Below are 72,089 nucleotides of genomic sequence, written 5' to 3' on the forward strand. Positions count from 1 at the left end.
GGGAATTCCAAGGGGAGTCCCACCTAGGCCATAGGGAATTGCAACTTCAGGTATAGTTCAGTTCTAACCACCGATAGAAGAGAACAGGGGATGTGGATGGAGAAAACACTGGCAGTGTACTTACTGAGAATCCAGCACATTGCATCTGCTCGACGTGATGCTCCATAATGCAGAAGGAGCTGCGGACCTGCTTTTTGTCCCGCCTGGCTCCCACATGGCTAGCTTTACACCTGAAATAACAACACACAAATTGTATTCTTTTAAACACTGCCTGGCCCATTATATCTAGCCTCTTCTTGGCTAACTCTCATATCTTGCTTAACTCATTTCTAATAATCTGTGTAGCACCACGAGGTGGTGTCTTACCAGAAAAGATTCAGCATGTCTGACCTGGTGGCAGGACCCATGGCGTCTTCCCTTCTTCCCAGCATTCTATTCTGTCTACTCCACCCACCTATGTTCTGACCTATCAAATGGGCCAAGGCAATTTATTTATTAACCAATGAGAGTAACACATAGACAGATGACACTCCTCCATCATTTCCCCCTTTTTCTGTTTAAACAAAAAGGAAAGGCTTTCACTTTAACATAGTAAAATTATATATAACAAAACAGTTATCAAGTAAGAATTACAGTTACAATATTTATATCTATTTTATCTTTTATCATAACAAAGGAAAACAACTATAACTTATAACTATAACTATCTGTTCTTCAACTCCATCAAAGACTCCAATATTACCTAAGCAAACAAGAAATAAGCAACTTCCAAACTCTAGAAATGACAGAGACATCTCGCTGCCTGGACAGTCACCCAAAGTTCTTTTGTACTGTTGGGGCATCCATCTTTGGCCTATAGGCCCATAGTAGCCAGAGACATTTCCATGAAGCAGGACATTTCAAAGGCAGTTCAGTCACTATCTGCTGTGTCCTGCAGAATGTCTCACAGACTCTTTCATGAATCAGGAACCCCGAAAGACCATCTCACCTTTAGACAAGTTCAGCAGTCCTCTTTCTGCGGGTTGTGTCCAGTTCATGCATCAGTCCAGGCAAGAGCAGTTTCTTGCCCAAATGGCTATCAAACTCCATAAGGAGCCTCTTTGATGCCCATCTTCTTAAAGTAGATTGGTGATGTCAGGAGCAGACATGTCTCACTGTCATGAAAAGCCCTAACTTATTAAAACATTAAATGTCATTTTCTGTAGTCTTTGAAAGATATGAAGAATGACTATTTAACTGAAATATATCTCTATATATCTGGAAAATCTAACTAACATGATTATTATTGATGATTATCCATTAACAACCTATATTTCTTAATTATATGTAACTGCCCAGCGGGTCAGTTATTCTAGGGTTGTAACCTGCCTGGCAGGTCAGTTATTCCAGGGTCCCGAAGAGGAGCTATCTGAAAAGACATGGGTGGGAAAGAGGAAGGAGACCAAGCAGAGTTCTTGTCAAGATCTCCCTTTATTAGTGTAATGGCAGCAGCTTATATAGCCCTTGGATGAGGAATTTGGTTTGGGATAGGGGCAGGGGCATGGCAAGGGCAGGAAGGGATCTTGCAGCAATGGTCACGAGTCGACACTTGGGCATGAGTCGTCGGTCACAAGGTCACAAGTCGTCGGTCAGGAGGTCATGAATTGACACACCTAGTGTTCTCTATGCAAGCGGAATCATTCCTTTTGTGATTCCAACCACAAACAGTTCTCTAGATAGTTGGAATGCGGGGCAGGTTCTGCTAACAGATAACTCTCAATATAGTTGGGTGTGGGGTGGGCTCTGCCAACAACCAGTTCTCAATACAGTTGGGATGTGGGGCTCTCTGCAAACATCCCCAGGACAATGGTCCCCACCATCATCCCTGGAAAATGGCTCCTGACAATTATACATTACATTTTTAAATGAACTACACAATCTCAATACCTTAATCAAGAGCAGAAACATATATACATATAACACACACCAAAGCAGTTTACAACACCAACCTCATCTTTGTAGAAGATACATAGAGGAATACCGTAAAAGGCAGAGAAGGGAAGACAGCCTCAACTACAAAAGCACAGGAAACACTTTTCAAGGGAAAATACCTAAACAAAGAAGAGCTGAGAAAGAGTTCATCACATCTAGCACAACAAATCAGAAACCCTAAAATAATTATTAGGGAGAAAATCAAACAATAAACAGACAAACAATTATCAGACTCAATAAATATAGTTTAGTAATAACATTAAATGCATGTGGATTCAGTTCACCAACAAAGAGAAAAGACTGGTTGACGAGTTTTAAAAAAACCAACTAGATCCAACTTTCTGTTATCCCTAAGAAACACACCTTACTAGGAAAAACACACACTTACACACTTACCAGTTAAGATAACCACAGACAAATAACCAAAGGATGGAAAACAATCAAGTTAATGGAAACAAATGAATCTGACACAGCCACTCTTCTACCAAATGAAGTAATTAAATTCGAATTTAGAAAGGATAAAGAAAACTACTTCATAGTAAAAAATGGAACACTTATTAAAATATGGCAATGTAAAAATATATGCATTAAATATTGGTGTCCCCAATTTCATAAAACAAAGTCCAATAGACATAAAAGGTCAGGTGGATCCCAATACAATAATATAGGGTAATTTCAATGCCCCAGTTTCATTTCAAGGTAAGTCATTCAAACTAAAGGTTAAAAAATTCTGAGTTAAACCATACTTAAAGTAAATGGACTTCTCAGGTGTATACAGAACATTTCATCAACAGACAGTATAAACATTTTTCTCAGGAGTTTGTCAGCCTTCTCTAACTCAGACTACATTCTAGACCATAAATCAAGTCTTAGCAAAAATAAAATTACCAACATAATATCTTGTGTCTTACCAGATTACAGTGCAAAAAAGAAAAACCTATAGTTAAGTAGCAAGGGCAAATAAAACATGACACAAATACAAAGAAAATGAACAGAACATTCTTTTTTTTTTTGAAGTTTTATAATTATATTTATGTACAGAAAACTCAGCAGTACATTTAACCCAGTTTAGTGGCGAATTCTTTGGCCTTTGCCTTTTCCAGCTTGGCAATTCGAGCCACAGATTTAGGACGCAGGACGTTGCCTCCCCAGTGGCGGCGGATCTCATCATATCTGTCGTTGTAATTGGTCCTAATAGCTTCCACCAGGTTGGCCAGAGCACCCTTGTCTTCCGAGTTAACCTGTGTGAAGGCAACAGTGGTGCACGTCTTCCTGTGGACCAGCCGTCCCAGTCTGGCCTTTCCCTTGATGATGCAGTAGGGGACCCCCATCTTGCGACACAGGGTAGGCAGGAAGATCACCAGCTCAATGGGGTCTACGTCGTGGGCAATCACCACCAGCTGAGCCTTCTTGTTCTCTACCAAAGTGGTGACTGTATTGACGCCCGCTCGAAGGACAGGTGGTCTCTTAGTTGGGACATCCCCTTTGCCGGCAGCTTTCTTCTCAGCATGGGCCAGCAGCCTCTGCTTCTTTTCCTGCTTGGTCTCTGGCCTGTACTTGTGGGCAAGTTTAAGCAACTGGGTAGCTGTTTGCCGGTCCAGGGCCTGGGTGAACTGGTTAATGGCAGGAGGAACTTTGAGGCGCTTATAGAGGATGGCCCTCTGCCGCTGCGCCTGATGTAGCGGGGCCATTTGACGAAGCGTGTGAGATCTCTCTTGGGCTGGATGTCCTGCCCATTGCCGAAGTTCTTAGGCCTCTTCTCAAACAAAGGATTCACCACCTTCTTCGCCTCCTGCTTCTTCACGACGGCGGGGGCCAGGGCCACCTTCTTCCCCTTGGCCTTCTTTCCCTTGGGCATCTTGCCGGGCTGGAGGAGAGAGAGGAGAACAGAACATTCTTGAATGACCAGCAGGCCTTTTGAAGAATTCAAAAAACCCTATAACCAAATGAAAATGAAACTACATTAGATCAGAACTTCTGGAATATAACTAAGGCAGTTTTATGCAGAAAAATATAGTTTTGAGTACTTTAAAAAAACAGAAAGATCTAGAATAAATAACTTAAGGATATACATCAAGGTCTTAGAAAACAAGGAAAGTCCAAACTCTAAAGTAGTCTATGGCAATAAATAATTAATATCAAGGCACAAGATAAGGAAACAGAGATGAAAGGAATATTATAGAGAACCAACAAAAAGTCTGAAAAAAAAAGATTGTCAAATCCTTACCAAACTTTTCAAAAAAGAGAAAAGACCCAAACTAAAAAATTAGGTAAAATGCAAGAATCATTAAGTGGTACATTGAAAATGTATATACCTTCCCAAACTGAGAAATATAGAAAAACGGATAAATTTGGAGACAAATTACCTACCAAAATCCAAACAAGAAGTTATAGATAACTTAAACAGAATAATAATAATAATAATAATAATAATAATAATAATAATAACAATAATAATTGTAAGTCAAAATGAAGAACATATTAAGAAAATCATATACAAGACCAAGTTGGTTTCACACCAAGGATGCATGAATGTTTCAACATGAGTAAATAAGTATAATTTAGAACATAAGTAGACTAAGAGATAGAAACCACATAATCAAAGTAATCAACGAAAAAAAATGGTCTTGGAAAAAGTCCATCATCCCTTTATGATAAAACCCCAAAGAGACTAGGAACAGAAGAAATGATAATTTCAAGATAATAAAGGTAGAACACAACAAGCATTAGTGCTGTACTAATTGGGGAAAACTGGGAGAATTTCCTCTAATATCTATAATGAAAAAGGGATGCACATTCCTTCCATTGTTGTTAAATACAAAATCTTAGACATTAAGGCAAGAGAACTGAGAAAGAGGAAACAAACAGACTGTAAAGCAGGTGGATTCCTGCCATGTGCAGACAGCACCACCTTATACTTAACAGACCCTAATGATTCCACCAGGAAACTATAAGCTCTGACAAACACTTTCAGTAGAGGAGCAGGATATAAAAATTAACACACAAAATAGTACCCTTTCTATATATCAATAGTAAACTCACTGGGAAGGAAGTTAGGGGGAAATCCCATTCATAATTGCTTTTAAGAAATAGTTGAGATTAAGCCTAACCATAAAAGTAAAAGACCAATGAGGAAAATTTAAGAAACTAAAGAAAGAAATTGAGGAAGATACTAGAAGATGGAACTACTTGTTCTTTCGGATAGGCAGAATATTGTGTATATGGCTATATTACTGAAAGCAATGTACATATCCTGTCAAAATGGCATTCTTCACAGAACAAGACAATGCTAAAGCTCATATGGATGCACGAAACTCCTGACAACTACTGTAGCTCTTAGCAGGCAAGAGACTTGGCTCTAGAAGGCTCCCAGGTGTCCAGGGAGATGTCCCCAGTTAGTTCCTTGGACAGCAGAGGAGAGGGTGCCTGAACTGGCCCTATCCTACAGCCATACTAATGAATATCTTGCATATCACTATAGAAGCTTCATCTGGCGATGGATGGAGATAGAGACAGAGACCCACATTGGAGCACTGGACTGAGCTCCCAAGGTCTAAATGAGGAGCAGAAAGAGGGAGAACATGAACAAGGAAGTCAGGACCACGAGGGGTGCACCCACCCACTGAGACGGTGGGGCTGATCTATTGGGAGCTCACAAGGCCAGCTGAACTGGGACTGATGGAGCATGTGATCAAACCAGACTCCCTGAACGTGGCGGACAATGAGTGCTGACTGAGAAGCCAATGACAATGGTTTTGATCCTACTGCATGACTCCTTTGTGGGAGCCTAGTTTGTTTGGATGCTCACCTTCTTAGACCTGGATAGAGGGGGGAGGACCTTGGACTTCCCACAGGGCTGCTCTTTGGACTGGAGAGGGAGGGGTATGGAAAGTGGGAGGATGGGGGAGGGAAATAGGAGTAGGGGAGGAGGTGGAATTTTTTAATAATAATAATAATAAAAGAAAAAAGAAAGAAAGAGTAATGCAGAATATGTCACAATATCCAATCTCAAATTGTATTACACAGTTATTGTGACAGAAATAGCATGGCACTGCCACAAAACCAGATGTGTAGATCAGTGGACTAGAACAGATGACTTGGAAATAAAGCCATATAGTTACAGTCATCTCATTTCGGAAAAGCTGTCCAAAATATAAATTGGAGACAAAATAGCTCCTTTAAAGTGATTCGGGGGAAATGATTTACATGTAAAAGGACACAACTAGATCTCTGTTTCTCACCCTCTACAGAATCAATTCAAAATGAATCACAGACATCAAGATGAGACGAGAAACTCTGCAACTGTTAGAAGAAACTCTAAGTAAAACACCTGAGGATACAGGCACACGCATTTTTGGAAAAGGATTTTAATACATAAGAAATAGTTCTAAGAAGTAACAAATGAGAGATTACGTGAAATTAAAACATCTAATTCACAGCAAAGGAAACAACACTAGAATGAAGAGATACGCTACTAAATGCGTAAAATTTACCAATTCACATAAGACAAGTCATTAATTTCTAAGATATATAAGGAACTGCAAAAATGGAATGTGTAAAAATGAAGCACCTAAATCAATAAATGTGTCAATGAACTAAATAGACTATTCTCAAATGAAAAAATACAAATGGACAATAACTACTTGGAAAGTGTTCAAAATCATCAAAGAGATACAAAACTGTTTCGAAATTCCATTTCAGTCCAGCCAGAATGACAATGATCAAGAAAACAAATGTAGAAGAGGATGAGCCAGGGAGGAGAACCCTGGTGGAAAACAAACCTGTGCAGCCACTGTGGAAATAAGTATGGAGGCTCCTCAGAAAACTAAAAATAGAATGACCATTTCAATCTCCTATGCCGCTCTTATGTGTATATTTGAAGGAGACTAAGTTAACATAGCACAGAGTACCTTACCTGTTTCACATCCACATTTATTTCTGTACTATTTATAATTGCCTGAAATAGAACCAGGCAACAATAAATGGATAAAGGAAACATGATACATAGTCACAGTAGAATTTTATGATTCTATAAATAAAAAAATGAAATCATGGCATTTGTCAGGAAAACAGGTACAACTGAAATCATTATGTGAAACAAGTTGAACTCCAAGTTGAAAGCCCAATACCACACTTTCTCTCGTATGCAGAGAGAAACATAAATCTGTTTCTCATGACACCAACTTCTCTAGGACCTAAACCACTAGAAATAATATTGTCCAACTAGCAGCCCTAAAACACAGATTTAACCATGTTGCTGTTCTATTTTCAGCCTTTCAAATGTCCCTTTTATTTTCAGCTCACAACCCAGTGCTCAAAGCTTATAACCTGGTCCTCAAGGCTACTGTGATCTGAATTCCCCTCTTCTCTTAGCACAACCCTCCGTACACTAGAGTCCACCCTTTAGCTCAGTGCAAAGCACTCTCGTTGAAGCACACTTATACACTTCACAGTGCTGCACTCTCTGACTGGTGGCATCTTGTTTATCTGTAAAAGCCAACTTAACTCCAGTCTTCTCAGATCCCCCACCTTTGTCTTTTGTGTTATTTTGTATGGCGACACTTTGCAGTTGGATTTTTTTTTTTTGTTGGTTCACATTCTGAAAACTGTGTTAATAACTCCAGGAGTCAGGATCCTGGAGCCCAGCTCAGGGCCTGATATGTGGCAAGTACTCAGTAGGCTTGGTGCACAGCTGTCAGTTCTCTGTATTTTGCTCCTGGTGAATGTTTAGGCCTTGACACTTATAGAAAATTACCCCCGAGAGACCCAGTTTCAGTCGCTGTCACCAAGCACTTCTGCTTCTTTGGTTATGTGTGCCTTTTGCCATTCCATTCTGGGCAGTGGAAACCCCAAGGCTCTCTACTACAATGACTTAAAGGTCCTCTTCAATGAGGCCTTCCCCTTGTACTTCCCCTGAGATGATATTTGGAGGAAAAGAGCATTTTCCTTTTTGCTTTGTTGAGCAAAACTTAACAGAAAAGCTAATATAGCTTTGGGTACAATATCAACCTGAGTTTATATCAGAACATGAAATACTCAACCATACTACAGAATCCAGTGAATATTTATTTTGTGTTTTGTATGTATCAGTCCCTAAGCCAGGTCTTCCAGCTATGAGCTTGCATCTCAAGTCAAAGCGTACAGTAACGACAGCATAAGACAGATCATGGCACTTGCTATCTGCACACCTACTTTCATCCAGAACATATAAAGAGGTTTGTTGTGGGATATTTGGTTGTTCTGTGAAAATGGAGACTGTGTTAATAAAATCGACCTTAGGTCAGGAGACAGATCCAACAACTAGATGACAGGAATTAGCCATACAGAGTAAGAAGGAGCCAAAAAGACAGATAGAGAGACACACAGGAAGTAGTAGGGAGACTTGGTGTTTTGTCAGTCTTTTTGGTTTAGAACAGGGGGAGAGACACTCTTTTGCTGGGTCGCCAACCAAAGACGAAGGTCGATTGGTTGCTTCTAGGCCTCTCTGAGCTAGCAGGTTTTCACCTCAGTGTCTGACTCCTGGGTCTGTATTAGTAAATAGAATGATAGAGACTTAGTTTAAAACTACATTTCGTGGCAGTGGCCAAACTGGTGCCAATGGAACCAGATTGTCTCACTAGGCTGCAGCTTGAGCAGAAGGGCATTGACTGTGGGGCTGCGGACGGTAGTTAAAATAGGAATAGATTCAGATGCAGCTGCTAAGCTGATAGTATAACACAGAGGTTTCCTGACTGTATCCTTAAAGGTAATCTCACCCATGGCTTCCTACTCCTTGGTTCACTTCCCCTATCCTTTCCTGTTCCATTCCCTTGCACTTCTATATCCTTAGATAACACTCCACCCCACTAGCCAGACGGCATGACACTTCTCTTTCTCAGGTATCAATCCACTCACTGAATTCGCAACTAGTTGGGTCTCTCCAGAACCCTCTTGAGCCTTCCTCCTGAACACAGGAAGAAAATAAGGGGAACTTCTGCTTGCAATTGTGCTCATTAGGTAGCCTGGAATTCAGTCTCCTCAGTGAGAAAAGCAGCTCCTACCAGAAACCCTGTCACTCTGAGCCTCTAATTTTTGTTTTAAACAAAATCAAAACAACATTTTATTTAATGTTGTTTTGATTTTGTTTAAAATAAAATTTTCTTTAAACAAAAAATTTTAAAATAAAAAATGTTTAAAAAAATTTTGTTTAAACAAAATGTTGGGTCCAGGGAGGTCGCACAAAGATGGGGACAGACCACCAAAGTTTAATAATCCAGAAGCAAACTTTATTCCAGAAACCAGAATCCAAATAAAATAAAATAATAAAATAAAATAAAAAAATCTCCATGGAGCACAAAAAGCTTATCAGCTAGCTGAGACCACAGCCAGAGATGGGTTTTTTTGTAAGGCTGTGGCCGAGGCTGGTTTTTGAACCCATCTTTTTAATAATAGGGGCATCAAGCATTTGGTCTGAACAAAGGAATTTTTATAATTTTTACATTTCTTTTTCTGGAATTTACATTTTTATATTCTTATCCTTGGACCCTTCAACAAACAAAGCAAAAAATAACCCAGGGAACTGGTTTTTCTCCAATGGATTTTTCTGACCATGAAGGCCTGACTCCACAGGACTGAAGGAGGGCACGGGAGACACACTGATGGGGTTCTGTGTGTATTTCTCTTACTCCTTTTGTGCTTCAACCATGTTATTAGTGTTAGTGTGTCACATCCAAAAGAAACTGGGGACAAATGTCTAACTGTGGTACCTCTAAGCAGACCAAAGCACATGTTGGCTCTCAGGCTCATCCATTGTTGGTGGGAATGCAAACTTGTGCAACCACTTTTGAAATCAATTAGGAAACTGGGAGTCAACCTACCTCAGGACCCAGCAATTCCACTCTTGGGAATATACCCAAGAGATGCCCAATCATACTACAAAAGCATTTGTTCAACTATGTTCATAGCAGCACTATTTGTAATAGCCAGAACCTGGAAACAACCTAGGTGCCCCTCAATAGAAGAATGGATAAAGAAGGTGTGGCACATATACACTTTAAGAGTTTTACTCAGAGGTAAAAAACAATGACATCTTGAATTTTGCATGCAAATGGATGGAAATAGAAAACACTTTACTGAGCGAGATAACCCAGACCCAAAAAGATGAATATGGTATGTACTCACTCATAAGTGGATTCTAGCCATAAATAAAGGACATTGAGCCTATAATTCATGATCCTAGAAAAGCTAAATAAGAAGGTGAACCCAAAGAAAAACATATAGTTATCCTTCTGGATATTGGAAGTAGATAATATTACCAGGCAAAAGTTTGGAGCACGGGGTGGGGGTGGGGTGGAGGGAAGGGGAAATGGGGAGAGAGAAGGGAGAAGGGGAGGATTGGGGAGTGCTTGGGGGAATGGGATGGTTGGGATGGAGGAAGGGTGGATATGAGAGCAGGGAAGCAGATATAGGGCTGGCAAGAGACTTGACTCTAGAGGGGTTCCCAGGTGTCCAAGGAGATGTCCCCAGCTTGTTCCTTGGGCAGCAGAGGAGAGAGAGCCTGAAATGGCCCTATCCTATAGCCACACTGATGAATATCTTGCATATCACCATAGACCCTTTATCTGGCGATGGATGGGGATAGAGACAGAGAACCACATTGGAGCACTGAACAGAGCTCCCAAGGTCCAAATGAGGAGTAGAAGGAGGGAGACCATGAACAAGGAAGTCAGGACTGCGAGGGGTGCATCCACTCACTGAGACGGTGGGACTGATCTAATGGGAGCTCACCAAGGCCAGCTGGACTGGGCCTGATGGAGCATGTGATCAAACCGGACTCTCTGAATGTGACTGACAGTGGAGGCTGACTGAGAAGCCAAGGACAATGGCACTGAGTTTTGATTCTACTGCATAGACTGGCCTTGTGGGAGCCTAGCCTGTTTGGATGCTCACCTTCCTAGACCTGGATGGAGGGGGGAGGACCTTGGACTTCCCACAGGGCAGGGAACCCTGACTGCTCTTAGCACTGGAGAGGGAGGGAAGGAGTGGAGGGAGTGGGAGGGAAATGGGAGGAAGGGAGGAGGTGGAAATTTTTAATAAATAATAATAATAATAAACTTGTTTCTGATTTCTACAGATTAGGATTATACTCTGGGTCTCAGGACCACAGCTAAAAACTAGAGACTAAAATATTCCTTCTAATCTCCTGTCTTTACTGACATTGGTAAGCTGTAACTGACTGGGTAAACTGTATGTCCAAATTTAACTTATGTGTCCAATTTAGATATACCCAACAAGTAAAGGTGCCCTGATCCTCAACTGCCTTTACAGATCTGAGAGTATGGCATTAAATTAAAAAAAGTCTTCTTATGTGAGAGAGATATGCCAATTTCTGCAGCATCCTGTAGCTCCTCTAAGAAGACACATGGCTGCAAAAGAACTTCCTCCTGGAGATTTGCTTTGGATATGACAAATTCAGTCACACAGGAAAAGATCTGCCTTTTATCTCATTAGCTGCCTGGAGCCTGCCTGGAGTGGATAACAGGACACTGGGAATTTGATTGCCTCATCCTGCCAAGACAGGTAGACCACACCCTACCCTCACAGGAAAATCTGCCAGACCTCCTGGGCTCAACCGCTGAAGGCAAGTACTGCTTCTGAGACCGGTGTTAGCCAAGAGCATGGAGAAACTTGGGATTACCTGGGTAACTGGAAAAACTGTCTCACTTCTTTTCATTTACTTATCTCTCTCAGATCTGTTTGATGGCATTTGATGAAGGGTTCTGGTAGTGCATTAGTTTATGTTGGGTCCATGAGGCTGCACGAAGATGGGGACAGACCACGAAAGTCTAATAAACCAGAAGCAAACTTTATTCCAGAAACCAAAATCCAGGAAAAAATAAAAAATAAAAAAAAAATCTCCATGGGGCACAAAAAGCTTATCAGCTAGCTGAGACCACAGCCAGGGATGGATTTTGTAAGGCTGTGGTGAAGGCTGGTTTCTGATCCCCCCTTTTTATAGTAGGGGCTCCAGGCATTATGTCTGAACAAAGGAATTTTTATAATCTCAAGGTAAAACTCAGATTGCTTTACTTTACAATCTCCATTAACAGAGTTTCTTAGTTAAACTAGTGTTTGTACTTAATCTATTGTCTTCCTTGGTACTTCCAGGTGTTTACTGAAGCCCTGTGGTCTCCCCTTAGATGCTGCCCGTTTCATACAGCAGGGATAGTGTGTAACCCAGAGGTCATATATCCATCTCCTAAAACTTAACTCAGCTCATACCCGTCATTAGTCAAGGATGGCCGGGGGTGTTAAGCTCTCAGTTTGCAGAGAGATACTTCGGCCTTGTAAATAAAGCTATGGGTTATAAAATGAAATAACCCACTGTTAATAGTTAACCCTTAAGCTGCTGAGGAAGCTGCTGACAGTTTGTTCTCATTCTCCTAGGCTTACAACTTTATATTTTTTTATTTCTACATTCCTATTTCTGGAATCTACATTTTTATATTCTTATTCTCGGACCCTTCAGTTTATTAGTTAAGTTTCCTGCTAAAAATAAAGGCAGGTGTGCCTCTTTCACGGGTTTCATAGTCCAGGATTAACAGATTTCAGATGTAACTTCAGAGATTAAGACTTTTAAAATTTCCTTTGTCTTCTAAAATGTTCATGCCTTTTAACCTAAAGCCATAGCCATTTGCTAGGACACAAAGATATAACTCTGTTTCATCTGTCTTACAGATAGATACCTGCAGGTTCCTGGGAGAAGTTCTGCTGCTATATCAAGAAATCTGGTCTGGTAAAATGTATCTCCAGATATATTTTGACCCCACCCACTTTTGAGCATATTTTACAGGTCACCAACCTGCAGAGGGTTCTCCAGATATGCCAGCACCTGCACCAGTTCCTGGGACTTCACCATTGGTACCACCTCTCTAGGCTCAAATGGGCACCTCCCCAGTAACTGGAATCTGTTTTTTTGTTTGTTTGTTTTCTTTTTTTTTGATTTTTCGAGACAGGATTTCTCTGTGGCTTTGGAGCCTGTTCTGGAACTAGCTCTGTAGACCAGGCTGGTCTTGAACTCACAGAGATCCGCCTGCCTCTGCCTCCCGAGTGCTGGGATTAAAGGCGTGCGTCACCAGCGATGGAATCTGGTTTTAAAGGGCATATCTGCCCTCGTGTCTCACTTATTCACCTGTGCCTCTCCTGTACAACCAGGGTACTTCTCTGTTCCATTCTTTCTGGCAGGTAATCACCCTTCCCATGGCTAGCCCCATTCATAGGACTGATAATAACAATCTAATTTTTCTCCTAGCAACTTGCCTTCCCAGATCTCCCCCAAAAGAAGATGCCTGAGGTCTCCACAATGGCAGTTAACCAGATACTTCTCCACCCACATGTCCTGCCGAGCGTGAGCTCACCAAATCCCAACTCCTCTCTCCCCTGTCACCCTATGCCTGCAGGAAGCAGCCAGACATGAACCTGTGTCCATATATCCAGAGTCTGGGATGTTCTGGGGAAAGCCTCGCCCCAGCCCCTGGCATCCATATAACAAGAGTCTGGAATGTTGGGGTGGAAGCGTTACCCCAGGCCCCGATTTCCATATATCCAAAGAGTCTGGAATGTTTGGGTGGAAGCTCCACTCAAAGCCACCTCCCCATCTCTCTCCAAACCCTGTTGCATCTCAAAAAGCCCACCAAATGATAACCCGTCTCGCAGAGATGCTCAAGACCACTCCCACAAGGTATTCAAACTGCCCCCCCCACCCCCACAAAAACAGACATGTGGTTTTCCCATCTTCCTTTCCCTCTCATCTCTGGGGAAGAGGGGGTGGAAAACCATCCAGGAACATTGTATCTATTAAACCTGGGCTTTTTCTAATTTAGTTTGATTTGGTCTGATTTGCAGAGCAAGATATTGTCTGATTTGGTGGAGAGGCTTACCGGGGTGCATAAACTTTTTGCTGTACTCTTCCTCATATCAATAATAATAATAATAATAATAATAATAATAATAATAATACCCAAAACTTTTCCTCAACCATACCTTGGAGAGGCCGTCATGTCCTCATTTTATATAATGAAAGAATATTGTTCTGGACAGAGACTCTGCCTTGGTCAGGGCTTCAAAATAGGGAAGTAGCTAAATTCAGAGGAGTTAAAGAGCCAAACAGAGTGAGAACTCCCCCATGCGATCTCCAAAGAAGCAGCAAAAAGCCCAGCAAAATTTCAGGTTCCTCCTTTGTGGAAAAGAGAAGTTGACCTCAGCAATTTCTTTTGAAACCACTTGTCCCACCTACCTTGTCATGCAGCCTGTATCATTGTGGATACTCATGACTTGGGATCTTGGAGTTCTGTCCTCTTGTCTCCTATCACAATCGTCGCTTCTTCTTGGTCAGAATAGAAAAGAATCCCAACTGTTAAGTCATTTCAGCCAAGTCCTAGACATTAAGGAACAAATATTAGTTAGCCCTACTGGGTCCTCTCAAATGTCAGGGTCACGAGAAACACCTCCACACTCCCACACACGTAGAAGGCCACCTGATTACTACTTTAAACCATGAGTATTGAGAGGGTGGCTTATTATAAGCATAGACAATTGGACATAGGAGTACTTTTGCAAGTACAATGGAAATATACAAGGATGAACACATTAATAAAACACTGACAGCAAAAAAAAAAACTGTGCAAAAAGATGAAGTTCTTAACTCACTATTAAGACGACACATACTCTCCTTGCTGTTCTCGTGGCAGTCACTAGTAGTTCATTCAGTCCTGTCTGGGCTATCAAGCTTCTCCAATAGAAGCTCCTAGATAAAATATGCACAAAGAAAGACTTAGTCAGGTCATAGATGCTTTTCTTTCATATTTGTGTTGTTGGAGATTGAACCCAGGCAAGCATGCTAACCAGCTGCCCTACCGATATGGCAAATCCCAGGTCCTAAGTCAAAGGACTTTTTTTTTTTTTTTTTGGGTTTTTTTTTTTGGTTTTTCGAGACAAGGTTTCTCTGTGGTTTTGGAGCCTGTCCTGGAACTAGCTCTTGTAGATCAGGCTGGTCTCGAACTCACAGAGATCCGCCTGCCTCTGCCTCCCGAGTGCTGGGATTAAAGGCGTGCGCCACCACCGCCCGGCAAAGGACTTTTTAAATATGGAAATATTGGCAAATCTTTCTCTTTCATCTCTATCTCCCCAATCAGCCTGCCCCACTTAATTCACAATGAATAAAATTCAGAGCTTCAGAACTGTCGCACAGCTGCAGAGTCCAGCTGCCTTAGCTTTTAATTGGGGAAGTATCTCTATATTTGAACCTACTAGAGTGGCTTCTTCATTCAACAGATCCTTAGACTATGCATGGTGTGCTATAGTTTTTCCTGGATTAAAACTCCTTGTAGGCTGGAAAGTTTTGTTGTTGTTGTTGTTTAATCTAGTACACAACAGTCCTGGTACATTGTTCCTTAGTCTAAATTTATGGAGTAATACAATAAACATACGGTTTTCAGTTTCCACCTGTCATGTTTGACCTGCCCAGAGTGTATTGGGGTAGGATCTATTCTACACAAAATTCTACATATAGACCCGGCAAGGAATGAAGACTCATGGCCACAGACTGTTGTGGTTAGTGGAAAATATTTCCCATGTTCTTGTATGTGCTTCCTGTCAGCTACATGCCTCTTACCCTCATTGCCCTCTGGGTGCTCCTCTGCCCTCCCGACTTTTTATATTATAATTTATTGATATATAAACTTCCTTTTTCTTCTACTTTTTTTTTTAGTGGTGATGGTAAAAAATTTTCTTTCTCCTTTTTATCAAGTCTTAAGATGCAAACCTTCCAAACCTTCCAAAATAAATTAAATAAAGCAACAAAATTTTTAGAAACATTAAAATAGCTCATTTTTGGATCAATATTTCAGAAATATAAAATCTAAATATAGTTGGTCCTATAGTTTTGAAGTAAGTCTATTTCACTTATTCAACAAATATCCACTGCTTGCCTTTCCTGGGTCCAGACTTGGGCAATAGATAGAGCAATAAGCAATAAGAGATGCAAAAGGTACCCTTGACCACAGAAGACTTATTGAAATTATTAAGCAACATTCTTCCATTACTTTGTCAGAAATTCTGAGCACCACAGGAATGTGCAGGGTGGAAACAAACCTTGTATCATTGGAGTGGTCCTTAGGCTACTCAAACCTGATTAGAAGTCAGAAAGGAGTTTGCCCATGGCCTTGCGATTCTGTGGGCTAACAGAAATAGTCACAGAAGAATTTTGCTTGGTAGAATTTTGTAGAAATATAGTGGCCTTACAACCATGGATTGTTCTGTTCTGCACGGGTACTCCAGAGAGGAGACTTTATGGTAAGTAGATGTCAGGAGATAGCCGAGGAGAGCGCTGTGAGAGGAGGTGGGGACGGAGCCAGAAGACGCTGGCAAAGCTGCAAGAGAGTGATCCAGGACTGACCCTTGTAAAGAAGGATGCAAAGGATGGGAAGTAGGCTCAGGCTCTGAGAGCCCTTGGAAAGTAGAATAATATAACGTACATGTCGTATAGGAAAGTTGTGTAACATGTTGTATAGGAGTGTGGCTTCACAGTCCTGCCTTGATGTCACTGGCTGGAAACAGACTACGGACCTGTGGCAAGTAAGTTTAAAACAGATGAGCTGGGGCTCTGAATCAATAGCTCCTATGTTTCCATGGCTACCACGTTTCTATTTCTGAGCACCCTAAGCAACCTCTCTCCCTTTCTCCTCAACTTTATTGACTGATCATAAATACAAGTTGCAAATGTATTTTTCTTCCATGTTTGCAGTTGCTCATAACAATCTGCTGCAAAGAATTAAAATTACAGCATATATGGAGGGAGAGTGAAAAGCACATTTGATTTTTCCCGGGATATAATTGTCTCTATTTCTCCACCACTGGCTCTTCAGTTTGAAGCTGTCAGGTAAGCACAGCTCCTCACCTCCATGCATTCAGCAGCCGCCTTCACTGCTACGTGCATACTTACGTGAGGAGACTTAAGCTCCAACCCAAAGTCTGCAATGTTGCTTTAGCCACTGATTTCACCATCTCCAACAAGCTTCTCTCCAAATCGCTACCAAAGCTCAACAAAATGCGAGATTTGCTCTTAACTTCAAATGGTGAACCTCTGGAGTTCTGTACTCACTGGGTCAGGGGGCAACTGAGAAGCCGAGTCATCACTAGTTCATCAGAGAATGAAGGGCAGCACCACTGAGCCCCTACATCTCACCAGACACAGTGGCGGTCACGTTATCTAGGCCATCTCCTTTAGTGTTACCTCAACCCTCTAAAGTCATTCTAGATGGCTTCCTTTTTCAAAGTACAGGTCACAACCAAACCACAGTAAACAGGAAGAAGGACGTCTACAACTGATACCAGGCACTGTGACTCTAACATCATTGCTCCTTCTAATTTCTCCCATGATTTCTGAGTCAGACACAGGGTAATACATATGACTGAATACGTATGAAGGACTAGAAAGGGAGCTCAGAAGAGAAAAGCACTTTCTGCTGTTTCAAGGTATCTCAGGTTCAGATCCCAGCACCCATAGCCTGCAACTCCAGTTCTAAGGAGCCCAACACCCTCTTCCAGTTTCCACAGACACTGCAAGTGCTTGCTGCATATGCATAAACTCAGGCACAGGCATAAAACAAAAGTAGATACTTTAAAAAGAATATGTACTAAGTTGGGCATAAAGCTAGCTTGTTTGCTATCAGAAATTATAAATATGAGAAGAAAGGAGCTAACTTTTTGTCCTCTCAACTTAGCGTATCTACATTTCAAGTGTAGTATTGTCATAGGCGCTCCGAAGGGCCTCTGGTTCCCAGGAGCTTACAGGGATCTGATTCTCTACATCCTCTCATTCTTGACGCTTAAACTGAATCATAAGAGGAAGAGGAAGTGGTGTTTCTCTGAAACATTTTTTTCTCTTTCACAGTTCGAACTTTTGCTTTCACACACAGCCCACTACGTAAAGAGAAATTCCAGCAGTGTTCAAATATGATCAGCCCATCCGAAGCCCAACCTTGGCTTTGTATTAGTTGCTGCCTTGGCCTTCAGGTGGACAGTTCCAGTTAGCCCTGCTGGGGAAGATGACTGACGGTGAGTTCATGTATATCCACTCACTGGTTGAGGACTATCTTCAGTATGTACTGCAGGTTCCTGCTTTTGAATCGGCTCCAAGCAAAACATCCAGGGTGCTACAAAGAGTTGCTTTCTCAGTTCAGAAAAAAGTCGAAAAGAATCTGAAACTATACTTGGATGATTTTGATGTGGAATCCATAGATACTGCCAGAACAATATTCAATCAAGTAATGGAAAAAGAATTTGAAGACGGCATCATCAACTGGGGAAGGATTGTGACTATATTTGCTTTTGGTGGTGTTCTCCTTAAAAAACTTCCACAAGAGCAGATTGACTTGGATGTGGACACTTACAAGCAAGTTTCCAGTTTTGTGGCTGAATTCATAATGAATAACACAGGAGAATGGATACGTCAGAATGGAGGCTGGGTATGTGTGATGACATTCTTTTTACATTTCTCTGCAAAATTGGAATAGAGAGTTTCCTTACTAGTTAAAACAAATGAGAAAATTCTAACTAAAAGATTGCAGTCTGTATATCTTATTTTAGATGCTTTTAATTAAAAGTAAACAAAACAAAAACCTCCTGGGTCATTTCCAGTGGACCCTACAACTTTATAGTTGGCAAACATTTGTGTCTCCAGCTTTTCTTCTCACCTTGTGAACTACATTCATGAGGTCTGGGCCTGAAAGCAGCAGCATTTTGCTGAATCTTCGGAATCAGCAGTGCAGACCCCCAAACGTCTGCCTTTTGCTAAGATTCTCACGCCAATGGAGAATTAGCACAGAAAGAGCTGATGTTAGATCTTGTTATTTGTACTTTGCTGTACTGTAGTAGTCAGCTGCATGGTTTTGTACATTCATTACTTACATACTGACATTTCCTCATTTATAATATACAAATTATGGGCTATTAAAGTTTCATGATAAAAATAATGTGTTGCCTCACTGGAAGGAATAATTTTAAAGCATATTCAAATATAAAAATTTGCCTTTATTTTTTCAACAGTATCTCAGAAAGCAGAGACTATGCCAAGGGTTTTGGAGCTCAGGTTATTGGGAAGCCCTTCCTGGCTAGACTTAGATGCTTAACTTTGTGTCTCAATATGCTTACCACGGAGTTGGAAACCATTTCTATCCCCATGTAGTCTCTCTCCCAGCCCCAGTTTTTATCTCTCTCAAGCAATGTTCACTGTTACTATTGTATATACAAAGCATGTTTATTGAACACACCCAAAGAAAATACTTGTAGCATCTACCACCCCCATCTGAGAGATCTCACCATGTTGCCCAGGCTGGCCTCCAATCCCCAGAGTACAGTGATCCTACCACCCTTGGCCTTCCTCTTATCTGGGATTCTGGATGCACACCATCAGGCTTGGCTAGCAAGACTCCCTACCCCCACCCTGCCCCCAGCCCTTTGTCACCAGGGATCAAACCTAGAACCTCACACAATCTGAGCACATGCTCTATCACTGCACTGTATTCTCAGTCTCATGGTAGTCTTTCTGAAAAACATTTTACAAATATCTGGGCTAGACATGGCAGTGCCCATCTGTAATCCCAGAGCTCAGGTACAAAACGGAAGAGGACCAAAAGGTCAGGGTCATCTTCAACTCCATAGAGACTCAGCAGAAAGCCAGATCTGCCAATAGGAAGTCCTGCTTAACCCCCACCTCAAATAGTATATGGACTTATTCTGTAACTGTTTCTTTTTAACCCAGGGTACTAAAAATAGCACTTTAAAGAGTACTTTAGGGACTAGATTAATTGTGGAACTCCCGTGTTGCATGAACAAGGCCCCTAATGCAATCCCTAGCACAATAAATAAATAAATAAAAATTAAGAGAGTTCTTAATATGTTCTGTTGAATGTACACGCTGTCAAAGAGCTGGTTTCTTATTTGGGTTATTTCCAGAGTTTTCTGTCACAAGCAATGTTTCTTTGAATATACCAATATCTATCCTTCTTGTGTGTAGGTGTTTTCTAGGGTGGATATTTGGCCATAGAGTTGAAAACTCTATGGTGTGTATTCATTTTGAAATTACTAGATTTTTTTGGCCCCATAGTGGTTCTACCACATTATAATCTTGCCAGCAGCATATTAGAGTATCCAACATTTCCTTGGTCCAAGGAGGTCCTAGCAATCTGCTATAATTTCTCCATGTTGTTATATTAAATGCAAACATATACTTAGTTTTCTTATGTTAATTAATTTTGCCCTTGGTTACTAGTACAATTAAAGTTCCCTTCATGGTGAGCTCAAGTCCGTGTTCAATGACTAATTCTTACTGTATTTTTACTGTTTATTTCTTTCAAACAGTTTCCAATTGTTTTATTAACAAAGGAATTCTTTGAACAATCTGAATGCAAATTATTTTTATGTGGCAAACTTCTTCTAGTTTGTTGATTACCTTCTAAAACTGTAGATGTTCTCAATAATTACAAGTGTTTAAACATTTGATGTAATTGACTATTGAACTTAGACTTTGCTCCATTTCTACTTTTTGTTCAAAGTCTGCTTACTCAGTGCTATATCTTACTGTGAAGCAGTCTTCCTTTTCAATTGCCTTCAACTACCTGTAACTCTTCTTTTTTTAACTGATCTTGATTTGGGTCTAGGTGAAACATGTCAGATGTTTGGTTATATTTCTTCTGGTTGGCTATGGGAAGGACTCAGAAAAATCTCCACTGCACTGTGTATACCTTAAGTGAAGGCAAGCATCTTCTAGCATAGAGGCCACAAAGGAGTCTAAAGAGAATAGTCTCACAACTTTTATAGGTTTACTCTATGTTCCCATTGTCTAGCACAATAGGAAGACACAAAATATGTGTCACTTAAATATATGTTAATATAGCATATTATGTGAATTCTTAGAATTCAAAATGAATGAAGTGTATGGAATGGTCTCTTAGAATTTCTAGAAATGTGTTTGCCTGGGAATCATAAAGGTATTAGCAGATATACAGTAGGAAAAACTTATCTTAATGGAGATACAAAAGTACATCTCATGCAGCACACACATACAACACACACACACCTCACCCTTCATAAAGCTCCTATGTGAGTTCTCAGATTGGTTTTATTTTTACATCTAGGATCTTATGCTGTAGGTATGGTAGAAGTGCTCTTTAAGATTCTTTTAATTCAGTTCCAGTCCAGCTGGCCTTGGTGAGTTCCCAATAGATCAGTTCCACTGTCACAGTGGGTGGGTGTATCCCTTGTGGTCCTGACTTCCTTGCTCATGTTCTCCCTCCTTCTGCTCCTCATTTGGACCTTAAGAGCTCAGTCCGTTGCTCCAATTTGGGTCTCTGTCTCTATCTCGATCCATCGCCAGATGAAGTTTCTAAGGTGATATGCAAGATATTCATCAGTATGGCTATGGGATAGGGTCATTTCAGGTTCCCTCTCCTCAGCTGCCCAAGGTACTAGCTGGGGACATCTCCCTGGACACCTGCGAGACCCTCTAGAGTCAAGTCTCTTGCCAACCCTAAGATGGCTCCTTTAATTAGGATATATATTTCTCTGCTCCCATATCCACTGAATAAGCATGGGATGAAACCGGACTCTCTGAACATGGCGGACAATGAAGGCTGATGAGAAGCCAAGGACAATGGCACTAGGTTTTGATCCTAATACATGAACTGGCTTTGTGGGAGCCTAGCCTGTTTGGATGCTCACCTTCCTGGACCTAGATAGAAGTGGAAGGACCTTGGACTTCCCACAGGGCAGGGAATTTGGACTGCTCTTCAGTACCTAGAGGGAGGGGGAATGGAGTGGGGAGAGGGGGAGAGGAATGGGGAAAGGGGGAGGGGAGTGGGGGGAGGGAGCGATATGTGGGAGGAGGAGGAGGGAAATGGGAAACGGGGAGGAGGCGGAAATTTTAATTAAAAAAGAATAAAATAAAGAAAAAAATAAAAAAATAAAAATAAAATAAAATGCAAAAAAAAAAAAACAAACCAACCGATTCTTTTAAGCAATCTCAATACTGTATTCCAGCCTAGAGAAATCACTTATTCTGCTCATGGCAAATAGTGTTATAGTGAGCCAGTACACACAGGCATAGCAAACAAATACCCTTTTTTTTCCACAGTGCTATTGACAAATGTGCTCTGATGAATGAGTTTACTCTGAATGATTTATTTTGTAGAAAACGCTTATGTGTATGCTAGTAGCCAGGGATCCTAAGAAGGAAGGGGAAGTGGGTATTTTACACTTTTCCCTTCTTCCTTTTCTGAAAGAGAAACCTCTAAAATGATCACAAAACATGAAACCTATGATTTTGTCACACTTGAAATATGCCTGAAACTCTATGAGAAGTTTTAGACCAAGTTGTAATAGAGAAGTACAGCATAGATATTAGGAGCACTGACTCCAATTCAAGCAGGGCTGAGCTTCTTTCAGGGCTCAGTGCTTCCGTGTGACCGGGACAACTTACATGACTTCTCTATACTTCGCTTCCTTGTCTGTAAAAATAAGCCATCTTGCAGCCTATCAGCTGGGGCTGGCACAAGGATCACATGATTTACACACACACACACCAAGCATCCAGAGCAATTCCTACAAGTGAACACTCAGTTCAATTCCAAGACTATTGTTATTACTAATAAATACTAATATTGAGTAGCTTCCATTTATCAAATCTAAGTATATTTCAACACCAAAAGTTATATGGTGCACTTCAGTTAGATGTCAGTCACTATGGGCCTTTGCCACTAAAGGGAAGACCATGAGACTGAGGCATGAATCATGGGATGCATAAACTCATTCCCCCTTTTTTAAAAAAGTCAGTTTGAACCTTTCCTCATTGCCTGCCCTCCTCACTCTTCTATCTCTTCCCTTCCCCTGTATCCTTCCTCTGTTCTTTCCTTCTCTTCCATATCCCCTTTAGTTCCCAATCTGTCGTCTGTTTTTCTTCATTCTCTACGCCTTTTCTATTTTCTCTACTTCCCTCTACCAGCTTGATGTGCACATTTGGACTCATAATACATGATAAAATATTTAGTGTGATTTTTTTAAGTTATCATGAGCATTTGGGAGGAAAAGATAGTTCCTAAAGCTATTAGCATAGATTTTAGGGGCTGGTGTCTCTAGTCTCAGCTACACAGGGGCAAAGGCTAAAGGAACCCTGCTTGAACACAGGAGAATTTCAAGGTCAGTGTGGGTTATATAGCAAGACCCTCTCGGTGAAACAAAGAGTGTGCTTAAGATGGAACTCAATGGCTCACCCCTTGGAATCATACTTTAGTTTGATTCAGGTTACTTTCCTACTTCCATATTCTTGAATGAGCACTTTTCTGTATCCAGACTTGTATAACAGAGAAGAATACTTGGTCATTAGTCCCACAGAGGGTGATTGTATCTACTATTCACATCACTATATCCTTATGCTTAGCATAGCATCTATTGCATGGAAGGTACCTGACAAATAATTATGTATCTCAGGAATTGACAATGAAATCTGAGGACTGAACTCCAAATTACCTGCTTATTAGAGGCATGGCTTAGGTTAGGTCACCTAGGAAGTACTCCAAGTTTCAGGTTGCCTGTGCCATATGTATAACAACGTAATATACCATAATTATGTAATTTATATAATTTAATAATAATAATGTTGAATAAACATAGTAAAAATGAAGACAACACCTATATGTAAAGAACCAGAAAGTTTTCTTGTAAAAGTACATCATGAATATGTAAATAGAGGGATTACGTGGGAAATTCCAAAAATTTAAATATACAGTTTTTAAAAACTGCTTTAACTACAAAAAAAATCCCTTTTATAAGTGGGGATATACTGAATTGGTCCCTTTAAAGTAACCAGAATAGTAAGATTAGTAAGAGTTAAGCTAAGCCATCCTCTCCTGTTTTCTGCCCCTTCCTCCCCTCCCGCCTTCTTCCTCTTGCTCTAATGGTGTAGTAAGTTTGGTAACAAAGTGAATGGGCTGAGTGGATAGATGCACAGTGATGTATAGGTGATTGATTCATCATTCTTCTCAGGAAAGGCATTTCCAAAGGTCTAAATAGCCAAGCCCTGTAAATGTTAGGCACATACTCCACCATAAAGCGATAGCCCCAGCCCACCAAAGCAGCTGTCTAATGAATAACTGAATTAATAGTCTCTAGAGGAGTGACCGTGATACCCACTTATATCTTTAAAAAGAAGTCAGGGGTTTTAATTTTCTTTGGGTTATTGGTCCAATATGTGTTAGTCTGCTTTGTAATACTATAATAGAATATCACACAGTAAATAATAACAAAAAGGAAGTTGTTTGGGGAGTCTGAGAGTGCCAGCATCCAAGGGCTCCAGCACTGAAGGGTACCAGCATTGAAGGGCTGCATCTGATAAGAGCCTTCTTGCTTCAGGAAGAAAGGCAGGGATGGAAGGAGGAAGGAAAGATGACTAAAGGGCTGAACACATCTTTTGCTAACAAACCCACTCCTTGGATAATAGTCTTGATATAGTCATGGAGGGGGTGCTCCCATGACCAAATCATTTCTTAAAGATTCCAACTCTTAATATTATCAAAATAGTAATTAAGACTCAACATGAGTTTTGGAAGGTAGGAACAAATCATGGCAACTTGGTATATTACTTTACGCTTTAGGGTTTCTCAAAATCAGAGTAGTCCAATTTAGCAAAATTTCACTACTCCAAGAAATAACCAGACATGGGCATTTCTTTTTTTTTTTTTTTACTTATTTATTTATTTTTATTCTTTTTTAATTAAAATTTCCACCTGCTCCCCATTTCCCATTTCCCTCCCCTCCTCCCAAATATTGCCCTCCCCCCACTTCCCTCCCCCTATCCCCACTCCTCTTCTCCTCCCCCCACTCCATTCCCCCTCCCTCTCGTTACTGAAGAGCAGTCCAAATTCCCTGCCCTGCGGGAAGACCAAGGTCCTTCTATCTACGTCCAGAAAGGTGAGCGTCCAAACAGGCTAAGCTCCCACAAAGCCAGTTCGTGTATTAGGATCGAAACCTAGTGCCATTGTCCTTGGCTTCTCATCAGTCTTCATTGACCGCCATGCTCAGAGAGTCCGGAATCAACCCATGCTTATTCAGTCCCAGACCAGCTGGCCTTGGTGGGCTCCCAATAAATCAGTTCCACTGTCACATATTACTACATAACTTATGTGATAATGAAATCTTATTTGTGTATTTATTTTTATGTAATGGCCTTAAAATTCAAATTGCATCACTAAAGGAAATAGTTTTAAAAGAACCTGTTTAGAAAAATATTTTTATAGCTATAAAAAACTGATTGTGTTGTAATGTAAAGCTCTTTAATTGCTCATAATCTTAAAGTGTTTTCATATGTATTATTCATAATTTAAGTCACAGTGAACTTCTCTTTTTAACTGTTAAGGCCTGATTAATTTTTCTTATATTTGAATGAACTCTTTCCTGATAAATATATTTTCCTGGTTTTCAGTTCTTTTAATTTTAGTTTTTTATAGATTTGTAACTATTTTATATTTTCATTTAGCTTTTTCTTTTACTTTCTTTACCGTATAAGTTGAAAATATGTAAGAAGTTAGCATGTTAACTGCTCAGAAATAATCAGTTTTCCTGTTAATAAAAGGACATTTTAAAGGTTATTACTTGCCTCTCTGCTACAAATTACATCTATTCTTGGAAGAGGAGCAAGAAATGTCTAAATACCAAGACTGTGGATACTATGTGAGAATACAAGGTTAGAAGAAGAGGAAACAGGGAAGTGAACAATTTCTTTTTTTCTGGTGGAACATGACATCATTGTCTCACAGCTGACTCCCCACACCATACACAGACACTTTCCCCTCTGGTGGCTGCCTGGTTTGATGATGATTCCACGACTATTAATTTCAAGATCTGCAGAAATTTTCAGAGTCCTCTGACTCGCAAGAAGCTACACCTGATTCACTTTTTTGGTATTAGTCCTATTATGACATAAACATTTGGAGACATTGTAATCCTGGAACTTACAAGATGCAGAGTAAATGTTTACTTAGACGAACAAAAAAATATCAGGGGTGGTGGTACAGAGAGTGTGTGAACACAGTCTGGGGATATAACTCAGCTGGTAGGTTGCCTGCTTAGCATGCACAAGGTTCTGGTGACTATCCCTAGCACTGACTGAACCAGGCATGATGGGGCATGGCTATAACTCCATTGCTAGGAGATAGAGACACAAGATTCAAAAGTTCAAGGGCATCTCTGGCTACTTCGTAAGTTCTAGAAAATAAAATGAGTATAAATAAAAATAAATAAATAAATACATAAATAAAATAAGTGTTTTGAATAGTTTGTCTTTGGGCTTGTTTTGAAATATACGGAGTGAAAAGAGTATAATGTTCACATCCTAACCCTGGTTCAGGCAAAGAATTATATTATCTTTTATTTATTTATTCTTTTGGTACAGCATCTTGCTGTGTAGCCCATGGTGGCTTGAAACTCACTGTGTAGTCAAGGCTTGTTTACAGTAATCCTCCTGTCTCCATCTCTCAAGAGTTGAGAACACAGTTTGTACTGTTACTCAACATGAGTTGTATTATCCCCAAGTGTCAGTTTCCTCATTAGATAAAATAAAAGTTAGTATGAGGCTAGAAGCAATATCTAATGAAGATGTAATATTATTATAGATTTCAAGTTGCTAAAATATTGTTACAGTGTGCTATAGTTCATTGTTTTTTTGGTGTGTGTGTGTGTGTGTGTGTGTGTGAATTCTGTAGCTTGAATTTAGGAATTCATATATCCTAGACAGGCGTTTATACCAGCCTGGATTTTCCTAATTAAAAAAAAAAAGACCAGCTTCAAAAGTAATTATGGTGGAAAAACACAACATTCTCTTTGAATCAAGAACATTGGTTTAATCTGGATTTACTATGAGTCCTTATAATTCTCAATACAGCTGGCAGTGGTACTTTAATTCTAGCACTCAGGAGGCAGAGGCAGGCAGATCTCTATGAATTTAAAGCCACCCGGTCTACAAAGCAAGTTCTAGGGTAGCCATAGCTGTTATATGAAAAAAATCCTGTCTGGAAAACAAAGCAAACAAAATAATAATAACAACAATTTTTAACATAATACAATTTATAAATATAAATTCATTTTTTAAGTGCTATGCAACTGAAAGAAAAAGAGATGAAAATAAAACAAAAAAACCAGAGAATTTCTTTCCCTGGAGCTTATAACTAGTGAGCAACAGAAACAAGGCTAGTTCGAATGAAGATGAAAGCACTACTCTTTGGAGTTTGGAAGTCTAGTAGGCAAAACAGAATATAATATCTCAATAATGGCTTCGTATTGTCTATACCCTGAAAGATATTCATATACTAACTACACATTGAACTAGATATGTGTTCAAATTTTTTCTCCTTTTTTCCTTCTATGGTGCTTTGAATAAGAATGACTCCATAGGCTCATGTACTTGAATACTTAGTAACAAGGGAGTGACACTATTTGAAAGGATTGAAAAGGATTAGGAGGTGTGGCCTTGTTGGAAGAAGTATGTCACTGGGGTTTCCAAAGCCCATGCCAACCCCCCAGAGTCCCCCTCTGTGCTTAGCATCGAATCAGGATGTAGCTCTTGAGCAGCTACTGCATGCCACCATGCTTCCTGCTACGATGAGAATGGAACTATAAGCCAGCCTCCAATGAAATTAAGAGCTACCTTGGTCATGGTGTCTTCACAGCAACAGAAGATTTACAAAGACACTTATTAACATATGGCTTCAAAACCCCTTGAAACCAACATATATAACTCAAACTGTATTTCTATTGGGCAGTGTTTCTAAAGGAGTTTAGCTTTGTAGTGAACAATGCTGAGGATAAAATGACTACACAGAGGGAGAGTATAGAGATTATTTCACTGATTCTTAAATCTTTGCTTTGTTCTCATAGGAAGATGGCTTCATGAAGAAATTTGAACCTAAATCTGGCTGGCTGACGTTTCTGGAAATGACAGGACAGATCTGGAAAATGTTCTTTTCTTCTCAAGCGACACTATTGACCAGAGAGAACTCTGGCTCCTGTGACAGTGGTGACAGCACTTAGTGCTTCCATGTGCACACGACTCAGATGAGACTTGACTTTCCGGAGTTCACTTTATGGAATAAATTACCGATATTTGTTTCTGTATGTGTTTCATGTTTTAAAGTTTTGAGTCTGCCTGGAACTTCAACAATACTCAACACAGGGACAGACACTGAAGTAAGGACTGATGATGATCTGGAGGGTAGTGTCTTTTCTACCTCTTTCTTGAGGGAGAGACTTCCATATAAGGGTGCTTGTTATTCAAAGTTATTCTAGGCTAAACCATATGGGGGCTAAAATCTGCTTCCTAACAATTGCTGAGTCCACACTTCCTCTATCCTCAGAGGTCCTGGTTGCTTAGTTTCTCATTGATGTACTCACCCCAACCTTTACTCTCTGGCCTTTCATTTGGGCTTCAATGGATAGGGCAGTCAGATACACAGTGTTGGGGTCAAAAATGATGCCCTAAAAAGACAGCCTCAAATCATTTTTCTCTGATCTTCTCTTGCCTTCTCTTCTCTCAGCACCCCCACTCCATTTTTGCCCAAGGCAAGACACAAAAAGTAGAATTCACTTTCCCCAAACCAAGTCAATATTCAGACTACATATGATCAGTCTGCCTTTCTAGTAGTTAGGAAGAATTTGCTTCTCTTTCTGCTCCTACAGCAGAAACCTGGAGCGGTTTGAACAAAAACAATTAAATGAATATCAAGCCATTTTTAAAGTTTTATGAGTGTGAAAACTGTCTTTTGTTAGACCATGCTTCAATTTTTAAATCAAGTTTGATGGCAATATAGAAATCCTCTGTTTTGGTCTAGAGCATAAGCATTACATGTCCCTTGAGTCTATTAATAGATCCAATAATGACAGAGCACCTTTTCTCAAGGCCAGGCACGTCTTTACAAGGGACCTCAGTTATCAACACTACTGCGGTGTGATTCTTAACTGAGGGAATAAAGACACTGGGACAAGTCACTAAGGACCGTACTGCCTGATCCTTCTGTCTCCACATCCCAAGGGCTAGGATTGCAGACGCCTCATCAACACGTTCAGTTCAGTTCCTGTGATGTGGTCCTAGAGGGCCAACACCCCAGGCTTTGTGCATGCAAGGCAAGCGCTCTAGCAGTGGCGCTTCATCCTAAACAGCATGGACATTTATTTTATTTCCACCGTTAAACTGAGGAAGGGAAAAGAAATAAGTATGAAGACCAGGGAGGAAGTTACTTTTAAAATCCTATTGAGGTGAGTTAGACCAAGATAGCACCGTTGAGCTCTGTTGCCCACAGTGACTGACTTGTTAGAAATGTTCCAAAGCACCCCAAAACAGTTCCACCAAATGAGGACTAAGTGTTCAGACACAAGAGACTGTGGGTGGGGGAATTTCATATTTAAACATGAAACTGTGTTTGTTTTAAGACACAGTCTCTGTGTGTAGCTTAGGATAATCATGGCAGCACAATCCTTCTGCCTTAGTCTTCTGAATGCTGATAATAGATGTGTGTGCCAACACTTTTAAGATGTCCTATGTGAGGTTTCTTTGGCTTTGCTTTATTTTGAGTCAGGGTCCTCCTATGTACCTATGTAGCTCAAAATGGCCTAGAATCTTCAAGGTTCAGATATTCTACAAGATCTTTAAGAACCTGTTTCCTACATGAACGCTTGACCTCTTCTTTCGCGTCAGCTACCCTACAGTGCCAAGTATAACATCTTCCCTTAGTGTCTGCCACCTTTATGTTATTGAGTCTTCCTGTGATTGTGATTTCTGCTGGCAATAAAGGCTCCAGAGGATTGAAAACATGGGTGAAATGGAGACATCAGTGATTCTGTCATGGAGCCTTACCTGTGAGAGGCCATGCAGAAATCTTTTGAGGATTCATAACCCTAAAGAGCTTTACACCTAAGGTTGCATGCATTTACAGGTGCAAATATATCCTTGATGAAGATGAACATATGGAACTAAAGTTTTTTTTTTTTTTCCAAGACTAGAATGAAGAAATTTCTTTTTCCCCTGCCACACTGGACAAGGCTATTATCATTTTTGCAGCACTGGTGATCAAACCAAGGCAATTTCCCTGAATCCAACAATAGCAATTTATCAATAGTAACATGTACAATTGTGTGTGTGTGTGTGTGGGGATGCCTGTGATAAAACCTAGGACCACCTGCACGCTAAGTTTTGAATTTCTTTCTGCAGATTAATACCTGCTACACACATTGATTTATGGTAGTGGTTCTCAAACATTAATATGGATAAGCAGAGATGACATGGCCACACTGACTTGAGTTGGTAGCATAAAGAGGAGACCACAGATGTAAGTGAATTCAGTGCTTGCTTTACTGTCCATACGAATTCTGTTCATCTTTGTTCTCCCTCTTCCACCTTGCATTATCTTCAGGCACTTTAGATCTTACAGAAATGAACTATATGCCTTTTAACGTGGGTGCTGGAGACCTGAACTCGACTCCTCATGCTTGTGTAGCAAGCATTTTTACCAACTAAACCATCTCCCCAGCTCTGGAGAATTAAACTCTTAAAAAAAAGAATCAGTACTCAGCTATGGTGTGGGTAACATGGGGGTGGGGGTGCTATAAATCTGAGTCACTGCTCCTCACACCCTCTTACTTTACTCTCTGCTCCCCACTCAGTCAAAGGCCATTAGAGAAAGGCATTATGTGTCTCTGAACAGCAGGTTCCAACAGCAGCAACAGCTGGCAAACTCTTCAATAATAATGAACAGGGTGACTGAGTCCTGAGTTCCCCAGGGAGGAACATCCTTCTCCAGAACGGGCCTGCCATTTGTTGTATCAGCCTATCAGCAATGAACCAATGACTGAAAAAGCGGGGAGAAAAGGCACTTTGTTGGTAAAGCAGAATGTTTTATCCTTTGAGCAGGAGGAGCCGAGTGTCCACCGGCAACGATGTGCACCCATCTGGCTTCCGTTGCCCTTCTGAGGCTTCTTCAACCCTGCACTCCACGTTAAGGAAATTAGAGAGTACTGAGTCCGCGAGGGTTGCTAACGGCCTTTGTTAGACCTTCGGCAGAAGCACGGCTACCTCCGTAGGCTGTGAGGGAGGGTAAAGGTACCTGGCTACCAGCACAAACACCAAGGACGCCTCGGCACGCTGCCTTTCGTTGCCACAAGTGGGGGGCCGGCTCAGACGGCCAAGTGGTCAACGCACCTCTACTGGGCCACAGGGGCCACGCCCCCGTCCCCTCCCACTCCGGCGGCCGAGGGCGATGGGCGTGGCTGGGACGGTGCTTGCTACGTGATGGCGGCGGTCGCAGCAAGCAGCGCCAAGCGGAGCCTCCGGACGGAGCTGAAGCAGCGTTTGCGGGCCTTGAGCGCGGAGGAACGGCTGCGCCAGTCTCACCTCCTCACCCAGAAGGTGCGGGAAGGCTGCGAGGAGTTAAACGCCTGGAAGCCTGTGTCCCGCTTGCGTGTCTGCGCAGGCGCACCCCACCCCCCTTTGCGTGCGCGTCCTCGTGGGCGCGCGCTCGCACCTCCAGGCTGGCCCGGTAGGGTACCTGGCGGACCCCTGTGGGTAGCGCTGCAGCTTCTCAGGGCAGGCCGACAGGGCACGTTTGTTCATTCAAGCCGAGCTCTTCTGCTGTGGTGGATACGCATTGCCGCGAGCTTTAGTAGATGTAGAATGTCGAACCACGCCTGCAGATTTCGGTTTAAATTTAATTCATTCACAGGCGTTTAACACCTAGCAGTAAGCCGCTTTTGCTGTGTACTGGGATTATAGAGATGAAAAAGACAAGATCTAGCAGAGGAAGCGGGCGAATGAAAAATTGTAGCGTTAGGGATAAGGCTCAGTGAAACAGCTGTTCAAAAATGTGTTATATTTTGTTTGTACATACTTAGACCATACATTGAATTTGGGTCTGTTTTTCTAGGAGTTTTAAATTGCATCTTCCTATATTATTGGCAAAACTAGAATCTGAGTTTATCTACGGGTAGACTAATTTTCACGTTTTGAGTTAACTGTATCTGCAGTCACTCCTTGGGTTTCTGCTTCTGAGTTAGAGATGTATCTGGAACCTGTTGTCTTCTTTTGCCTTCTTTCTTAGGTACTTTTTCATCTCAACTTTTTAAAGAGTATCCTCAAATTATGTTTAAAGAAAATACCAATGTGATTGGCAGTCTTTAATTTTAGTTCATATGTATGAATGTTTTGTCTGAATGTATGTATGTAAGTACAGTGTATGTGTGTGCGCACGCGCATGTGCCTGGTGCCTTGGAGGTCAGAACCATTGGAATGGTTGTAAGGATGGTTGTGAGTCTCCCCTGTGTGTGCTCTTAGAATTTGAACCCAGGTTGTCTGCAAGAGCGTTAACTGCTGAGCCATCTCTCTAGACCCAACTTTTTAATATAGTTAAAAGATTTTCAACTTCCATTTGAATGCTCAATTGATTTCAAGTTTTTAATTATTTCTTTCTCATTCTGTGCAACATCTATGACTTCCAGTCTAGAGACTGTTTTTTTTTTTTATGTTTTATATCTTGTAGCTTAGTTACTGTTCTGTTGCTGTGAAGAGACACCAAGGCAACTTAAAAAAAAAAAAAGAAGCATTTTATTTGGGGTTTGCTTACAGTTTCAGAAGGCTAGTCTGTAATCATGGTGGGAAGCATGGATGAAAGCTTACACCATATCCACAAGATGAAAAGAGGGAGAGAGAGAGAGAAAGGGAGGGAGGGAGGGAGAGAGAGAGAGAGAGACTGAGACTGGATTTGCCATGGGCTATGGATTTTGAAACCTCAAAGCCCATTCTAGGGGTCTCTGTAATCCCAAAGGCAAGAAGAGTGTCATACACATGAAACAAGGAAGTCTGGCTCAGCACAACTCACTGACTGGTTTTAACTCAAGCTTCTAGAGCCCTAGACAGGACAGTTTGTTTTAGGCATGTTTAAGCACAGCGCATTTTGGGGGAAAGTTTTCTGGTGATAATTAGTTCAAACTTGTGTGTATAATAATTAGGACATGGTTACACTGAAACTCTTTCCAAGGTGCATGTGTCTTATTGACCAAATGTGACATGTTAAAGGTCTGGGAATGATCTGGGGTGCTGTTGGTCATTCAGATAGTACAAAGGTCACCAGGGTATTAACCACCTTTGCTCCCATTTGTAAAGCGTGTGTGACATCTCCCATAAAGGTGGGTCCCATTGGCTGAGAAACAGTGCTCAAGATAAGGGTATAGAGTGGGTGACTGAGACAAACATAGGAATGTGGGAGAACCGTGTGTGGTCTGACAATAGAGATAGTTCAGAGGTCAGGATATTAATCAAATCATTCCCAGCCTCCTGAGCAGAAAACAGATGATACATCTCTTCCTTTGAAGGAAGAGACAACCCTTAGTGTTTAACATCCTGGTTTCCCTCCTGCTCATCTGTGTGTAGAAGGACTTTATCTGAGTGACACACCTTCTATAAGAAGGTGCACACCTCCTAATCCTGCCTAAATAGTTTAGCAAATGGGAACACCACATTCAATGTATGAGCCTATGGTGTTCATTTTTACTCAAACCACCACATCTTGATTACTAGTTTTTCTTTGGATCTTTCAGGAATTAGAAAGTAAATTAATTAGAAAGTAAAAAGTCTGGATTGATCTTCTGTGTCTCTAAATGTTTTTCCTTATTTTTTTTCCTAATTTGTCTCCCTGTGCAGATGGTAGTAAAGCCGTCTGTCACTGAATGAAATCCCTGGCCCTTATCTGTACATATCTATGAATGAAAGTGTGTTGGCTACAAGATTCCCTCTGCTTTTATAGGCACAGGTTAGAATTCTAAGAGAAGAGTGGATTCTGCCTTCCTCCTGTGTCCATATTTTAGTGCTGCTTTGTAAATACTGTCTCTCCCTCCCTTAAGTCTTACAGGACTTAGATTTCTGCATCTTTGTCTTCATTGTTAAGATGAATTCCCTTTTATCCTCCCTTCTTAACAAATAGCGTATAGATGGGCTTGAGGGAAGACAGGCAAATGCATATGCATAATCTCACACCGAATTCCAGCTGTGAATCTTACTGCTTATTCAGCTCTTGGTTCTCTCTGCTCTGCCTTAGAGAGATTAAGAGAAATACTTTCTCGTATAATAAATGGTGTCAGAGTCTTAGGCCTACTCCAAATCTGGGCAGCCCCCTTTCCATTTGTTCCGCTTCTGCCAAGCCTCCTGACAGCTTTACAGCTTTTCAGAAACCAGGGGTTGACTTTATTCTGTAGCCTTGATTTGATATGCTTTGCTTGACTTCTCTCTTCCTTTGTATTAAATGTAACTTGGCTTTCTTTACTTGTATCTTCCTGCCAGTCATACTGTAAGCGGCTTTGGTTGTCCTTCCTGTAGCTTGGAGGACAGGGGAGAGCAGGAAAGGAATGGAGACAAAAGGGACTTAAGGGCCAGCTTCTGAGTCTGGGTAAGTTCCTAGGGTTAAAACTTAGCTCCTTTTGCCTGATGAGGGATTCCACTAAATAAGGATTCTTATACCAGGAGCCCTGTGGCCCCATTTTAATGAACTTTGTGAACACCCTCTTGAATGGAGTAGCATTGGTAGAGCTAAGAGACGGTTATAAAGCATGGTCTCTGTGGGAGCTTGTGAACTGATTCAGAATCCTTTATTTAGGACACAGAAGCAGTGATTCACTTATGACTTACCTCATATAGACTGAAGTGCTGAGTTGCGTATCACTCTAAATGTAGAAAAGGTTCTACAGAGGTCAGGAAGGTTAGGCTTAAACGGGTAAAATTGATGGGAGAAATGCCCAACAATCCAAAGTTTGGGAAAATGGGTGAGATCCAAATTCCAAAGAGAAAATAAACGAGAAATCCTCTGACATGTACTGGGAACTGGGATCACTTCAGGAATTCTGGAGATAGACAACTTTTCCACTTCTTGTCTTTTTAATGATTAATGATGCAGACAGTAGGCCAGCAGAGAGATAAAGGGATCATCAGATTTGCAAATCTTGAGTCCTGAAATAAAAAGCAGGCATCAGAACATAGCATGAACTCACTGTATCACTTTACTTGGAGAAAGCTGTGACGAAAGGGAGAAATTGGTCAGAGGAGTTACTGGTTTATGAAAATATAGTCCTAAAAATTATAATTGCTTTCATTTCCCACTTAGGTGATTGCCCACAGTCAGTATCAAAATTCCAAAAGAATTTCCATCTTTTTGAGCATGCAAGATGAAATTGAGACCGAAGAGATAATCAAGGACATTTTCAAACAAGGCAAAATCTGCTTCATCCCTCGGTACCGATTCCAGAGCAATCACATGGACATGGTGAGATTAGCATCACCTGAAGAGATCTCTTTACTTCCAAAAACATCCTGGAACATTCATCAGCCTAGTGAAGGAGATGTTCGGGAGGAGGCCTTATCCACTGGTAAGGCTTCGTTTCTCACACCAAAACACTTACCTAGATGCAGCCTGTATCTTCTGACCTTAGATACTAAGTGTGGTCGGGCTTGGCTAGTTTGGGGGAATTGATGTCTTTGAATGTTTTATACATCAAACGTAAGTATCAAGTAAAAAGAATGCTGAATATTGAAAACATTGAAGTTCAGGAGTTGGTCTTGAAAATGTGCATTCCCAATATGGGTTTTTTCATTTTCACCCTCTGCTCTTTATTCATGCCGTGTTTGTGGCACCGATGGCTTTTGCTCCCATGATACTTGCAGCCCACGTTGCAGTGGAATGGAGTATGGTACTTTAGATTCTCTCAGTTGTGGTGTAAGGCAGAGAGAGATCGCTGCTGTTGCTTGTGGAAATGTCTGAGCAGGCAGGCTCGCTGTTTGTTTCTTCCTAACATCACGTTCTCAGTGCGCAGTTTTACTTACATCGGCAGTTTAGAATGCGGCAAGTTCAGTGCTAAAGCATAAAGGTGAGCTTCCCTGTTTGAGATGAGCTGATTGGAGCTCAGATTGTCTTTGCTGCAGCCTTTGTGGTCTGCTCGTCTTCCTGGTTTGCTTGTGTTATCTCGGTTTAGAAAGGGGTGAACTTATGTACCCTCAGTTGCAATTATGAGTTCTCAAGCAAAAAGTTCACACAAGGCATTGTTGTTTTAGGTTTACAGCATACTAACCCAGCTGGTAAATGAAATAGAGGGGCTATATCTTGATTGAATTTAAACGGAGAGCTGCGTAGACAATTTGATCATCTGGGAGTCCTTCCACTGAGAATTTATAGCCTGATTCAACCTTAATCAACTTGGCTTACACAAGTAGGATATTATTGGGGCAGAAACTGAAGACTACACAGAACAGCCAGCCTTAAATGTGTCTGGATTGGTTGGTGTCCTTAGGAGTCAGTCTGTCTTTGCTGTGACTCTATATCTGCAATAGCGTCATGTCTACTGTGGTCCTTGGCAGCTTGGACTTGGAGATCACATTTTCATCTAGAATTTCCAGCAGAAAAGAGCAAGTCTGGTTTTCTAACAGTCTCAATAAAATCCTGGTCTTAACTCTCATTTCCTCACGGCCTGGGTCGTACATGACCATTTCTGACTGGTTTTCCGTGATCAGGGAAGAGGGCCTATGACCACCTCTCCAGCGCTCTTCAACCACTAAGCTGAATGGTGGGGCTGAGGTGTGAGTGGCAGGTGCTGTTCTAGAACAAAAGAGAATGGATACAACACTGTCAGTAGTCAGACTCCCCGTACTGTTAACCATTTCTGAGATCCTGGAGAACAGACCCTTCCCTATAATGTTTAGTGAGGTTTTATTGTCTGATTTTTCTGAGACATTTTAGGAATTCATGTCTATGTGAGAATACCCAAGACACAACTTAAATAGGTGGCGCGACGATTTTATAGCACGCCACTGTAGCGTTTTATGGTCTTAAAGGGGCACCATGGGGGCAGGGTCTATGGATATACCCCTCTAGGATGAGCAGATCGGTACTTTGGGGGAGGCTAGAATCACTCATTGAGAAGAGTTCCCATTCAACTCTCCCATTTCCTTCTTTATTAGGACCGTGTGGTACCTGCAAGAGTATGGTGAAGACAGTGGGCATAGGCTTCATGCAAATAAGTAAAAGTCACCACAAAGTTGTGATGGGCTAAAGAAATTTGAATTGTGTCACAAAAAGTGTGAAAATGTTATCTTGGTTATTTTGTCTTGAGATATTGTGGTGATTTAAAAGAAAATGGCCCCCAAAGGAAGTGACACTATTAGTTTTTATGTGCATTGGTATGAAGTGTCAGATCTCCTGGAACTGGATCTTCAGATAGTTGTGAGCTGCCGTGTGGGTGCTGGGAATTGAACCCGGGTCCTCTGGAAAAGAAGTCAGTGCTCTTAACCACTGAACCATCTCTCCAGCCCCTGAAGTGACACTATTAGGAGATGTATCTTTGTTAAAGTGGCTAAGGCCTCATTGGAGGAAGTGTGTCACTGTGGAGGTGGCCTTTGAGTCTCATATATGCTTAAGCCATACCCAAAAGATGTCTCAGACCACTTTCTTTTCCTGTGCAAGATATAGAACTTAGCTACCTCTCCAGCACCATGTCTGCCTACATGCTACCATGTCCCGCCATAATGATAATGGACTGAACCTCTGAAAGTGTAAGCCACCAATCAAATGTTTCTCCTTTATAAATGTTACCATGGTCATGGCATCTCTTCACAGCAATAGAAACCCCAACTAAGACAGACATTGTATAGCCCAGGCTGGTTTTGAATTCACAATCCACCTGCCTTAGCCTTCAAGGATTATAGACTTACATAGCCATTTGGCTGGTAAATATTTATTAAGCACTTAGTCCCCTGGATCTCAGCCTTCCTAATGCTGCAGGCCTTTGATATAGTTGCTCATGTTGCGGTGACCCCAACCATAACATTTTCATTGCTATTTCATAACTGTAACTTTGCTACTTTTATGAATTGTAATGTAAATATCCTATATTCCAACCTTTGTGAAAGGGTCATTTGACCTGAGAAAAATTTGCTACCCACAGACTGAGCTGAGAAGCATGATGGAGACTTAATCCCCACAGTAGTGGCGTTAACTAGCCTTTTGTTCTCACAGAGGCAGGTGTTTGCCTGCATGTCATAGCTCCTCTTCTCTGAGCTGTCCTGGTCAGCTTGTGTTAAACATCAAGATGTCTCACCATTCCTGAATTCCATAATTCTAAGTTTATTCTTTTTATTATATTTCTGTTCATAGCTAGCTTATGTCCATAAAATTATTCTTGTCTCTCTTTTTATAACCATGTAATTTTCAAGTATTATAAGGTTTTTCTTTGCCATATATTTGTATGCAGTGCATGCATGTGGTATGTGTATATATGTGTGGACTAGTGTGTATGCCCATGCACAGGAGTAGAAGCCACAGGACGGTGTTGCGTTCCTGCTCTCTCACTCTCTACACTATTGCTCTGAAGCAGGATCTCTCACCGAGTCTGGAACTAGGCTGGCATCTCGCAAGCCCAGTGAATCCTCCCGTTTCTTCCACTTCATAATGCTGGGTTACAGACACAGCCACACCTGACTTTTTCCGTTGGTGATAGGGTTTGAGATCAGGTCCTCACATTTATGCAGCGAACATTCTTAGCCACTCAGACATTTCCTCAGCCCCTCTTTGTAAAATTTCTATTTCCTGCTTCGAAGCCCAGCCATCTTTTGTCTCTAACTTTTGATACATCTTTTCTCCTAGAAAGAATTTCAAACTGGTTTCCTCATCTTATTAATTCCTCTCAGTTGCCCTTTTACACAGCTTACCCATCTGTTAGGTGTTTTCTTGTGCACTGTGATCATCTGTATCTCTGGCTGAAAGTACTTGCTGCTGATCTGCTGTAGCCAAAAGCAGCGACATTGGACAACTCCAAAGTTCAGGCCACTGTTTGAACTAGTATTTCCCCATGCTCCCGCTCCTCCCCAGTGCATTCTGGTTCCTTTCCTTCTGCTGAAGGACAGCATTTCATAACAGTGGGCAATGAGAGATTCAGGACTGATCTCTAGTTTTACTCATTTCTCACTGTGTGACTTCAGCCCCTGAACTCGAGTTTCAGATACCTCATAGGGACATGAGCCCTTGAAGCCTGCCTGTGGGCTGTTACAGAGCTTCAGCGAGATAATGGCTAAGAGGTAGTAAGGGCATGACAGGTGCTCCATGAAGGTGCCCTTGCTGCTGCGGCTGCTGTTTGGCTGGGGTCGAGTTGTCTGTGAAAGTGAGGCTTGCTGTTTCCCAGGCTAGAACATGTCATCCATTTCTTCAGGATAGAATTTTGCAGTTCAGTGCCCGAGATCACTGGCTCTCAAGTTGCAATCTGGGTTCACTTCTTTACCAGTTGGGCAAATCACTTAATATATGAAAGCATCCCAGAGATGGGAATACTAAAACTGTTTTGTAACAGGGTAAAGCAGGATGATATGCAATTAAATACTGTACAGTGTGTTGTCATGAGGAATCAATAAGACGAAGCCATCATCACTAAGTGCTGAGTATTTTCCCTGGCTCTCTCAACATCCTAGTCTTTTTCTTCTGTGATTTCAAATCCTTGGCGCTTACTGTTGATCCCCCATGCTTCATTAATTCTTTTTGTGCTAGTACACTTAATCTCTTTAGGGGTCAAGATCTTGGTCTAAGATACTCTGCCCCTGGTACCCTAGTATCATATGGTTTACAGTGTGTATAGCCATACTGGCAGGAATGAAGAGAGGTCTAAGGAGACATGCAGTGCCTTTTCTTCAGCTATCAGGTTACTGAAGCAGTGGTCCCCTCAAACTGGAATTCTCCCCAGAAAACCCATGCCAAGAGATAGAAAAAACTGACGCCCATGCCAGCCAGAGAAGGAACTTGTCTGCCAGGAAGAGATGTCACACAGTTCTGACAACTTTCCAGACTACCTTGCATGAGAGACTAGAGCTGGCTCAGTGATGGGGCAATGACCCCAACCTGAGTGGGACTGTTTATTTATATGCAACTGTTGCCTGCTATTTAAACATAAACGTTGGGACTGGCGAGATGGCTCAGTAGGTAAAGGTTGCTTGTCACTACGCTGAGGACTTGGATTTGATCCTGGAACCCATATGGAGACTCATACAACTTGACTTCTGACTCCCTACATGTTCTGTAGCATGTGCTGCTCTCCTTCATGGCTAACTGAATAACTAGCGAAATAAGTAATGCATGCAAGAAAATAAATGTAAACCTCATGGCAAGACCTGAAGAAGGATTGCGTAGGGCAGAGTTTATTGAATCTCTTTATTTCTTTTTCTTCTCAATGTGGCCACATTGGATTAATCTTCTTTCTCTGCTTTTTATTATTATCTGTTTAATTAACCTACTGAGGGCAGCGACTGAGCCTGACTTGTTCTGGTTGCCAGGGTCTGTGCTCTGACCTCAACAACTCTAGCAACATGTAGATTCATACTGGAAATTTCTCAAAGTGAATCCAGTGTTTATTATAAATTCAAAGAATGCTTATATAAATGAATAGATGATCAGTCCTTTATAACCATGAAAGAAAATCTGAAATTTCAAAGTTACAAGCAATGAAGGATGCCGTGCCTGCATGGCCTAGAGACCAAGAATCGGTGAAGGGTGTCCAGATTGAATGAATGCACAGAGCAGGAGGTTGAGGTGGGAACAGCTTCTTTATTCTGCTGGGGCTGGCTTTTATACCATGGCGCCAAATGAGGAGGGGGCCGCAAAGGGACTGTAACCCGACCCCAACAGGGTTCAAGGAACCCTCACCAAGCACTCAAGAGTCCTTCCTCTACTCCAGGAGCAGAGAGTACTTTTTATGTCAAACATGTTTTTCTTTGCAGTTAAGCACCTCAAATGGGGGCAGGTATATCATAACTCAGGGTGGCTGTTCCCACAGCATGGGAATTGTTTTATAGATGCTGTGATTTTTTAACTTATATCATGTGTAAAATGTCAACATTATCCCTGGGTTGGGCAGGGCCTTCCTGGGAGATAGTCTTGAAATTTATCTTCTCTCCAGACTGGTCTTGGGAAAGTCGCTGAGTTAAGAGAAACATGGAATGCTCTCTGGCTGCTGATGCTGGCAGATCTGCAGTGGAGGCTGGGAACTGGCATGGATACCTTGTATATTTATCGTGCTAAAGGTCTGTTAACACAGTGCATATGTTGTGTTAAAGGCTGATAAGAAACAAAACCTGCAGTTTTGTTACTGGAGTGTTTAGGGTCAAAAGCCTGGGTTCTAGAAGGCTCAATAAGCCAGGCTTGGCCACCTATCTCCAGTTCTTCATGAAAGGACAAGCAGAAAAGAGTTCCTCCTCTGACTGGCACCAGGCCTTTCCTTACTTGCTGCATGACATTACTAGAGAAATTCCAGTTCCCTGGGGGTGACTGTTTCAATCGTCTGACAGCAGGGATGACCACAACCTTCTCTCTTTAGAACATCTTTGTTCCTGCTAGGTGGTTACAACTTGTTTGTGTCAAGGTGACCTACTCCACCATGCTTCTTTCTGTATCCCAGGGGCACACTGGCCTCTGGGTACATTGAGTTGCTAGGCCCCATATGAGATGAAGATAACACACCTGCCATATTTCTTCTTTTGTAGGTCAAACAAGTGTTAATTTTTAGACTGAAAGCCTGGGGTGGCACCTAGGCCCAAGAACCGGGCGAGACTGTCATAGCTACAGCGTTCTCAGCAAGCTGGTGATAACTTGGGGACACTGCCATGCAGATGACTATCATCTTCTCAGGAGAACTTTTGGTTTCGGTATAGTTTTTGCTAAACGAAGAAGTATGTTGCTAAAGTTCCCATGTGATTGGCATTTGATGTGGTTTGTAAGGGCCTTTGCCTTACAGGAAGTATGCTTGCCAACTTATAGCCATCTTGTTAATCCTGAGAATCGAAAGAGAAAAACCACTTCCACAGTTTCGAGCCAAGTACTGACCAGGATGGACTCGTTGTCGGCCCTTTTAAGGACAAATCCGTTCAATCACCATATTTCCCATAGGGCTTTGTACAGCTCCCAGCATCCCAGGAATTTTCCTGGTCTTTGGGCAGGTGGGGCTTGCAGGTTAATTTTGGAGTCTTATAATGTCTCCTTTATACAACAGAAATGTTATTAATTGATTTTTTTTTGAATTTTTGAAATAGCTTGTCTTAGCTAAAAATAAACAGCTATCCTTTTTATGTGTGCTTTTGTACATTTCTCTGTCATGATGGCAGTTGCGGAGGCTTCCTTCCCTGGACCATAGAGAAAATTTCCTTCAGATTTAGAAGTTTGTAAAGCAGAAAAATTAGAAATTAGAAAGCAGAACAAATCCTTACAATCCTTGTACACTCTGTGCTGTATTCCAGTGAGTTAGCTGTAGCCCAGAGAGGTGGAGTGACTTTTTAAAGGACACACAGGCAGTTAATGAGAGTGGGAGGCCACCCAGTTCTCTATTTTTCACTCTAGTGCATCTCCCTTTTGCAGTGAGGGCTCAGGTGGCCCAGGCAGGTCTCGAGCTTACTTACTGTGTAGCTGAGGGTGGCCGTGAATTTATGCTCCTCCCACATCTACCGTCCAGATGCTTGGATTTCAGGCCTCTGCCGCCATGCCCAGTTTGTGCCGTGCTGGAAAGCGAACTGCCGCTTCTTGCACACTAGCTCACGAGCTGCTCATGAATTAATCTCTTTCTGTAGCCGTTTTGTACTCAACTAAGCACAGAGAAGTCAGCTTTGGATTTTAATTTGAATGGTAGGTGCATGCTTGTTAGGTTTCCCTCGATCTGTTTCAGAACGTTGTAGCAGCGACTGTAGAATACATCCTGATTTTCCCAAGTGGTAATTTACTTCTGGTTAACTCCCAGTGCATTGAGGTGAAAAGATCCTACCCTTAGGGATTGCGGTTAATCCTTGTCAAGTGGGTTAGCCTGCTGAATGTCTGTTTAGGTACAATGATTCATTAATGTGCAATTAAACACTTGCTTTTTCTCTAAAGGACTAAGCCGGGTGACGCAGAATTCTTTCTTTGTAAACCTTTTTTTTTCTTTTTATTGTTTATTTACTTTCTTTGTAAACCTGAAGCTCTTAGAGTACTTTCCCCATTCCTTTCTTATTGCCTGTGAGTAAAACCATAAAATTATGATTAGGTTTAAGTTTATGTACACATTCAATTATTAGAAGCCCCAGACTTTTAAAAAGAAGTAATCAATTAATAAAATTAGTTATAATATATTGTAGTATTTCCTAGAAATTGTGTTAAATTTTTTTTAATTGAAAAATCAGAGTAAAAGGAGATTTTACATAAACCTTATCTATAAATGAGTTTGCCTTCACCTCTGTTGACCTTAACAGACTCTGAATTCTTTTCCACAGGGTACTGAAGCCTACTCACTAGCTGCTTTTCTTTAAATATTCTTGCAAATGTGACCTTACCTCATCATAGCATTACTCTACCATGTGGAGTCATTTTCATTGCCTAGAAAATAATTCCAGATTCTATGGCAAGGAAGAAGAAAAGAGGTGCTTCATATTTTTCCCCTTCTCTTTTGGGGGGTTGGGTTGGCTGCCTTCATTCATCTGTTTACCTCGACTGAATGTCACCCTTCTTCTCTGACTGCTGGAGTCTTTCATCTTTCTTTTCGGTGAGAGGGAAATGAAGTCTATTGTCTAGATTGGCCTTATACTTAGAATCTTGAACATCAGCTTCCAAAGCTGAGACTGACTGAACCACTCTGCCCAGTTCCTTCTCAAATCCTAGCCATTGTCATGGCCTTAACCTTATAGACTTCTGCTCCTTTGCATCAACCTAGCAAGCACTTTGATGTCAGGTGTGTACAACTCTTCCTTGTTTATGCCATACTGGGGATCGAACCCAGGTCTTCTCTTCATGCATGTGAGGCTAACAGATTGGTATTTTTTTTTTAAAAGAGTATTAGTTGTTATCATGAAGTACTAGCCATATGTGGTGTTTATTGAATTACCTCTTCTTCTGATAGAGTCACAGCTGGACTTTATTTCTAGCATAGTATAAAATAGGCAAGTAAACTAATTTAGTGATGCCTAATTCAGTGAATCTCAACATTCCTAACACTGTGACCCTGTAATACAGTTCCTCATGTCATGGTATCCCCCAACCATAAATTATTTTTGTTACTACTGCAGAAATTTAATTTTTCTACTGTTTGAATCGTAATATGAATGTCTGATATGCAGAATATCTGATATGTGACCCTGTGAAAGCATCGTTCAACCTCCAGGTTGAGAACCACTTGTCTAACTCTAGAGAACATTGAAACATCTGTGCTTTGTTCAGTAGATTTATTTTCTTAACTTCTTTCTGTAGTTACCATGCTGAGGGGTTAAGGATGTAGAGGGCCAGGGGTCCAGTGGATAGGTGGGGTGGGGAGTATCAGTGTTGGTAAGGGTGATTGGTTAAGGAGGAAAGGGCTGGTCAGGGGTTAGCTGGGTGAGACACAGGCCTTGAGCATTCAGAGTTGGGGTCAGGGGCTATGAGGAGTTTCTCATGTGAACAGGGATAAGAAAAGACACAGGTGATGGCCAGCTTCTTCTTCCCCTCCCCAGGGATTTTCCTTTCCTTCCCTGTTCCACTCTCCTACTGTCTCTGTCTTCCCTCTGTTTCCTTAAGCTCCTTGCTTTTCCCCTTCCTCTCCTTGTTATCTACGCCTTACCTACTCTGTTTATAAATCATTCAAGCAATCAATATTTTGTCCTTGTTATGACCTTGCTGTTAACCTGTAATCATGTATTGATTCCTTATTCATCCATTTATAATACAAAGGTAATAGTAGTTAATACTTTGATAGAAATGATTTTAGTCTCATTGTTAACTGATTTATCGTAATAGTATTAGATGCTTCATTGACCCAAGCAATATTTAACATTATTATATATCCTAACCATTTTCTTTTCTATTCCCCTTGAGTAAGAAAATATTGGCACAAATACTTTAGAACTTTTGGAATTTATTAAAAATTTCTTTGTTAGTTGGGCGGTGGTGGCGCACGCCTTTAATCCCAGCACTCGGGAGGCAGAGGCAGGCGGATCTCTGTGAGTTCGAGGCCAGCCTGGTCTAGAAGAGCTAGTTCCAGGACAGGAACCAAAAAAAGCTACGGAGAAACTCTGTCTCGAAAAATCCAAAAAAAAAAAAATTTCTTTGTTGGTTAATATATTTGATTATTGTAGTGTGCTTAGTGATGGCATTGGATTATAAGAGACAGAAATCTTATAAAGTACAGTTTAAACAATGAAGGGACTTATCTATTATTTGTTTTTATGCAATGAGAATACACTTTCAGTGGCATGTGGTTGTTGACATTTCATCTCAGTTTAAGGAGGTGAAAGTGTGGGCTACCATTTTCTTGGCAATTCTTTCCTACTGTGAAATGGCTTCTATGGATCCAGCCATCGTATCTGTAGTGAGCAAGAAGGAAAACAGAGCTGATGGCAGTGGTTGACTGTTAGCTGTCCCTGCTGCAGGAGGTTTTTCTGCAGATCCTTACATCTCATTAGCTTTAACATAACAAGCCTAAATATGGGAACCCAGGAATTTTCTCTTATTTATATACTTTTATACAGATTATAGGATGGTATTGGGTCAGTAGATAGTAGTTCTTATCAGCCATAGTTTTGTAGACTTGCAAAATACTTTTTTTTTTTTTTTTGTCTAGGGGACAAAGTAAGCCGTGTAGCTTAATACTACATTTTCATAAAGAGTGTTTGCTTATGTAGGAATATGTTAATGTAGCATTTTTAAATGCCAGGAATGATTTTAGACTGTTTCTGTATGATCTTACTTCTCAACTTATCCCGGGCCTTCTCCACCTTGTGATGGAGTTATTTTCCTTAGAGATTCCATTTGGCCTCCCGTGGCTACTCATATTTCCCTGATTTTTCTGTCAAGCTGCCCAAGGGCGTCACTGGTTCTCTCTGTGGAATTTCATGGGTTTATTTCCTAGCTTCTGGAGGCACTTTTCCACATGGTCCATATATATGCCCCAGCTATCTTCTTTTTCAGAGGCAACCATCACTGTCCCTGAACACATGCCAAGCTCTCCCTATCTGTTTTTGTTATTTCATTTTGATATCACAGGCCATTGCTGCTCCTCTTCCTGATCCCTGGAAGTTCTAATTCTTCCAGCACCCACTTCCTTAATGTCATCTTCCTGGAGTTAACCCCTTTGCCGGTAGGATGCAATTATCTCCTTTCTGTGTATTGCCTTGGCACTTGAATCACACCATCCCTATTATAGTTTAGGTGTTTCCTTACACTCAACTTCCTGGGTGTGTTTTCAGCTGAGCAAATTGTTAGTCCTAATTGGTATATACCTTTTCCATGTTCTTTATAGTTCCTTGGGTGGGACCGACATTGTATTTGTCAAGTTATTAATAATGGCTATTTATTGACTTGATTCCGTTGAATTTCTGATCGAAGGTAAAGCTTTAGGAAAATTTTTTTCTGCTTTCCCCTTGCTGTCAAGCTGGTTTTAGGGTGCATTAAGGGTTTCAAGATGAAGTTTTTTACATACCAAAAAGACGTATTGAAGCAGATAACAAGGCTAGCTGGAGTGAAAAAAAAATCACCACAATTCATTGGAAAGGATGTTATATAGACCTAGGTGACTCTTTTTCATAGCATTGTCTTATTTTAACTTGAGTTTTGCAGCAGTAGAAGTTGTTCTAGTCACACAAGGCTCATATCAGGTGAGCTATGAGGCCTATAAAGGAAGAGGAGAGCAAGCTGAAGAGATATACTGTGAGTCTGGTTACGTTTGCGGAACGAGAGATACTGCTGGGCTTTCAAGTGCCTCGTAAGCATTTGGGTAAAACAGGTGATGGAAGTCAGCGAGCAGTTTCCATTTTGCTAAAGTCTTGAGGTTGAGGAAATGAGCAGCACTATAACTGATGAGGATAATGACTTCCTGAGCTCTTCATGTACAACCTAAGGTAGATAGCAAGAGGCCCAAAGGCACTCTTACCCTGCACCTTGAAGAGATGCTCTTTGTTACTCTAGAGCAGTGGTTCTCAACCTTCCTATTGCTGTGAGTCTTTAACACAGTTCCTCGTGTTGGGAGACCCCCAACCATAAAATTATTTCCTTACCACTTCATAACTAATTTTGTTAGTGTTATGAATTGTACTGTAAATATTTGTGTCTCCAATGGTCCTAAGTGACTCCTGCAAAAGGGTCATTTGATCCCCAAAGGGGTCACGACCCACAGATTGAAAGACACTGCTTTAGAGAAAGCCACATTTTCATTCATTCATTAGTTCAAGGTCAGCTTGGTTTACAGAGTGAGTTCCAGGACAGCCAGAACTACACAGAGAAACCCTGTCTCAAAAAAACCAAACAGCAACAACAACAGCAGCAACAACAACAACAACAAAAAAGCCAAAAACCAAAATCTCTTTTGGGGACCTGAAAGTGCCCACTGATAGTTAACACATGCACCAGATGACCTTCCCGCCAGCCTTAAGGAACATGGTTCTTCTTTCCATTTCTCCATTTCTGTGAGCTTGACTGCTTTAGATACATGTGAGTGGGATTGTACAGTATTTTGTCTTTCTGTGCTTCTCTTGTTTTTTTCTTGATTGTGTCACATGGAAGAAGAGTGCTAAGAATTATTAACTTAGATTGAAGAGTTTCTATCTTCCTCTTTTTTTCTTTTTTAAAGAAAATTACATAACCAGAGGTTACTCAAGCTAGAGAAAAAACATTCATTTTGTCCCACTTTTATTGTCCTGTTTAGGCTCATCTGACTATGAATGGCAGCAAATGTCTCCCAAACTTGGTGTCAAAATAACATTTAGGAAGCTGTTTGATTAGATAATACTGCATCTGTGTATTTTTTGCATTGAAAATAATTTAATATCCCCTTCCATATTATTTATTTTAGTCAGTATCTTTTAAGATAAGATAAATTGAAGTTTGATTTTCTCTGTGCTTAAGCCCTAAGGGAGATGCCCAAATCAAGGGCTGGCAATGTCTTCTGTGAAGGGGCAGGTAATAAATGTTGGGGCTTAGTGGCTAGTACTGCGTCTGTTTCAGGGACGGACTCTTCCATTTTAGTGGCAACATGAAGCATGGCTGGGTTCAGGTGAAATTTCATAGCCTTATTTGACTGGTAGACTATGGGCTGCAAACCCACGTAGAGAATTGGGTGGTGCAGAGATGGCTCAGTCGGTGAGAATGCTGGGTGCACGAGAATGGGGACTGAGTTTAAACCCCAAACACAAGCAAAACGCCAGGCCTGTTCTCCCAGGACTGCGGGAAGATAGAGACCAGAGGATGGCTGGTACTTATCTCAGTCTCAAGAGAGTAAAGCATAGAGTGATAGAACATTTGATGTCCTCCTCTGGCCTCCATGTGACTTCATGGGTGCACACTTACACGCTGGCTTGTGTAACTAGTTTGGTGTTTTTCATATATGGTTACGATTGTTATTCATAGGGATAGCAGTGATGGTCATGGTGTCTGATAAAATAATGTCAGATCATTGCTACCTGTTTCCTGTTATCTTAATATCTGAGGCACATTTTCTAGATAAGATATTGGTCAAGATACAAGATACAATTAAACTGTTAGATGCTTAAGAAAATAGCTAACATGATTTGAAGTATGTCTCCTGGAGGACTAGACATATTTTAGAGTATTCACACACACACACACACACACACACACACACACAAACACAATTTACTAAAAGGAAATAGCTGTGCTCTGTTGTTACGTTAACTGTTCCTGGGAAGGTGTGAAAAGGTATCTATTTACCCCAGGTGTAGCCCTAACAACAACCAAAATGAGGAGTCCACCCTGGTCCAACGTACTAAACCACTGAGTATGTTTACTAGGCTTGTTTATAGGAACATGGGTGAGGGGTTACTTACTTGAGGGTGGGTGGCCCCCAGACAGCTACATCACTGCAAGACCCCACCCCATCATGGGTGATGTGTCACGAAAGCTGTTCCATGGAGTCTCACTTTCAGATACTCTTTCTCTTTTTATATACTGTAGCGTCTGAGAGCTCTCACAGCTGGTTTGTGGGAACGAGTGATGGCTGAAATCCCAAACGAGGAGCCTGTGGCCATCCTTCACCTCTTTCTATTGCGGTGTCCATGACCCTGCCACCATTACCATAGTCCTAGCATTCATTCTTACTTTGTTGCCATGGCTATGGGCCAAAGTTTTCTCTAGTCTTCATTATAGAACTGGGACAGTCATTTTATGTCCAAATAAAACAGATAAACAAACCCAGCAGTGTTGATCATAAAGATGAGACATAAGGTAGAAACTAAAAATAATCCAAATCTCCATGCCCAGAGATGTAACCACTGATAATAACCATTTAAATCTGTTTGTTAGCTTTTGCTAGACTCACAGTCTTTTTCACTTTTCACTTGATAAAAAACCACCAAGGGTGATTTTGTGGACGTATTCGAGAACAGAGGATGCTGAGGAGTGAGTTGGAGGGTGACACTGTATCCCCATGCAGCACCCACATTCCTGTCCAGCAGTCCTCATTCTCTCTCCTTACTCCACCTCCTGCAGGTCTGTGGATGGTCAGTGTTCCCCAGCGGTTACTACCTAAGCACTGCCAGCCCCCTAACTGTCCGCTTTATTGAACTTCTTCCCATTCCCAGTTTGTGTGTCATCTGTCCATACTGTGACCCAAGCCTGCTTCCATGGCAGATTTAGTATAGTCTTTGTGAGCTTTAACCTTCAACAAAGAGCTCCCTCTTCCCCAGCACTGGAGTCTCAGTGTCCCTGGCTATATGACTTCGTCAGATTACATCTTGATTCTCCCATTTGGAGAAAGCAGATGATAATGTGTCTTGAGGGGCTGTGGGCAGGAGATGTGAGGATGAGTCTGAAGTGGACAGCACAGCTGACCGTGAGCATCAAGGATTAATGTCACTGTTCCTTCTCTTCTTAGACATAGACACTTCCCAGAGGAGCCTCTGTAAAAGGAAAAGTGGTTTATAAGCAGAATGCTTTCCCATCACATCTGTGTAGAGCTACCATTGCCGAGAGCCTGTATGGTTTATACTCTGCCCCTGGCTGTAGCATCTTTTGTGAATAGCTCCTGCCTGCACATTTCTAGTTGACAGCAGAGGGCAGTAGAGAGTTAGGTTTGCTCTTGGAAAGCGAATGGGCTGATAAAACTAAATAACTATTTAAAGAAAAAACTTTCAGAGTCAACAGAGAGTAGGCACTTTCATATCCATAAGTATAAGAGAAGCCCGCATTTACTGAACACCTTACTAAGTTTTCGCATACGTATTTTATATATTTATTTAGTCTCACTGCAATGTTGGTACTATTTGGGTTTTAAGGAAGTTTCTTAGCTACCCATGGTTGTTGTGGGATCCAAACCCAGTGGTCCATTTGGAAGTCAGTACATTTGTCCAGTTGCTAGACAGTCTTCTAGGCTTTTGCCTTCACACAGAATGTTGGCATTTAAGAGGAGAAATTTACATTTCTAGTTCTGTGTGCCATGTGATAAAGATTCAGAAGGAACATTTTTATGGAAGTATAGGGTCCCCTTCTCATTCAGAGGCTTCCTTGTGTTCTCCAACTTTTCATCTCAGGGGCAGCCACTTGTCTGTGTATCCTTCATGAGATGAGCTCATAGGAATCCACAGACATTGTATGTCTTCACAGACCATCTTCCTTTGACTTTGCTGGGGTGGAGGCTGCTGTGTGGAAATACTCGGAGGTTAGTACCTTAGGAACTTCAGCTTTCTTCTGTGTTTTAGCTGTGCCCAGAGGAGTCTCAATTCCTATCTCCTTTGACATAGAGGAAGGTTAGGGCACAGAGAGGATCAAGGTTCCTGAGAGAAGTGATTTGGCAGAGACGCAGAAGTTTTTACCATCAAGGCTACATGTAAGAGACAAATGTACAAAACTGAGACAGGCAGGCACTTTGTGAATTGCCCAGGAAGAGTAATGGCTTTAATGGCCCAGGAATTTTGAGCTGGGGAGTTGTCCCAGCTCTCTGACTGCCACACTCGGGAGTGTTTTCTTTCTTAAGTAATGGCCTCCATTTATTTCTATCACTGTCCATATTTCCCTGGTCTCATTCTTTGTTCAGAGACACAAAGACCTGAAAACCTCAGTGGGTCCCCTATGGATTCCAATCTAGGTCTGTAATTACTTCTTTCATTTAGACACATAGTGTTCACAGGGTTGAGTCAAGCCTCACACTTATAGTATCCTTAGGTTTGAATGTAAGGCATAGATACGCTTCTTACGTTGTGATACATCACTAGCTGATCAGCCGAGTGCCCTGTTATACACAGGAATACATCTTACCTGGTGTTGTGTGCTTGGCCCAGTTCTCTGGTGATAAATGTCAATTCTGTATTTTCATGCACATTGGTGCCTGTGTCAAAGCAAGAATTTTATAATAACAGTGATGAAATGAATAGTCAGGAGTCATTCTGTCTTTAAATGCATGATTCTACACTGAGATTCCCAATGGCCAAAACATTGGGACAAAGTGAAAATGCATTTATGACGTAAATATTTTTTAAATTACCTGTTTCTGTTAGGTGATTTGGTTGATTAATTCTTCATGAGTTTCCAGGTTTCTTTATTTTATTACATGTGTGTGTGTTTTGTGGAGTCAGAGGACAATTTTGGGGAAGTCAGTTCTCTCTTTCTGCTATGTAACTTGTTGGCAAGCGCCTTTAACCAATAAACCATCTTGCTGACTCAGAAAAAAATATTTTTAAAGCATTTTATACAAATAATCGGAAGTCGACTTACGTCTTATTGTAACACATAATTGGTTTGTTTTGTTACCGTGTGTGTTCTGTGTTGTTTTTCTGTGAGGAGCAAGCACCATGCATAAGTCTGCTCTAACAAAAACATGATGGGTTCAAAGTATTGATTTCTGATTCTGTCTCAAGGGCTGTCATGTGTTACTGGCTGTGTGTTTCGTTTTGGGGTTTCAGGTTCTTTGTGCCGTGGAATCATGTTTGCTAGATGAGCCTGAGTCACTGCAGGCAGCTGTGTGAGCTAAGGGGTAGGCATGCAGTGGTTGATTAAGCTGACATTTGATGACATTTACATCATAGTATGTTTATCCATTCGAGGTTGTAGGTAAAGGTGGTTTTGAGAGAGAGAGAGGGGGTGGAGCTGAGTTCTAAGAAATCTAGAAAGAAGAAAGGATTTCCTGGCCCCCAGTGCAAGGACAGGTTGCAGCATAGTTATTGGACAAAAGAACTGCATGGACGCTTAACTGAAGCGCGTTGTATGACCGTTGCTATGTTACATAAGGAAACAATGGGATGGAACACAGATACCCAGGCAGGAAATTGCAAGTGGGTTTGTCAGATTTGTCAGACACGGTTCAGGTGATGTAACTGATGGCAAAGGAGTATACAGAGGAAATGACGTAGAGGTGATGTCTGGGAGACTAGAAGAAGATTTGCATAGCCAAGAAAGGGCAACTTGGATGTTATCATTAAAGTTACTTCTTTTTGTGTTGACTCTTTTTGTTTTGTTTTGTTTTTTGTAATTGTTATTTTTGAGACAAGGTCTCATGTAACCCAGGATGGCCCTGAACTCTAGCGTACCCAAGGATAACTTTGAATTACAGGCTGGAATTACATACATGGTTCACCATGCCTGTTTTTAGGCAATGTTAAAGATCAAACATAGGGATTTTTGTACATAGGCAAACATTTTTCAAGGGAACTACATCCCCAACCCTGCTAAATGCTTTTGAGCAAGGAAGAGACAGGAAAAAAGCCTGCATTGTAAGAAGAGGGATAAGCAGCTGAACTTTCCAGAGGAACGGTACGTTCAGAATAACAAGATGAGCTCTCTGGCCCTAGTGCAGAGGGGCATCTGTGCTGTCGTGCTCATGAAGTTCCCGAAGAAGAGTGTGCGGAAGATGGGATCAAGAAATGCAAGGCAGAAAGAGTGAAAGGAAGAAGGAGAACACTGAGAACAGTTCTTGTTGGTTTCATAGCCGAAAGGCTGTGCATATCTCTTGGGCTCCACAACTTACGCTCAGGATTGGGGCAGAGACAGTTCAGTGGCTGAACCGGCTGCATCCTGGAGACCTCTGTCCCAGAAGTCTGAGTTCAGGATGTCCTCAGAGACATCTGCTGTTATTTTACTGAGAATGATGCTCCCAAGGGTGAACTAAATCCTCAGAACGAGGGCTAGTAGAAGCATGCATAAAATCCCCTTTCATTTTCTCCCACAGCCTGAAGAGTCCACAGCTCTGCCTGTCCCCCCCCCTGTGTCCCTTACTCCAGCCGCTGCCTCCCTGCAGCCCCTGAGACAGTGTTCTTATCCTCTCCACATTTTGACTCCATTTCTGTGTTTCAGTAACTTCCTATATTCCATGACAGGGTAGCAACTGCAGCTGTGGGCCAAGTCTGCTCTAGTAAGTAATCCTAGCCAGTTATCCATGTATGCTGTCTCTGGCTGCTTTCACAGCGCAGAACCGACCTGTAGCCAACAGTGTCTCATAGCTGAAATTATTTACTGTTTGACCCTTTACAGAAAACAAAAATCAACAAACCTAACTCTGGTTCTTTACCTGCACTCTCTTGGTTTTTGTTCCCTCTTTGCCTGAGGAAGCCTCCGGGAAGAAAGATTGCAGGGATTGGTTCTAAGGGAGTACAAGAGTCAGTAGGTATACTTAATTTCACTGCCAAACTGTTCAAGAAATGGTGCCTCGTATTTCTTAATTCACAAGAGAAAGTCTCATAATACATAGGATCACCGTAGACGGTACTTAACTGTAGAGTTCATAAGCATTATCTAATTTAATGCTCATGACCTGCAGGTGACCAAGCAGATTTACAGGTGGTAATGTTGAAACACAGACTGGAAAGTGGTTCGCCCTTGATCCCATAGCTAGGGAGGATCATGGTCCCTGCCCCTTGCCAGCTGCCATCAGAGAAGGCTGCTGTTTCAGAGAACTACCCAATAATGGGTAAAAGGAAGATTGTGAACAAACGCAGGGTATAAGGCTGGTGTAATGGTAAACTTTACAGTTCTGAATGCAAGAAAGCTATGAAGCTACACCTCCCTCAAGAAGAATAGCAAACAATAAACTATGACAGTGCAGAAGGGTCCCCAGAGACCTCTCCCTGAAGTTCCTGCTGCAATCCTGGTGAGCGGAGCACCTTGGCTGTCCTCGCTACATTCTACCCCAGCACAAGGGGCTTAACAAAATCAGAATTGTGGTGACACTGTGCTGATATCATTGTCCTCTGTTTATGAGCCTTTGTTGATTATAAACAGGGCCATGCCAGAGCTGTGGGAAGCATATGTATGACGAAGAGTTTTCTGTTTCGCCCACTGAATTTTGACTTTGTGGTACATTAGGGTGTGTCTAGGGTCATACTCTAGTGTGTGTGAGAGGCATGGAAAGCTTATTGAGCCCATACTTGATTTTCTTGTACCATTAATTTCTTCATCAGTGGGGAAAGGAGGGATCCAGAAGTAGTGTTGTGTGTGTTTCAGGTAGGGGAAGAGGAGAAAGGAAAGAAAAGATCATGTGTCAAGGCACAGGAAGGACTTCAACTACGGATGGATTAAGTCAAGTAAGGAATGCAATATGTATTCCGAAAAATGCTTGGACTCACCAAATAGCAGAAGTGGGAGCACACCAGAAAAGACTTTTTAAGTAACTACTGGAACCAGGGGCCACAGTCCACAAATGGTAGAAGGGCATTGGGTGTGGGTAATCCTATGGACAGGGACACACAGCCAACATCTAAGCGGAATGCCGGGACCCGTGAAAGGCAGTTTCAGATCCCTGAGCTACTTAACAGAACAATGGCCAGTCTCACTTCTGCTTAACGGTTCTAGAGTCCATATCGAACTAGCAGCCATGCGAAGATAAATAAAGTTACTTGTTTTGTCCCATAGTGCTACTTCTTCAATTCAAGTATATGTACCTTAGAGTTATTGAAATAGGGGTTGTCCTGCCAGGATTGATCCATGTGAAGATAATATACTCGTCTCTCAGGGTCTTTGTGCTCTAGAAGTCTATTAAAATCCAAACATGAAGGATGACTTGGAAAAAGTTATGACCTGCAAGGAAATTTGTTGTCCAGCAGAGTTGACAGAGACATACACACTCAGCTCTATGAGGTGGACTCCAGGGAGAGCAGCAGACCAAGCATAGGGAGGAGCAGGGCAGTAGCAGCAAGCTTGACTGCAGGCTGAGGACTGACGCTGGCTTTCCTCGCCTGTTTCCTTTCTCCATTCTCTTCTTCCACTAGCATAAATGTGTGGCTCCAAAATTCTGCCTTCTCCTAGGAGTTGGCCCTGGTGGATATCCTGGCTGTTCTGTTGCCTTCCCTTTTTGTTGTTTTGCTTTTATACTTTTTTATTATGTTAACTAGTATGCCATATGAGACGTCACCTCTTAAATTGTAGGTGTAGAGTGATTTGTTTTGACTGTAAACAATGTCATGTCACAGACCTCTAGAACTTTTCCATTTTCATGACTCAAATGCTGAATGCTGTGTTTATCAAAAGCATCTTCCTCAGGTCCCTGGCCAATGTCATTCTTTCTGTTTATAAATGTTTTACTAGATGCCTTTCAGGGGAATCACATAGTACATGTGTTTATTTGATTTTTTTTTTCATTTAGCATAGTGTCCTCACAGTTCATCCATGTCCACTATTAGAAAATTTTCTTCTATTTTATGGCAGATTAATATGTTACCACATGTGTACCATGGGATGTGGTTTTTGTTGTTTTGTTTTGATCAGTTGCTACTGTGATGGACGTTTAGGCTCCTCTACCTTTGGACTATTGTGTGCAGTTCTATAATGAAATTGGAAGGGTAAAGATCCTCTGAGATCTTGTTTTAAAAATCTAGGAGTGGGACTGTTAGATTTTATGGTAGTTCTACTTTTAATTTTCTGGGAGATATGCATGCCATTATCCTGCCATCTTGTACTTCTGTAGCTCGTGCTGGAGAGAACCACATACCTGTCTCTCCTCTTACTCTTCAACCCGATCTTCCTTCTCCAGCAAACAGAACTGCTGCCTGCCTCTTCTTCAGCACACTGCTCCTTCTTTTGAGACTCTTGACGTTCTTCAAAATCCACATCAAGTCAAAATACTTCATAACCTCTTGTTGCCCAGCTAGATTTACTTGCTCTCTGCCGGAGTCTCTAAAGTCCTTGTCTCTGTTGTATGGGACAATTGATAGACATGTTGTTTTGGCCTGAGTTTTTACTTTAACTGAACTGCCATCTCCTGATGTATCTTCTCTGAGAACTTTGCAAAATACCTTTTCCTCTCCGTGAAGAAGCAGAAATCATAGAAAATGTATGTGTGTTACAGGTTTAGAAGTCAGTTGCTCTGGAAACATAAAGAGGACCCTAGGGAGTAGCTCAGGTATACAGGACACTGTTCATTCCTATAGAGATAAATGAATGTGATGGAGCAGAGAGAAAAGGTCAGTGGCATCACTGTTTTCAGCCTGCAGGGCTTGGAATAGGCAGGCAGGCTTAGAGGATTGGTTCGAACTACACTTGAGCAGTGTAGGACGTTGGCAGGTAGGGTGAACTGGACATGCCTGGGGCAGGAAGTGGAGTTCACCTCATAGGAAGTCAGCAGCTGCTTAAAGCAGGGACCAGTCTAACAGGCAGTCTGGAAAACACCACTCCTGGCTCCCTGTGCTGGAAAGTTCTTGGCTTCCAACCATAGTATGCCTTGCCAGCAGTGCTGTCTGAGTGGTTAGCTCTCAGCTAAGCTGAAAGTCAGCGCCTATTCTTGCCTGCCAATGGCTGGAAAGGGAGAGGAAATGGGCTGCTTGGTACTTTTAATAGCTCCATCCTTTCTGCTTTTTCCTTACCTTCTCATACCCCTCCAGATCTGTACTATCCCACTGCCCACCAACCCAGGTTGGACAGGTGTGTAGATCAGCCCCATACTAGAATTAAAGGAAGTTCTGAGGCTCTGCCCCTGGAGAAAGCTCTAGCTGGTGTGGATGAGGCTAGAGTCACATCTAGCCCCTGGAGAACCCTCTAGCTGGTGTGGATGCAGGACTGACTAAGTAGCTGAAAAGTTATTTCCTTCTTTGTCCAACTTGATTTTTTTTCGTAATTTCACAAAGATCATATATTTCTTTAGAAATCAGAAAAAGGGTTGATGTTATTAGAAATAAAGCCCAGATGCTATCCTGAAGTGATCTTGCAACAACTATTGATACTCCAAATGCATTCCTGTTTCCACAGGGGGACTTGACCTCATCTTCATGCCAGGCCTCGGGTTTGACAAAGATGGCAACCGGCTGGGGAGGGGCAAGGGCTACTATGACACCTACCTGAAGCGCTGTCTGCAGCACCAGAAGGTGAAGCCCTACACCTTGGCTTTGGCGTTCAAGGAACAGATCTGTCCCCAGGTCCCAGTGGATGAGCATGACATGAAGGTAGATGAAGTCCTTTATGAAGACGCCCCAGCCTCTTAAGTCATCCTGTGACAGCCACACTCACTGGTTTGTACCAGTGTGAAGAAAGTGTGTGTATTTTCTCCTTGTCAAAAATGAGTCAAAATGGCACATTAAAGTGAATATGGATTGTGTTTCTTGCGTGTAAATATAAAATATCTAACTTAAAACCACCGTTAAAAGTCAAGAGATGTGTCCCTCGTGGTCCTGATTTCCTTGTTCATGTTCTCCGGGGAGGGGGCAATATTTGGGAGGAGGGGAGGGAAATGGGAAACGGGGAGCAGGTGGAAATATTAATTAAAAAAGAATAAAAAAAAAGTCAAGAGATGTGTGAATACTAGATTACTAATTCAAATATAGGCAAAAGCTGTATGGTTTTCAGATTAGCTTCTTGGTGTTAAGATGGTAAGTTGACCTTTCTACTTTGCAGTTTAAATTAAATATTTATGAGTATTAAAGAAACATAGAAATTGGGGGTAAAGGCTCTATTTCTTAATGTCTGGTCGTAGGGCCTGATTCCTGTGACATGTGGAGACTCGTCTGTTTTTAATTGGTTTGGCAGTACTTCATATATTATACCACCTAATTATGGCTTTATTTACTCACCTTGAAGTTTTACGTATGACACTCCGTAGCTTTGTCTGGTGGCTAGATGGGAGCCTTTTGTGGTTTACATACTTTGATTCAGATGATGGTCTCTGGCCTTTAGGACTTTTAAGATTTGATATACATTAATAATAATTTCTGTTGATTCATGGGTTCCATTTGAAAATGGAAGCTGCCGTGGACTGGACACTGCCAGATGGCTTCACAGCCAGAGAGAGGTCATTTTGTTGCGGGGAAGATTTGGTTATCACAAGACACTCAGGGATCTTCCTGGCCGTGACTGCTTGCCTGGGTCCCACCCACAGCCTGTCACCAGCTCCTGCTGGCATTGCCTCTGGGATGCCATCTACCTCTGTTCTCTCCTTCCTCTCATCTTGCTGCTATTTTCTTCACCCCTCAGCATTTCTCAGCCGAAGTAGGGAGCTTTATGATCAGCTTTTTGCCTCCAATTTATTTCAGAAATGATCTGATGAGACATCAATGTGATGTGGACTCTCTCAGCTAAAGTATTTTGGAGACTTTGTAGCAGGTAGATGCCTTTCACTGTGGAATAAACCTCTTGTAAGGGCCGCTCTGCCCTTCTTCTATCATCTTTCCCCTCCCTATATTATCTTTCTGTGCACGCTGTGAGCATCACAGGCTGTTGCTGCCCTCTGGCCTGTGCAAGCCTGTTTCCCTTCGTCTCAGTGCTATCTTCTTTTGTCCTGGGGACTGCTGTGCATCTTCAGGGCTCTGCTCCTCCTTTGTTTCTTCCAGGAGGTCTTCCTTCGCCCCACCCACCAGTTCTAGTTCCTCTTCCTTCCTTGCTGTGGCCATTGCCCTGTTTATCACATTGGCCTGCATAGCAGTAGTTAGTGTCCATGTCTGTCCCCTTCATGAAGCTTTAAGTTGAAGAAAGCTTCTTGTGTTCAGTACATAACTGATGTAGAGTATTGGTAACATTTTTAAAGAGTAAACAATGCATGTACATTTGTTTTATTTAAAACACAGATCTACTGTTTTATATAATATATAGTTTATATAGTATATAGTTTGATATTATATGCACAAAAGTAAAAAAATACTTTAAAAATGCCAATTTGGCTAACAGTTGATCTCTACAATTTAGGATATATAATGAGAAATGAGAGAGAAATGGAATTCCTACAAGCTATGATGACATTATTATACTGATTAATCTTCTGTGTAAATGTTAATATAGCTGACATGACTATGAAGTAGTGAGCTACTGCAGGTCTGGAAAGCTTTGCTTTCTTAACCTATGTTATTCTTGTACCAAAAGAGCCAGGTGTAGTTAGAGAAATAACTGGCCAGAAATTGCTGGGTACCCAAGATTCAGAGAAGTAAAAAAAAAAACCACAGGATCTCTCCCTGTAATGATTAATCTTGTCAACTTGTCAAGATTTAGAATTACTGTGGAAACACATCTCTGAGTGTGTTTATGAGGGTGTTTCCAGAAAGGTTTAACTAAACAGTAAAGATTTACCCAAAATGTGGTAACTCTCCCTCTCTCTCTCATGAGGTGGGATCCTGGACTGATTGACAAGGAGAAAATGAGCTGAGCACTAATGTTCATTGCTCTCTGCCTCCTGACTGTGGGTGCCTCATGCTTCAGATGCCATGATGGGTTATATTGCTAAAATAAAGACCTCCCTAAGTTGCTTCTTATCAAGTATTTTGGTGATAGCAAGCATAGTAAGTAATACACCCCCCTAAAATGACAGTAATTCCTGTGTGACCAACCGTGCACTGTGGTATCCCTGCTGAAGGTATTGGAAGGAAGAAGCCCCAACCCCTGAGGATGTAGCCATGATTAGGACATCTCTGACCCAGGGAGTGAGCACCACAGTTCAGGGCTTCATGTGTTATGATTTGAATCTGAAATGCCCCCACAGGTCCATGCTTTGCACATTTGTCCCCGGTGATGGCACTGTTTTTCAGGAAGAGTAACTTTTGGAGGAAGATCCTAGCTGGCAGACAGGCCATTGGAAGTAGATCTGCTCCTGACTCCTCTGATTTTCTGCTTCCTGATCTGCTGTGATGAAGTCCCCACTGCTGTGAGTGACACTTCTCTAGTATGTCTTCCCTGCCGTCATGAACTGAAAACCTCTGAAACTGAGCCTGACCAAACTATTTGTCTCTTGATTTGTTTCTGACAGATGTCTGTCACAGCAATGCAAAAGTAATGAGTACACACTGTAAGAATGAAGAGGGTCTCAGAAGGGACTATCTAGGTAGAGGAGAGCCAGCAACCAGATAATAACTGAAACCTTTAACCAGGGAGGAAGCAGGAGACAGATCTACTCCCAGTGGCCTACTTCTGCCAGCTAAGCTCCACCTCCTAAAGCTCCACTTAATGCCAAAGAGTTGCAAACACCAGAACCACAAATGGGTTTGTAGTGGAGATTTTATAGAACTGTGCTTTATTGAGCTAAAACTAAACTATATGAAGTTCTAGTCTCTCAGTGGTTAAGAATAATTCACACTTAATCCTAATGTCCTCCAATATAAAGGACTGATTGAATATATTGAGACAGTTCCTGGCCCCAGATATTAAAATATTTGTGTAGATATGGAGGTGGGGGGGCATATGTGTTTCTTGTAGAGATTTCTGGAGTTCAGTTGCTCACGATGTATTTGTGTGGGTATATGTTTAATTCTTCCACGAATCTGTAGCTCCTCAAAGTGCATTCTCTGACAAATTCATAATCATTTTGAGACCCAGTAGTGACTCCAACACAAAATAAACAGTAAGTAATTTCTGATGAGGGACTGAACTCAGGTCAGTGCTGTCCTGCTTCTGCCGCGCATGTGCTGGAGTCTGTGGTGGTTGCTAGTCATTGTTGAGATTCTGCTCTTTCAGCATTGCCACAGCATTGAATTATTCCAAAACAAGTGTTCTAGTAATCCAGGGGCACTGTTTGGCCAGCATCTATCTGTGAGTTGCATCATCTGTGTTCCTTTTCCTTGTTGGCGATTTCCTTCTTTGCATATTTTTTGATCATCTTCCTATGCCTGGAAGTTTTAAACCTTTTGCCCTGTAAGAGTGATTGTCATTCCCATCAGTATCTATCTACATAAATTCTTCTTTTCATGCTTAAAAGTAAATGTTCTTCTAAATAATGAAAGTGCACACCATAAAACATGTATACCAAAAAAGTATGGTAATACTGAAAAATTATAAAATTTATTGTATGTTTTTAAAGGAGATAGTGATATGGTAAAATTGTGTTTTAAATTCATTTTCACTATATGTTTTTTAAAATAGTATTTTATTAATTCTATGAGAATTTCATACAATGAATATATTTTGATGATATTCATTCCCCTCACCCCTCTCAGATCCAACCTACCTCCCTAATCACACAATTTCACCTTCTCTCTCTTTCATTCAAAACAAATCAATTCCAATTTGTGTTGTTCAGTTACTCTTGGGTGTGGGGCCTGCCCTGTAGTGTGGTCTGCCTACTGAGAGTAACACCAAGAATGAAAACTGACTTTCTCTCTGTCATCAAAGGACAACAACTCCTCAGCTACGAGTGAGACCTAATGGCAATCTCCCCTGCCCTCATGCTGCAATTTTGTCTGGCTTGAGCTTGCCCAAGATTTGTGTGTGATGTTACAATCACTTTGAGTTTACATGTGCAACTTCCCTGTTGTGCCAGAAAAGAGTGTTTTCTTGAACTCATCTACCACTTCTGGTTCTTGCAATTCTCTGTCCCCTCTGCCTCCAAGATTCCCGAGCCTTAGGGAGGGGCTTATCATAAACATATCATTTAAGTTGAGCACTCAGCAGTCTCTTGTTCTTTGTACACTGGCCAGTTATGGGTCTGTGTTAGTGTCCATCTGTTTCAAGAAGTTGCTTATCTAAGGAGTGCCTGTGGATTGATATATGAGTACAGCAATAAGTCTTTAGGAGTTGCTTTAATACTATGCCCATTTAGTGGAATAATAGTTCTAGGTTCTCCCCTAGGACCTATGATCTATCGAGTCACAGGTTCTTGGCCTTGAGAATGAATAACAGTGCCAAGTATGGGTTTCCTCTCATAGGGTAGTTCTTACATATCTTATTCTAAGAGATTTTTCTTTTTTTCCCCCTTTGGTTTGGGTTTTTGATATTGTTTTAGTTCTTTGAAAATTTCACACTATGTATTTTATCAAAATCCCCCCAACTCCTTTTCCTAACTCCGCCCAAATCCACCCTCATCTTTCTACTCACACCGAAATACATGCCCTCTACTTATTATTTATTTATTTATTCATTTGTTAATTCATTTAAAAATAGCCCATGAATCCTATTTGTGCTGCCCATATACTCATATGTGTGGGATTATCCACGGGAGTGTCATTGACTTGCCAGAAGCCACACCCCTGAAATACATACAAGTAGCATTACATAGACTGAACAGGTTATATTTAGGAATATATGTACATGCAAACACATATATGTATATAATGCCAATTAATGAAGAAAGAGGCCATGAATTTGAAGGAGGGCAGGAAGGATTATAGATTATATGGGGAAGGTCTTAAAGGGAGGAAAGGAAAGGTGAAATGTCATAATTAAAGTACAATATCAAAAATAAAAACAAAACAAAACAGAAAACTGACTCTTTCCCTCAGAAGCCATCAACTGTCCATGACTTCTCAATTAGGGACAGGGCTCAAGTGTCTCTTCCCTCTCCATGCTAGAATGTTGACTGGCTTGCTCTTGTCGACCACAGCTGCTGAGTTCATGAGTGCAGCTGTCTTGCCATGTCCACAAGACACTGCATTTCTCTGGGCCTCTCTGACTTCTGCCTCTTAAGTCTTTCTTTCCTCTCTTCTGCAATGGTCCCTGGGCCTTGGGAGCAGCTGTGATGGACAAACAGATGGCTGACCACTCCATTGACACTCGTTCTCTCTATGTTGTGAGTTACTGCATTAATCATCTGCTACACCAGCTTCTTTGATGAGGTCTAGTGTGTATGTGTGTGTGTGTGTGTGTGTGTGTGTGTTTTACCATAAACGTATACCTGCCATTGAAGTTGGGTCCTCTGGAAGAGCAGGAAGGGCTTGTAAATTGCTGAATCATGTACCTGGTTTTGAATTTTTAAGACAGACTACATACTACTGGGCTGGAGCTTTTCATAGTAGACATGATGGCCACAGATTTCTTGTAGTCTTCTGTTGTAGGAAACTGTTTGTTCTCGACTGTTCAGCCCCAAAATAATCACACAGAAACTATATTATTTACAGTACTGCTTGGCCAATAGCTTTAAGCATATTGTTAGATAGCTCTTACATCTAGAATTAACCCATTTCCATTATTTTATATTTTACCACAAAGGCTCGTGGCCTACCAGCAAGGTTCTGGCGTGTCTGTCTCCAGCAGTGACTCCATGGCTTTTCTAAACTCCGCCTTCCTTCTCCCAGCATTCAATTTAGTTGCCCTGCTCTACTATAGGCATAAGACAGTTTCTTTATTAACCAATGATATTCACAGCATACAGAGGGGAATCCCACATCAGTCTTCCTGCCTCTGCCTTCCAAGTGTTGGGATTACAGATGTGCCCCACAGCAGCCTTTTTAAACTATGGGAGTTGTATAACTGAGTTTAGGGATCTCTCTCTCTCTCTCTCTCTCTCTCTCTCTCTCTCTCTCTCTCTCTCTCTCTTCTCCCTCTCTCACACACACACACACACACACACAAATTGGCAGAGGTTAAAGTTTTTTGAATGTGTGAGAACTGAAAATTCAAAATCAAATGTATTTTGGATCCAAGCCTTTTCTGGCAGTGCTTGCTTGTGTTGTGTCAAGGGACTTCATTACAACCTTGGTTCTGAATACATGATGTTCATTTTACATTGCATATACCACCACACCAGTTAGTGCCAATGAGTATTGTCTGCAAAATCTCTGCTTGGAGATCCATGTATGTTTTGAATTCTAGTGCATTTGCTATTACTCTGAATACAAAAATTTCTATTCTCGTAGAAGCATATTAGTAATTGTGGAAAACAAAGCATTTAGTATTTTCCTACCATCATTCCTCAGCATGTGAGCATCATAAAACTGTTATATCTTTGGGTTGTATTAGGTTAGAATATTTGATTTTAAAAATTTCTGTGTGAGTTGCTGACTTAAATTTTATTTTAAAAGTCATTAATTGAATTCTGGCTTGGGATCAGGACAGCATTTCCAGTAATTACTGAAATGCCCTAGAGATTGGTTGCACTACATATTTATGTGATGTGGTAGTCTCTATTGACAGTCATAAAGTCAAAATATTAATCAACTCTGTCAAAAATTGAAGATGCTCTTCATCTAATATTAAGCAAAGACTTAATTCCACATATATAAGCAAGTGCATCTCTCATTAATCAGCTCTAAGGGTTGTTAGAGTTGCAGAAGTCCCCTTCTGGGGCAAGCAGAGTCAGGCGAAAGTTGTGCCACAGCACTGGCATTTCCAATTCCAGTTGCCACTTAAATGATATATATATTACTGTAGTCACATTAGCCAGTATCCATTTCTGTATGTAGATTTGCCACTCTTACAGTAATCAGAAGGTGTTGCCCATCTTCTTTTTTGACAGGGTCTTACTGTGGAGTCCTGGCTGGCCTGGAACTCACTAGGTAGACTAGATTGGCCTTGAAGTCACAGAGATCCACCTGTTTCTGCCTGCTGGAATCAAAGGCGACCCATCTACTTTGTTAATAAGTTCACAGCTTGTTGAATTTTTTAAAAAGGTGTTAAACCAAGTTAGAAAGATATGCTTCCAAATTTACTTGTGTAGATATGAAAGTGTATGATATCACATGGGTTTTGCAGTTCAATTACACAGTATAGTCATGGCAAATAAGCATTTTCAGTATACCCTGTTGCTGTCCCTCCCTCTCTTCCATCGCTCCCTCTCCCTTCCTTACTTCCTTGACTCATTTCTCCCTTCCCTTCTTTCCTTTGCTTCTACCTGTCAGGGATCAAGCTCAGGGCCACATATTCTAACACACATTGTACCTGAGAACCATATCCTCAATCACAAGTCCTCTTTTGAAAATAGTTTCTATTTTTGTGATTGATGGAGCATGGCCATTTACCTGCAAGTATCAAATTACACATATTCATATTTTGAAAATGTTTGCTTAGGTAGCAATTTGCCAGTTACCATCTAATCTAGAAAGGTCAGAAACTTTTCAACATATCACAAAGAGTTGTAAATATTTTACTTATTTTAAACTGTGATTTTATAACCACACCAGTGAAACTTGCCTCCTGTGGGGCATTTCTCACCTGTAAATTACGTGTTTCTCCTCCATATGGAGGCCATTATCCATATCAAAAAGTCCAATCAAAGAAGCCATTCCATCAGGGATTGGAAATTTTTAAGGTATTTTGAGAAATATCTATTTTATCTCTTGTGTATGTGTGTTTTGTTCATATGGGTACACATGCCTATGTGTATATGTATGTGGAGGTCAGAGGTCAACTTCAGGTGTTGTTCCTCAGGAACCATCTACCTCTTTTAGTGACAGTGTCTCACTGACCAAGAGCTCACAATGCTGGTTGACCAGTAAGCTCAACTATCTGCCTGTCTCCATCTCCCCAGTCCTGGGATTACAAGGAGGCTCATCTTGTGCATCAAGCACTTTAGAGACTTAGCTGTTCCCCAGCGTTTTCAAATCTCTGCTTTAAAGTCTTCCTGAGAGCGTACTCCAAGAGGAAACATTTGTTCTTTTACTCAACCTCCCGCCCTATACGATTTATGTTGGCATTGAGGGTTTCAGCTTGTCAACAGTGTTTTCTCTGTGTCATCGTGTGACGCTTCCTGACAAAAAAAGTGCAGCTGGCTCTTTGTCTCCTTGCTCTGTTACTGTTTCATTCATATTTCTTTGGCATGAAGAATCTGTTCTTTTAAAATGGTCTGCTACTTTTTGTCTTTTAAAATATATAAATATTTGCCATTGTATTTAGTGAACATTGTTTCGGAGCCCTTAAATTTGGCATCTCATGCTGTGATACACTGCCAAACAGATGAGTTTGCCTTTATCATCTTCTTTTTTAACTTTTCCCATCATGATGATTTCACAGTTGTTGCTATGGATGTGGGATATGAAGGCCCTCATGAACTACAGGGGCATGAATCCTCACTTGGTAAAAATCTTCGTGATCATTTCAAATTCTTCAGCCGACTTCTTGGCAAATCATTAAGTTTTCCCTTGTGAAGCTTGTTAACAGCTTGTGCCAGAAACAGAAGCATCAGCAGTTGTTGCTCATCTGTGCCCGTGTGATTGATGACTTGTCTTTGGTCTGCTGTTGTCTTGTAGGAATCTTTTAAAGGCACTTGTCTATTTTGGGAAGGTTGATCTAGTAGAAACTATTATGGTATGGTGGGTAAGTCCTTGTTTGGGGGATTCAAGTAGAAACTATTATGTCTCAATGGACTGAAAGTGGCTAAATGCTCCTCTCACATCTGTGTCCTTCAAGCACAAACCCAACATAGTACGAGATATAACCTTCAAAAAGGCAGAGTGAGTGGCCCAAGCTTTTAGAAAAACTTAATTTCATCTCTGTAACTTCTACTCAAGAGACAAAGTGCTTTAAAAATGCTGAAAACAACAGATCCTATTTTGTGGGAGTTGATTCTTTCCTCTTCCTGTCTGGCGGATTCTTCCTATCTGAATTCCATCAAAGGATTCTCAGGACTAGAGAAAGAAAAGCTAGAATTTCTTTTAAGTTCCCCACATTTTTTTCCCATGACATCTTCTCCCTTGTCCTAACATTTGTGGTTTTATTATGACAACAGACTACCTGATATAAATGAACAAAATATGCTTATGTGTCTGTCAGTGATATGCTTTTAGTGTTAACGTGATATGTTTTAAAAACACACTTCCAAAGCAAATGATACTTCAATAGTGAATGAAAATACAGGACTATATTATAGATGATGACTACTTGGTTGATCTCAGAAAGATACTTTCTTTAGAATTACAATTCAAGGATGTGTTTCTTTCCCTCTAAGCCCAGAGATAAAGAATACTGCATTGTTCCGAAGATCTGGGTTGATATACCCATGGATGCTGACTGTGTAGAATAGAGGCACTGCTGTAGTTCCTAAATATTTGCTATCCTTTAAATCTAGGATAAGATGAGATAAACCCCATTTCCTGTAGATATTTGTAATGTAAGAGCCAGTGGAATGTGGAGATTACTTATCAGTATGACCATCTCCTCTAGGCTCTCATCTGTGCTTGCAAGCATTCCATCCATAAAACATCCCCTGCCTGCTTAACGGCCTTTATTGTTTCTCTGTTGCTTACAGAATAAGACGCAAACCCTGACTCTCATACACAAAGGGCCTTTTCCAACCAGGTTGCAATTTTCCAACCCCCAATTCCAGACCAGCAATGTCAGTTACATTCATATCTAATATGCTTGATAAGAAGAACTGTATGAACTCAACTTTTTACAATAGAATACGAATAGAACAGAACAGAATTGTTTAAAGAGGCGCCAAAATATTTCAGAAGGTGGACGTTGACTTTATTGTTCTGAGGTTCGTATGGAAATGAGGTTAAAATGTGAATGCTGATCCAGCTGCCTTAAGGTGTGACTTGAAATTCTGCGTTTTTCACAGAATCCCAGATGCTCTGCCCCTGAGTAGCCAGATTCTAAGCCATACTCGCCAGTACAGTTGCTCTAACCCCAAGTGGCTGTTTAAACTTAAGTAAATTTAAATTTAAGACATCTTTAATTAAAAAACCTTGGTTCCATTAGCCACATGTTAGCTGTGACTACGGCCTACTCATTGAGAATCCTGGGCCTAGGACTTTCCTTGAAGTAGGAAGTCCTGCCAGGCAGCATGTTTTCTAGAGCACAGTTTTCAAACGACTTTCTGTAGCCTGTAAAGATCCTATTAAGTCAGGATCTTTAGGAGTAAGGAACTGGAAATATCCATTTTTACCAACTCTCCCCTGGGCATTCTTATACACGTTAAAGTTAGAGGAACGTCTCTACAAGGATCCCACATCAGATCTCTAGATGCTAAAGTAATGTGGAACTAGATGAGTGTCAGAGATGGGCAGATAGGGAGTGATCATGCTTAGAACTCCCCTGCCAGTCACGAAAATCAGCCAGTTGTTTACAGGTGCAGAGGGTTTGTTGGTGGAGCTGGTGTGAAAACAACTGTGTAGGCTGAGGGAGCTCTAAACCATCAGGCAACAGCGTTCTGCTGGTGTGCAGTTGATTCCAGGTGTATTCTCTGGGAGTTGCACTGTTAGAAGGTGTGGTCTTGTTGCAGTAGGTGTGGCCTTTGGGAAGAAGTGTGTCACTCGGGGGTAGCCCTTTGAGATTTCAGATATTCAAGCCAGTGTCACTCTCTCTTTCTGCTGCTGCTGATCCAGATGTAGACCTCTCAGCTCCTCTCCAGCATCATGTCTGCCTGCATGCCCCCATGCTTCCCACTGTGACAATAATGGACTAAACCTCTGAACCTGTAACCCAGCTCCAGTTAAATAATTTTCCTCTTTGGTCATGGTGTCTTTTTGATTATTACCTTTCAGATATTTTTTAAAGTTCCATTTTCTTTAAAAAGAACAAAAACCATTTAAAAGTTAAGCTCCATTTTGATCAGAATTTCCTCCTCATCTATGTAGATTTTTGTTTGTTTCTGTGCCCATCTCCCTGGCAGCTCAGCTGTGGGAGTGGGTGCCAGTGTAGTGGCTTTCCTCTTTTGTGGCTTTTCTCCCGCTTCTCAAATTTCTAATAGGAAAGGGGCAAAGCTGTCTAACTCATTGCCACTGTCCCCTGGGCATTGGAGCCTTCTACGTACCATATGCCCAGCTGATTTTCAGATAGCTGCTATGCTAGTTTGGGGGGAAGTTCTGTGAGAGTGCCTCTTGCACCACTCCCTAGCTGAGCTTTTATAGCTTTGATTAATGTTCACCCTGTCCAACCTTACCTCCCCAACCCCATATTCAATCATACCTTAATGATGGCTTTGTATGGCTTCCACATTACTACCTGCATGTGTGTCCCACCAAGCTGCAAGTGTCCCTATCTCCCATGTGACCCATACTTGATCTGGTCTGATGGCTTTTCCAGACAGGGCACAACTTTCAGGACTCTGCCATCTTCACAAATGCTTGTGTCTCGCAGGAACTCTCCTTTTAGACTGTGATAAGTACCAGGACATATGATTCTGCTGGGAGACAAGTGCCTGCGTGCCTCTTTTATTACACACCTCCAGCTTAAAGGAAACTTTCACGGTGAGGGAAAAGAAAATAACAGCACTTTCTACACCTGCAAATGCCCTTCCTCAAATAAGCCAATCATGGCTTGCCTTTTTCATTGCAGATTCATCATGAAGTTGAGTTATTGATGGGGACTGGTCAAAACCCATGCTGGCTACCTATTGACAAATCTGTGTGGATGTGTGTCATGACCCCCTCTTGTGCTACACCTACATTCCCTTAGGGGACTTTCCTTATCCCACGATTGGTATAGTACTTCTCGCCTGCATTGCTTTCTACTCTGGGCTGTTACGTTTGAATAAGTCGCCCGAAAGAGCCCTTTCATCACTTTGCTCCATGTGTAGACCATGAAGTATGAAGGAGTCGATTCCTCAAGGAACAGGGCTTGAGGCTGCTAATACAATCTGCTCCCCTCTCATCCTAACATGAATTCCAGGCATTGATCTCTGTGTGTGTGGTGACAATAAGCTAGTTAATTAGGTTGGCCTTCATCTGTCGTTGCCCTCTTCTCTGTCCCCAACTGTTGCTTCTTGATTCTGAGTCACACAGTTCCTTGTCCTTGGTACCTGTTTTTCTGAGGGTCCAGGCTAAACTTGTTCATCACTTTAGACACTGTGGATATTTGTTATCTATTGTTCCCACTTTGGAGACTACAAGAGGGAAAAGTATCACCAAGCGTCCTTCTATACCACATAATCACTGTCAAGCAGAAGCTCCGGCTGGGTAGCAGCAGGCGCATGTTCCTGGTCATAAGGGGTCATGTTCCTGTTCTGGTTTGGGGATGAGAGTGATGTGCGGTAGCAAGATAAACTTTGATTTAGATGTTGTGAAGGAATGTTCTCCATGAGCAGGGGGTAAATTGGAGCCTAGGGCCTGACATATCATTGTGTCTGTATATGTTAGCTATTGTTTTGGGCTTCAAGCAGGGACTGAATTTCAATAAGAAAAAAGAAATATTGGACAGAGCCAAAACCAGTATGAGGTGGTTCCCAATTCTTTCTGGAGATAGAGTTATACTTTCCTCATTGTCCAGAATGATGCCTGCTAACAGTTGGGAGCTGAGGTTCTACCCACCAGTTGCCCTTAAATGGAGAGGCATCTTGTCCAAGGTTTCAGCTCCCTTCTGATGACACCTGCTCCTAAGGCTTGAATAATACTGCCCTATGGTTTCAAGAAAGGATTCCCATAAAGGACATCCCAGTTACAGCCCAAAGGCCTTGTACTAAATACAGTAGCACTTCTGTTCCAAGTCTCTCTCTGCCCAGCCTGTTTCCTTCCCTCTCTATCAGAGTTATTTCCGAGAGTTCTCTCTTATCAGCCTCTGGATACAGGGGTCCATCCTGCCAAATTGAACAAAACAGAAGTCCCAGGCAGGAAAAAAAGAAGGGCAGCCCCTGAGGCCTGAAATTTGAAAGCATTTTTGGGTGCTACCAGGTTATTTCATATTCCAGCATCTGGATTTGTGGGAGGAAGCACATGGCTGTCTTCATTTGTATTGAAATCAGTCTCTGTGAGCAGAATATCCTCGAGAAGTGACACAGTGTTCCCCACCCCCATTGTGGGTCCACCTTACGTAGTTCACTTACATGTGACCAACTGTAGTCTGAATATATGGAGAATTCCTGAAGCAAGCATTTATTCATTTTGTTACATGTATGACATGCTGGTTTGATGAACTCCGTTACCCCTGCAGATGTGAAGTATCCATTTTTTCCCAGTCCCTGCACTGTACACATCATCTACCAGTGACCTTCAGCAGCTCGTGGATCAGACCAGCTGTTGCTTGCACTGCACCGCTTAGGTTTATCCTTACATACTAGCCTAGCACCACACCAGTCTACTTCATTCAGCTTACTGCATCTCATCACATGGGCATCACATCATCTCACATCATCCCAAGAGAAAGATGAGTGCAAGACCCATTCACTTGCCTTTTGTTACAGTTTGTGGTTGCTCTGTTTGATTAGTTTTAATCTCTTACTACACCTAATTTATAAATTAAACCCCACTAGAGGTATCTATAGAGAGGGGAAGTCAGCTATTTGCACAGGATACTGCTGCTTGTATAGGATACAACTATTTGTATAGGATACTCAGTACTGCTGTGGTTTCGTGTAGCCCCCAGGCATCTTAGAACACACTCCCCACATAAGAGAAAGGCTTATGTCTCTGAAGTTTTCTTGAAGGAAGACATTGGATATACTGGGCAAGGATGGGAGCTGTAAGCAGATGGTGTAGTGGTTCATTTAAGAAGATATTTTGACAATTATCAGGGTGCTGTCATGACCCTGGGGGGCAAATTGGAAATAAAATAGGGACATCCCCCCCAATGGTACACAACTGAAAAGAGAGACTAAGGCTGTCAAACTGATTCTTGCTTTTGGAGATTCATTTAGGGGCTAAGTGTCCCTTCAGGAGGAAATGCTACCTTACTTGGTGGAGGACCGTATCTCAGGAGAAAGTGCAAGTAACAGGTAGGTTAAGTGGATGTTTTGTTCCTGTGCAAGAGGAGCTCCAGGAACTACTAATTATTACCCTCTAAACTTAGAATCATCCAAGAGACAGTCAGAAGGATCAAAAGCAGAAAGTCGGATCAGTTTAGTTCATAAAGGATTGACAGGCAGCTGAGATGCCGCTACTCTCCTGCATCAGACCTCGCCATATAAAGCTAATCATAGAGGCACCTGTAATTCAAGCTTTTGGAAGGTGGAGGTAGGAGGATCGGGAGTTTAAAGTCATCCTCAGCTATTTAGGGAGTTCAGCAGCACTGAGAAACACGAGGTAGAGTCTTAAAAACAGAAACAGAACAAAAAGACCT

The 72,089-nt window shown here is 41.5% G+C and overlaps 2 protein-coding genes and 1 pseudogene across 5 annotated transcripts; 2 read left to right on the plus strand and 1 right to left on the minus strand.

The window, feature by feature from the left end:
- Positions 1-3,022: 3,022 nt before the first annotated feature.
- LOC130873751 (60S ribosomal protein L7a-like) lies at positions 3,023-3,835 on the minus strand (annotated as a pseudogene).
- Positions 3,836-17,910: 14,075 nt separating this feature from the next.
- On the plus strand, positions 17,911-28,149 carry Bcl2a1 (BCL2 related protein A1). Its single transcript, XM_057768609.1, is given in 3 exon segments — positions 17,911-18,476; positions 27,934-28,017; positions 28,019-28,149. Coding segments are annotated over 3 exon segments (528 nt in total). The 5' UTR covers positions 17,911-18,056; the 3' UTR covers positions 28,043-28,149.
- Positions 28,150-31,301: 3,152 nt separating this feature from the next.
- Mthfs (methenyltetrahydrofolate synthetase) lies at positions 31,302-57,650 on the plus strand. 4 transcript variants are annotated; one of them, XM_057768083.1, is made up of 4 exons: positions 31,314-31,453; positions 34,376-34,481; positions 35,193-35,454; positions 57,222-57,646. In XM_057768083.1, exons 3-4 carry the CDS (start codon positions 35,247-35,249, stop codon positions 57,452-57,454), a joined length of 441 nt encoding a protein of 146 aa, XP_057624066.1. In that variant the 5' UTR covers positions 31,314-31,453; positions 34,376-34,481; positions 35,193-35,246; the 3' UTR covers positions 57,455-57,646. The 4 variants fall into 4 exon arrangements, with proteins under 4 accessions (XP_057624062.1, XP_057624066.1, XP_057624063.1 ...); XM_057768080.1 differs by lacking the exon at positions 31,314-31,453 and adding an exon at positions 31,562-31,783; XM_057768082.1 differs by lacking the exon at positions 31,314-31,453 and adding an exon at positions 31,965-32,141.
- The last annotated feature ends 14,439 nt before the right edge of the window (positions 57,651-72,089 follow it).

Source organism: Chionomys nivalis, chromosome 4, assembly GCF_950005125.1.
Source record: "Chionomys nivalis chromosome 4, mChiNiv1.1, whole genome shotgun sequence".
NCBI classification, from domain to species: Eukaryota; Metazoa; Chordata; class Mammalia; order Rodentia; family Cricetidae; genus Chionomys; species Chionomys nivalis.

What these genes read in the sequence shown, in the direction of transcription:
- Mthfs (XM_057768079.1), top strand. Translation starts at nt 31,337, where the DNA reads ATGGCGGCGGTCGCAGCAAGCAGCGCCAAGCGGAGCCTCCGGACGGAG. An exon ending in CTCACCTCCTCACCCAGAAG is followed by an intron (nt 31,454 to 35,192) that starts GTGCGGGAAGGC and finishes TTTCCCACTTAG; the next exon opens with GTGATTGCCCACAGTCAGTA. An exon ending in GGAGGAGGCCTTATCCACTG is followed by an intron (nt 35,455 to 57,221) that starts GTAAGGCTTCGT and finishes CTGTTTCCACAG; the next exon opens with GGGGACTTGACCTCATCTTC.